The following is a 69995-nucleotide window of genomic DNA, read 5'->3' as shown; positions in this document are numbered from 1 at the left end:
TCATATGGATTAGGCTGTAGCAGACTTTTACTCTGAAGTGTAAGACCTTGGCTAGGCCTGGTGGTCCCTACTACCTCTTCTCCCTTGCCTGTCTGTCCCTGATACATCACTTGGGGTCTTACGGGGTTTGAAAATGCTGCAGTGTCACTGCATTGAATTCTTGTCTCATCAGGAGAAAAATTTGCCTGTGTGAACTCGCAAGCTGTGTCAAACTTCTTTGTTCTTACTGGTACTGTCTTCAGAGCACTGTTTGACCCTTTCTGCCAAGGGGAGCTCTTCCAGCCATCTCTAGAGATGCTTCAAGAAGTCCAGCATCATCACGGGTGCTCTGTTTTTGCTGGAGAACCTAAAGGTTTCACATCAGAAAGTGAAAGCACGATGGATGCAGCTCAGCTGTGGTACAAGGAGTGTGAGCAGCCTGAGACACACCAGGTTCTCTAGAGGAAGATCCATCAGGTCCATCCCCGCATGGAATTTATGGCTGTTGTCAATGTTACAGCAGTGGATTTGCCAGCTTGGCTGCTAGATGTAGGTAGGCTTTTTTTGGATGTTTCCTTTGCTGTGTTGGGAACCGTTTGTTTCGATTCAACCGGTTACCACCTGGTAATAATGGGTAAGATTCTCTTGGTGGTAAAGGAGGCTGTGCTAACAACATCAGCCTGAGGCTTGCTGTTTGTAGAGCTCTTTTAGACTTCAATTTTTGCCCTGCAATTAACTTCCCATGAACAAAACTTCAGGAATTCTGGGTCTGGGACTCACTGTGCCAGGAGGAATCAGCAGCCCAGTTCAGAGAGAGTAAGTGTCCAGGCTGCAAGCCACAGCATGCCTTTCTTTTATTAAGATCTGCTATTAAGAAAATCAGTTTTGATAAGCAGAGCTCATTAAATTGTTGTTTAGTTAAGACAATAAACTCTTAGAACCTTTTCTCACATTGGAGAGAAAAAGGAGATATCACTCCAGATTCCTGTGGTGGTGTTTTTGCAGCTTCCTGAGCGAAACAATTCCATTTTTACAGTATATTTGTCCTACCTTTAAACATTGTGTGAATGTATTTAAAAATGTTCAGTTACATTATGATCTAATGATAATGATTAGATACTGATCAGTATGAAAGCTGCAGTGTTTGATTCATTGTAATTTGATAGTGTTAGTTGTCTGCCTGTTGCCTTATTAGATAAATAACAGACAGTACTTCTCAAGCACCTTGTACTTGCCACCTTGAAACAGAATTAAATTTCTATTAAAATAATGAATGCTCAGTGGTCCCAAGTGAAGAAGTATAATATTACTGATAAGGTCCCTGGTAAACTTTTTACACTTGGTTCCCATTCTCTGGTGTGTGAGTGTCGCATGATGTGGTATTTTGGATTAGCTGTGTTCAGAAAGGTGCTCAGCTCTTCTGTTCAGATGTCTGGTACCACCATTTATTTTTTTTTTTCTTTGAAATCTAAATGCTGTCTTTGAGTTGATACATCTTTTTAATCTCGAGCAAAGTGGACCTCTGGTTTTACCTTTTTAATTTATGCAACCTTGCATAAATAAACCTTGAGCAGCCAGATTATGCTGGCATCAATTTGATGAAAGTAAATTCCTTCTGTTCTTCCTTAAGCCACAGTGAAAATGAAATAAGCTGAATATACTGGTTGTTCTTTATGCCTTTTTGTTCAGGGCAGAGGAAAATTAAGCTTTTTTGACCTTTCTCTGACGTGTGTAGTCAGTGAAGATGAGGGCAGAGAAAGGTCTTGTAAAATAAATGGAGTCGATAATGCTCTTTCTAAAACTGTTATTAATGCACTCCAGGATGCTCCAATGAAAGTCACAGCCTGGGAAGGAACTGCAGGCAACTTCATCTACCGAGGTGTTACTTGGCTTTGAGTTTTTCTTCCTCTCTTTGAAGTTGTCTGTCACAGAGGGTGTGAGGTGGTGGCCCTGGGTGGGAGCTCTGGAGCCTGTGTGGACAGGGCTGCTGCAGGCAGGAGCTCCGTCCTGGGGGTGCTATACCTACATGGATGAAAAAAAAGGCTTTTGCACTAAACCAGGGGGTCTGACACAGCTTTATCACTGTGTATGTACCTTGGCAAATGCAGTTGGGTACCTTTTTTTGCAAGAGGCTCATCATTCCCAGTGGAAGTGGATGAGGACTCCTGTCAACAGCACAAAACATGCTGAGATTAAACAAACAAACAAACCAAACAAACAAACCACCATGCCCCCCCTGAAAAAATGCCAGAACAAAACCCACTTGCTGATGCGGTGGATGAACCAGTGAGTTTTACTGTGATTGTTGGGTTCAGTTGCCAGTCGTTCTCTGTGTTCCAGTTGTGCTGACCTGGTCTTTGTCACTGCAAATTCCTTCTCCTAAAGGGCTCTTGTCGAGGAGATGGTGAGTGTGACAGCTCAGGTTGCTGGGGGCTGTTTCATTAGTTCTTGACTTTGCACACAATCTGAAGGCTGCTGCTGGTGAGGACCTAAACGTGTGAGTCTGTTCCTGTGCTGGTGCTGGGGGAGTGGGGAGAGAGGCAGGTGCACCAAGTGGGTCCTGCATTTGCTTTGTCCATTGTAGCTGTAATTCATGAAGTAAGATCTGAGCGTGCATAGTTCAACACCCAAAACCAAACAGTGCCTGCGCTGCTACTCTGTAGTGTTTTGGTTGTATTTGAAGAGCTGAGCTGTGTGCTTTTGGGCTGGTTGTGTTCTCAGGAGGTGGCTGTTAAGGGGATGCTTTAGTGTTTGCCTGACAGAGGTTTGCAGTGGTAGCAGAGAACGTTGTATTCTCAGTCTGTGTAATTTCAGGTCTAACAGAATTCCTGCTTATCCTTTGGCACATCCCTGCTGCTCTGCTGTGTATTTTCTAGACAGCTGTGCTTGCCCTGGCTGATTTGTCTAAAACATGATTACACTGCTATCTTTATTTGCTCTGCCCTGTGCTGATACAAGCCTTCAACCAGCACTCTCTGTTTCCAGCATCAGGCAACACTTTGCATCCCTTAGAAAATTAACATTGGCAAAATGGTGTTGTTCTTGGATGGTATGTAATTAAGGCCAGAGTTTGAGAGCTGCTGAGTTAAAAATCCCTCCCCTCTGTTTTTGGGTGACTGGATGTGCTAGCCTAGATTAAAGCAGGCCAAGGGAGCAGCAGTGTAGCCAGCTTTTGGAAGACCCTTGAGCTGCATTCCTGTCAGTGGATGCAATTCTACATTGTATTAGTGTGCGATATTTACTGCAACTTCTGTTTTTCACTTTCCTCAGAAAGATATGAGAAAAGCATCTTGTCTGTGCAGTAGCTGTGTTTTAATGTTGGATAGAAGTTAGTTTATTGGAACCTCTCAGCATGAATGCTGTTAAATGGACTTTACTATGTGTAGCAGAGATTTTTCTTAATTTTATTAACTCTGAAGTATTTTTATGCTAAAAGAAGGTGTGTGTGTGTGTGTGTGTATATATATATATGGCTATAGACATGTCCAGTAAAAATGGGCAATTTTATTAAACCATGAATTTAAGGGAGTGTTAGAATGGTTGCCTGGGGCTTCAATATGATTTTTTCAGTGCTCTGGATGGTTAGTAGAGAATAGCCTAACTGCTAGGACAGAGAAGCCCAGAATAATTTTCCTTGTCCCAGTTAAGTCAAAAACTATTAGAGCAGTGGAAATAAGGGGGAAAAAAGGGTGAGGGAAGTGTCAGCTCTCACTCTTGCTAGTGAGAGGGAAAAGTACACAAATGTGCCAGAAGGGAGAACAGAAGAGTGAGTAGCAGTTTCCAGTGTAAACAGAAAATAGGCTAATGTTGCCAGAGCATGTAAGTAGATTATAGGGGTGTTTGCAGTAAAAGGTGCAGGTCAAAGGAATATGTGATTTTCTTTGACCTGCATGTGTGGCAAGAAAGGCTGCTTTGCTGCTAGCAGGCCTGATGCTTGAGCCATTATGAGTCATTTTTCCCCAACCTAGTGCCACTGAATCCCTCTGTGCAGGAGACCCATGGGGATCCCATGGTTTTGCTTTCCTGGTGCTGGGAGCAGGGAAGGACCAGCAGCTGAGAAACTCTAGTAAACTCCTTTCACTCTCCAGCTGAGACTTAAATGTTTGAAGGAGTGACAGGAAGTACTTTTTAATGTACCTTTCTCACCTCCTTTTCCCAAGGTGTTATGTTTTTCTCCTGCCATGTCTTTGATACACTTGATGATGCTGCTGCAAGAGAAGTAACATTTCTGAGCAGAATATTCAGGGCCTGAGAGCTTGCAAGGTGGGCTTGTCTGAGAGGTGTCTTGAACTTTCTGATTGCAGTAATCTGTAGTGACTTACTGGGACTTAGTAAGCAGAATTTCCAGTCTCTGTTTGGGGTGTAACAAGACAGCTGGAAGGAAGGAAGGAAAGGGTGTGCTGTAGGAGGGCAGGTGTCAGCCCACAGCCCTGTGCAGCTGCCTGTGCAAAGGCTGCTTGCTCAGTAGCCACCATTGTGCTTCTTGGCTGTCAGCCTTCTAATCCAAGTCAGCAGGCAACCTGCAGCCTGTGACAAGAAGTGCTGGGGCTCTTCACCAGGAGCAAAGATGTTCTGCTCAACTCTTCTTTGCAAGGAACTCAGTGTTTCGCTTCAGGATTTATCTTCAGGATTAATTTCTGATAGTGGTTTATCTCTATTCTCTTATCAGCCATCTGGCTGGCATTTGAAGCTATGAATTTGAAAAAAGACTAAATCCTGGCCTGGCCTCATGGGTGATCAGCAGCAATCCCTCCATGGCTGACTCCTCTTGTCTCTTCCCCGTGCAGGCTGATGGTCTGTCAGGTTCCACACAAAGAGGGGTGAGGAACCCAGGTGCCATCTTCAGAAGCAACCATTCCCTCAGTCAGTGATTCCCTTTGACAAATAGGATTTGAATGTATGAGTCCTGAGTAGCTTGTTTGCTCATTCAGTCCTTTCCTCAGCCATTTTCTATGTCATGGTGTTGCCAGAAGAAAAAGATGCCCCGGTGTGTTCAGGATTGCAGGAGGCATTACAGGGCCTGGGGAACAGACTCCCACTGCCTGTGTTTCCTTGTTCTGAAGTGATGAGCTGTCTGGAGCATGAGAAACAGCTCCTACACTTGGGTCTTCTCACTCAAGACCCCTCTCTCACTCACCCTGCTCTACATTTTTCAGTATCCAGGTCAGTTTCTGTGGTTCTCAGAATAAAACACGTATCCTGCCCTGCATTACCTGTACAACAGGTTTGCTCTCCAAGTATTGAGAGCAATGAGGCTCCTTCTGTGATGCCTCCCCATGAAGCATATGGGAAGGGAGAAGTTTGATCAACCTGTTTCTTACACAAGAAGATCCTAGGCAAACCCAACGGGGAGGCAGAAGTGAGCATGAAGTGTTCTTTTCTTCTCCATGAGTACTTTTAATCTGCAAAAGAAAATTGTCTTTCATGTCATCTCAGATGATTATATTCACAAAAGCCAAGCTAGAAAAATCGTACCTGGATTAGGCACTAACCATCTACAGTCAAAGTCTTATTTTGTGCCTTTATCTTGATTACTTTTGTCACCTTGGGCACTTAGCAGGGGAAAAAGAGCTGCATCATTCTGATTGCTTCATGTTTTCAAGATGTTTCTTGAGAGAAAATATTTCCTGAGCTTCGTTCAATCTCTGAAGTAGAATTTGGTCTTTCTGGGAATCATGTGAGATCAAGTGATTGCCTGGAGCAAGAGAATATGTACTGAAGCTGCAGTGGCAAAGTCCATTGCTCTCTGCTATTGCCATCTCTGCAGCCTTAAAAGTATGCCAGGTTAGAAATTCAGCTTGTCATCTACCTATCCCATGGCTGGCAGTTGGCTGCTAGTGCTTCAGCAGGTGAATAGGACAGTTTGTCAAGGATTATTTGATATTTATATCCCAGCCAGAAATCTGCTTCACATGGAAACCTCGGGATAGTCTTTGTGAGGTGTCCTGAGGTGTTTTTCAACCTTCATCCTGGATGGGCCTTTTAATGTTTTTTTTTCGTCTTCATGTTAAATCCGTTTCAGCGTGGAGCTTTGACCTTCAGGTTTGCAACTCAGCTTGCACAGATACCTGGTAGGAGTAGAAAAAAAAGTCCCACAATAGAATTTATTAGTGGTTTTTTGTTGTGTTTTTTTTTTCCCCAAAAATTGTTTTCTTCTTATGTATGAATTTCTGGCCCATGAAAATGGTGGAAAATGTCTGAGTCCCTGTTGATGTGGCTGAACTTCACACACACACACAGAGCATTGTTTGACTTATATTTTCTGTTCATGGTGTGCATTTTCTTAACTGTGCTCAGTCAGGAATACATTTCTAGCAAGCTGGGGATTGTGTTTGTGGAGTGAACTTTGTCAGTGTTGTAAAACTGGTAAAAAGATCTTGACTGGGATAGCTGTGCAGGTGTAGGTCTGCAGGGCTGCCATTCCCCTCTGGTGTTTGGATCACATACCCTTACATGGCATTTCCTCACCCTTGAATCTGAGGCATCAAGGACAGAACACCTTTTCAGCAATTTTGCTTTTAAGTAGCTTTAGGAGTTGAGTGTAGCTTTTCTAAAACATGTTTTTTTTGCTTTCAGCCTGTTTCCTTCAGCCTAAACCCAAAAGCAGTGGCTCCTTCAAGGGGCCTTCACTGGAGGTTCAGGTATTGCTGTGTCTGTGAGGTGCAATCATTGTTGGTTCTGTCTGCTGTTTGGCACAAGGGAGACTCCCTTGGCCCCCAACTGCTGCCAACAATTAAAGGCAGTTACCAGTCCCCAGTGGGAATAAATGTTTCCAGCCAATATTTACAGCCAGTTCTGTCTTGGAAGAATGAAGCTGCTGCTGCTGTTGTCAGCTGGAGATTGTAGGGGGGCTTCCATTTGGCTCTTCAGTGGGAAGCAAGATGTGAAATACAGCTCTGGTGCTGGTAGCTTTGCTGGACCGTGGAAATGGGGAAAAATGTCTGAGTGTCTGTTGACGTGGCCCAAGAAACACTGCAGAAGGTTTTGCAGAGCTATGGCCCAAGCTCCTTAATAGATCTGTTCTTTCTTCTTTGGCAGGTGGTTGTGATCTGGGCGGGTAACCATGGTCACACTGATGGGTGAGGAGGGAGTTTCAGTGTCACAAAGTGTGGCTGAGGCCAAGGCTCCTGTGTCTATGCATAAGCTGCTTCCTTGCAGTGCTCTCCCTGCTGCAGCCTTTGTCCGACAGGGACAACTGCTTGGCTTCCTCAGTGCCATCCATCTCGTGTTCAGAGACAGTTTCTCATAAGAGAAAACAGCACGACTGTGTCACAGGCGAGTGCAATTACAGTAGAATCATATCATCATGTGTCATTGTAAATATTTAATGTTTTCTGTCACTGGAGCAGGGTGGCACCCAGCACTGTGGGAGTCATTGGTGCCTCCTCAGTATGGGATGTGGCCCCTTTCTCTAGAGACCTGCAAAGGTTGCTGCTCTACGAAGAGAAATCCCGTGTGGCATCAGTTTCTGGTAAGCTGGGAATTCAAAGCAGCCAGCAGTGAAAACTGAGGTCCAGCTTTGCTTCCTGGGTGAGGTGCTTGTGGAAGAGCCGGAGGTGCTGCCGGGGCAGTTGTGTTGCCAGGAGCTAATTGCAGGGCAAAAGAGGCTTCTGCTGGGGGTGAGTCTGCAACATTTAATTGTGCCCTTGTAGGTTAATTGAGGCTGTGCTGTGGCTTTCTGTTTCTTCATGTTTTTTCACTGCCTCAGGAGACAAGAAAATGACTTGTTGGAACTGTTCCTGAGTTTCGTGGCCCCTTTCTGAACTCTGTTCCCAGATTTGAGGAGAGGGCAAAAGATAAGAATAGTAGTAGTGCCTGGACTTAAAATCTCTTCATACTTTTAAAAGAGGGAACCTCTACTCATTGATTTGTTTTCCAGAGGCTGGGCAGGTTGCAGTAGGCTCTGTGGCATTTGTTGTGTGCTGTTTCTTAGCCTGCCAGAGTGTTCAGATGCATGAGGCTCTCACACTGGGAGTGAGGAAAGCTGAGCAAAGGGCTTTCCTGCTTTATTTGATGTTTGTCCATTCAGCACATGGGGGCAGCTGGCTTGGGGTAAGGGATATCTTTCTAACAAAATACAGTTAATACACTCTGCTGGAGTGAAATCTGCTTCTGATTGAACCTTTGTGTTTGATTTTAGTGAATCCACTTTCCTCTTGAGGATTTGAGACAAGGAGGGAAAACTAGATGTGCTGGTGGAGGTGGCAGAGGAGGGAGGTAGTTGTTTGAATTTCAACAAGTGGACACAGAAGCAGGAAAAAGAATTAAGTTTGAGGTGAGAAGGATAAATAGGGAAAAGAAACAGGCTCCTCTCTGAAGGTGGAGGGGGAAGAAACATAATGGTGATCAGGTGACAGTCTGAGGGAGATGAAGAGCAGGAAAGGGAACAAAAACTAAGGGGAAGATCTGAGAGGGGCCATGAACTGCATTAATTAATCTTTTAGGCTCTTCTTGCATTTTAGGCAGGAAGAAATACTTGTTAGCAACTTGGGTCCCCTCAAAATTATTTAACCAGTCTGAGCTTATAATTTAGAATGGGATGGGAATAATTCAAGGAAATTATGGAGAAGGAGTGATCCTTGTTGATAGGTTTTTTGGGTTTTTTTTACAAGGGAGATGGCACAGAGAGAAAATGAGCCCTTCTTTTAGGGGCAGTTTTGCATGAGGAAAGTCATGATGAGGTGAGTCTCTTTTCTGCTCCCAGAGCTCTGCAGGTTCGTTGGCTTCATTATTTCAAGATGCATCTTGGTTCTCTGGTCCTACAGTTTCCCAGGCTTCTGAGCAGGCAACACCCTGCCTTTCACCAGAGATCTGCAGCACTTGCTGTTTCCTAAGCAGCAGCTCCTGTTCTCAGGTGACATCCCCAGCACTGTTGAACTGCCAGAGCTGTGAAATTGAGGTGCCTGCTTCAGAGCTCTGGGGGTGGTGCCAGCAATGAACATCTCCCTGCTCTTTTTCTCCTATTTTATTTTTATGCTTACATTTCCACCCTTGTGTCGTTTAGCAGCCAAAGCAGGAGTGTGCAGTTCAGCACTAGGCTTACTACAAATCTGCTTTGCTCAAATGAAACATCTGTGTGGCTTGTCAGCTGACCCACCTCAGGTCTTTCAACCTCCTACAGTGTCAGGAGCTTTTATTTTGCACTTTGACACAGCCCCTGCAAGAAACACAGCAAAACTGTCTTTCATTGGCCCCTCTCCCTTCCAGCCCATCTTCCCTTTGTGTGTCCAGTTTGTTTTTTTCCTTAATCATTGCTGATGTGGAGCAGCTGTTGGTGTAAGTGATGCTCAATGTTCCCTGTGAGTTGGAAGGTTTCATCCCAGTCTGATGGGCAGAGATCTGGCTCCTGTTATTTGTACCTTATTCTGCTTTCAGCAACCTGTGTGGAGGTGGTGTAATTGGGCAGGAGCTCCTTATTCATTGAACAGAATCACAAAATCACTCTGGTTGGAAAAGACCTTGAAGATCAGAGTCCAACCACCAGCCAGACACTGTCAAGTCCAGAACTAAACCATATCCCCACGTACTGTGTCTGTATGATTCTTAGACCCCTCCAGGGATGATCACTCCACCACTGCCCTGGGCAGCCTGTGCCAGTGCCTGACAACCCTTTTAGTGAAGAAATTCTTCCCAACATCCAATCTAAACCCCCCTGGCACAACTTGAGGCCGTTCCCTCTGCAGGCTTCTCTGTGACCTGAAGCTTGGAGTGAAACCTGGGCAGTGGTTCTGTTGCTTGGGCGTGCTGGGGGTGAAGGGAGCTTCTCCAGAAGAGAGGGTGGTTTCTGAGCCTAGCCAGAGACTTCTACAGCACCTAAGGGATATCACAAATGTTCAATCTGCCCTGCAAGAGCATGATTGACTTTTTTGGTTTAACTTTTTTTAGCTCAAAACTGTACTACATGGATGCTGAAAGCCCACGCTCCTAAAATAGATGGAGTGTAACAAGCACTTTGGTGATGATTCCTCTTCAGGAGAGGAGAGAGAGAAAGGTAACAATGAACAGATGGCAGGTATTAGTCACATCGCCTAATATATCCAAAGACCTCAGACGCTATCAGCACAAAGGTGGTGGAGGAATCTTGAGGGAATGACTCCTAATAAACCAGGCTGGATATTAGAGTTGCACAAGATACAGATAGAGGGGACCTGAGAAAATGAGCTGAACCAGGAAGAACGTGTGGGCATAGGCTCAAGAGAGTTGTGGCTGGATCCTGAGCCTTCTTCTACCTGCCCAGTTTGCAAAGCCATTCCCTCATGTCTTTGATGTGTCCTACAGGGCATCACTCCTTGGAGCTCCCACATTTGTAGCACAGTTGCCTCTGCAGAAGGGCTGGGACCAGTGCCCCAGAGAGAACCAAACTCTTCCCATTTCAGTACTATCTTGAATGGCATCATTCTAGCTTTTACTGCAATAAATGCAGCACAGAAGCTGCTTGATCTTTTCACGTAGTATCTAAATGGCCAGTGTGCACCCTGCAGCCTAGTTTGGCTGGCTCAGCATCCCCTCTCTCCTCCAGGTTGCTGGTGTCTACACCTTGGCCCTGGCCAAGTTGGCTGGTGGGAGAGCCCCTGAGCTGCTGCTCCTGCGGGTTTGCTGGGAACACCTCATGTAAGTGAGACACGGAAGATGTGCAGTCCTTTGTACATCAGTGGCTTCCAGCAAACTTGACACCACAGAGCAAGCAGGGCACTGAAGTGCCCGTGGGGGTGTGGTGGGAGAAGTGCATCCTCTGCAGGTGCTTGATCTGGTTGTGGTGTTGGCACAATCCTTGGCTTTAAACCTCTTCAGTCCCCAGGGCAGTGTTGCTGGGGCTGGGGGGCCAGGGGAGCAAGGGGCACATGGGGGGCTCATTTGACCTCCCTGTGCAGAGTGGGGTCATCAGGACTCACAGCACCAGCCTAATCTCCCCACTGTATATATATATATATTTTATTTTTTTTTCCCCCTTTTTTTCTTATTTATTTTAAAATCTTCAGCCACACAGGCTGAATGTGCAGTCTCCTCCTTTTTTCTTCTCTATTGTATCATCTTTTTTTTTGGCATTTGAGCAGGAGAGCATGTTGGCAGGAGAGCTGCTCAGCTGGAGATACTCCCATCATTTTTCACACTTGTGCTCAGACCTCTGCAGAAGCCAAGCACCCTGTGGGCCCCTGCATGACAGGTCCTGTTTTGGTGGCACCTTGCATCTTAGGGCTTCTGCTGGTGCCAACACCTCATGAATGTATGAAGTGAATAAACCTCTTCCCTGCTTTCTCTGCTGATGCAGAAGGAGTTAAACTAAGCTCCCTTTCTTAATGTTGATACTTTAAATTGTGCCAGAAGGCTTTGAAAATGTGACAGGGGACAGGGCAGCAGGCAGCAAATGCCCGTGAATGACAATACTGCTCAATATTTGCTGTTAATTGAGAGAGGCAGCAGCTGCTGGTATGCAGCTTCAGCCAGGATGAATTAGTAATGAGTCTGTAGCTCTGGGTTTCTTTCCTGGTTTAAAGTTGTAGCAGCCCTTGCTGTTCAGTACCATGCTTGGGAAGGAAATAAAAAAAACATAGCAGGCCCAAATTGAAGATGTAATTTTGCTTTGCAGTGAGTTGTCATGGAGCTGTGGTGACAGTTGATAAATTTGGCAACAGCAATAAAATTGCCTTGTATTTAAGGACCAAATGTAAAGACTTTGGATCTTTTTTTCCTTCCTGTGTGGCAGACAGTGGGAATGTAGCAGGCAAAGCAAGCTCCTGCTTTGAAACAATGTGCTTTTGTTGCTTTCTCACTGACTTCCCAAGACACTTTCAGTTATGGTTTCTCCAGATAAAGGTTTTGGTTTAGCTTTCTTTGCTGGCCTGCAGTGCAGGTCGTATGAATTGCTCTGGTCCTTGCTGGAGGGACCCACAGCAGCAGGAGAAGGAACAGTAATTCAACATTTTCCTTGTGCTTTCTTTGCATTTTTGCCATGCAAATGTGTTTAACCTTTGAAAACTTGCTGATAAGCTGTTATCAGCCAACAGTTAAAATAAGAAACCCTCCCACCTTGCTGAGTAGGGAGAGGAACTTCCCAGGGCTTCAAGGCCTGGGTACCTACAGGAACATTAACCCAGGCAGAGCAGCCAGGCTGGGGACAAAGTTTACTCTCTAAAGAAATCAGCCCCAGCTGCCAGTTTCATGCTGTTACTTCCCTCTAAGTATTTATTTTGCACAGAACATTTTATTTTGAACTATATGTGGGATTGTGAGAGTGCAAAACTGTGTTCCAGTGGCTACAGCAGCATCTTTAACAGGTGGACACAGGAAGTGAAATTCTGGCTCTGTTGAAACCAATGCTAAGAGTCCCGTTGATCTCAGTACAGCTCAGCTTTCAGCACAAGCAAAGGAATTTTGAAGCAAATAATGTTTTGTTTGTTCAGTTCTTTAAACAAAATCCATCTGCAATCCATTGGTGCTTGAATCCAGAACCTCAGGATTCTGCTGATAGTTTGTTAGGATGAGAAATACCAGATTGAAAACTGCTTTGGGCCCACGATGATTGTGTTAAAGTGGGGTTGGGGGGGGGGTGAAAAAGCCAATCAGCAGGTGTATTGTATAATCCTGGTTCCAGTTTCTATGGTTTCTGTAGTATTTACTTTTGGGTTTTGTATTTGTTCTATTTGCATGAACAGTTTTAACCAAGTGGGCAAGTGCACTTAGGCATTTTTAAGAGCTGAAATCTATGATTCACCAGGCTGTCTCCTATCCTGGCTTGTAGATGTATGCAGTCTTTCAGGTTGCATCTGGAAAGCAAGTGTTGAAGTAGAACACTGTGAAAGGTGGTGGCAAATGAAGTACAGAAAGAGCTAAATTCAGCTGGTGGACCAAGTCCTTCAGCCCAGAAGCCCCTTCTCATCTGGGGTACTGACAGTTCCCACCTCCTATCAGCTGGTGCTTTGAAGTCTGTCCTTAAAAGGCTGTTTATTTTCAGGTGAAATGCAATAATTTATTCCAATGACATTCTGCCAACTTCGGGCATCTCCTGTCTCATGGAATAAAGGCTCAGGGGGGACCCTGTCACCATATTTCAGTATTTAAAGGGTGGCTGCAAAGAGGGTGGAGACTCCTTTTTACAAGGAGTAACATGAAGAGGAGGTAATGGGTGCAAGTTACTCCCAGGGAGATTCCTATTGCACACAAGAGGAAACATTTTCACAATGAGAATAATCAGCCATTGGAATAATCTCCCCAGGGAAGTAGTGGATGTCCCAAGGTGGACACTTTCAGGATTGGGCAGTTCAGGATGCTGGGCCATCTTGCCTAGTTTTTGCCCAAAAAAGTGACCCAGATGATCCTTGAGGTCCCTTCCAATCTGGGCCTCTATGACTCTGGTTTTTCTACAAGCATCTCTCCAATTTTATGTGCTTTTTTTCTGTGTATGTGGACTGTGTTCAAAGCTGTAACGTGGTCAAATACAATCTTTACAGTTTTATGTGTTTTTGATTCTCTCAAGTCTGTAATTATTGTTTAATCTGTACTATCAATTTACAATGTTTGGTTTTCTAAGCAAGAAAATAATCCTTGGTGTATTTACATGCACCATTCCTGGCTTACAACATTGGTAAAAAATTTAATTCCTAACTTTTGGGGTATTTTTCATTGAGCCACCATGTTTTTCTTGTAAACAAAGGCAAATATTTATATTTTTAATATATAAAAAAGGATAAACTCAAAAGTTTGTCTAATAAACCTGCTAAAAGGTATGTATATTTACTCTGGTTTTTATCCTTCCTTACTGTTGGGAGGCCTCATTAACTGCTTGATGAACATTGTCCTCAGCAGTGTGCTGATCAGGAATTAAACTATATCCCTACGTGGTATGTTCCAAATTTCTAGGAAGTTTTTTGTACTGTGGCCTGTAACAAGTTGTGCACATGCTCTTCTTCTTTAGGCTGCTCAAATGTCTGCACTGGAAGGAATTATTTAAAATTGATTTTATTTTTTTAATTATTTGTTTGGGTTGGAAGGGATCAGGGAGATCATCCAGATCCAACCCCCTGCATGGGCAGGGACACCTCCCACCAGCCCAGGTTGCTCCAAGCCCCATCCAACCTGCCCTTCGACACTGCCAGGGATGGGGAATGTGAGAGTGCAGCAAGAGCCTTTGGGACACTGGTGGAATTCCCTTCTGCTACTGGTGTAAGGGCATGAATAGATTCACTGCAGTTCTGTGCCTGTCACGGCCACTGGTGACACGTTGCCTCCAGGAAGGTGCTTGACCTGGAAAATACTCAGTAATTAAATGGTTAATGCAAGGCTGGTGCAGGGCTCCAGAGGTTGCAAAGTGGTGCTTTCTTGTGCAAGAATGTTGCTGTATCATCCTCCTCCTCTCTGTTGGCCCAATATAGCCTCTGAATGTAGCCTAACCTTGACTTCAAAAGCTTTCGCTAATTGGGAATGTGGAATTAGAGAAGAGAAGGAGAGAACAGGGCTAAAATGAAATTACAGTGGTGACAAGACTGCCAGGGTTGTTGGTGAAAGACCAAATAGTGTGTGCTGAGTTGAGCTATTGAGAGTTTCTTTCACAGGACTTGGTTTTCTTATTCCTTGGGCAGTGTTTTTTATGGTATATTCAACAGAAATGATTGAACTTCTGGTAGTTGTGAAATGTTTTTCTCCAGTGCAAGTTTTCCATGTTTGTTTCCAGTACCACCATGCAACTGTTATTCTTTTTAAGTTGAATATATAATTCCAAGGCCCATTCATTTCCTGATGTTGCCATTGCAAGTGACTGTTCCAGAAGATGTGACTTGCCAGTGAGTATGTGTGTGAGAACATGAAGGTGCAGACAGCAGAGAAGGTTGTGAGCAGTGAGGGGGGTGAGTTGCTCTGGGGGGACCCAGAAAGCAAACAGCTCCTGCTGGCATCACTGCCTCCTGTGCCAGGGCTGCTGGTGGCACCTTTGTCCCCACCAAGTTTTGCTCTTACAGTTCTGGTTATTGTTTCCTACATCATTTAAAAAAGAATCCTGAAAGTTAATCTGGAGTTGGATCAAAGTGTGCAGTTTTGACAGGGGAATGGAAGAGGTGATGCTCACTCTTAACTTCTGCCAGAAATGAGGAATATGCTGAACTTCTCAAACTTTGGGAAGGGTCTTGGGAGCAGCTGAATCATGTGTGGTGCATAACAGAATGGTGCCTGTGGTTTTCAAGGCCAGCTAGGTTTTCTTGTCTCAAGCCTCTGGAATTCTGGCACGACCTGAACCCCTTCTTCAATGCTGCAGGAAGTGTTGGTGTGTCTGTGATGGACAGAAGAACAATGGTTGCAGGGAAAGCTAATCCCTTTTTAGGACCTGTTAGTTGAGTCCTTGCATTAAAGGCTAGTATCAGTCTGTGGTTTCAAGGGGCTGATTGTTTTAATTTGATGAAGAAGTGGGCTGTGGTGCAGCCTTATATTTCTGTGGGGTGGGAAGATGATGCAGTAGGCTCAGGACTGGAAGTGTCAGTGTTTGTTGTCTCTTTGCTTGCATGTTTCCCACAGCAAGAGGAGCAGTGTAGTACTATGAGCAGTACACGTGTAGGAGGACTGTGACCACTTACACTTCTCAGAACATTTTCTTCCAATTAGGAAAACAAATAACTTAATGTTTAGATATAAAATTAAGGTTAAAAAGTCATTAATAGGTTATCTTGAAGTATGTTGTTTTAAAATCTAATCCGATTCTGAATGATGTGATTTGTAATATGGCAAGCTGTGAGCTCCTTTACTGGAGCTGCTTGCTTAATTTAGATTAAAATTGTACTGTAAAAGGATTATAGAGTGTTTGCCTGTGCTATGAAAGGATGTTCTAAATGTGTTGAGGTCTTTTTCTACTCCCAGCTTCTTTTTGAAACTTCATTTTGGCTGTCTGCTGCATTTCAGTGCCACGTAACATCGGGGTGTGCTAGTGGGATGTTCTGGATGGATTAGGATGCATTTACTTAAGTATGTTTTTGTTCAAGAGTGTTCTGAGTTTTCTTCTTCTTTCCAGAGAGAAGAATTCAGTGCTGGACTGTCCTAAACATTTCATCTCATGGTGCAGCTTCAGAGAACTGCTTGATTTATCTGACTTGAAGAGGAGGCCCATGTGCAGTAAGCCAAGAGGACATGGGCTTTCAGTGCATCTGGAAAAATGATCAGGTAACACCAACAACCAGGAGTTGATGTTTAAATGGTAGTAACTAGTCAGAAACTTGAGGAGACATGAAGCAATAAAGCACTCACTCCTGCAGTGGCCCTTGCATTTTAGGTGTGCTTTCCTTTCTAATGGTAGGGTGAGTTTGCCTTCTTGTTTTCTGTTGTGTCCATAACCATTTCACTGCTCAACTTGCTCCCTTGCAGTGGCTCAGTTGCAGCCACTGAGCTGGGATCCAACTTGGGTGTGCATGAACAGGGAGGGAAAAGTGCCAAAGGGATGTTTGCATAGACTGAGCTGAAGTTCATCTCACAGTGCTTAGATTCTTCAAATAGACCTTGAACTCTGAAAGCATTTGAATCCTGTTAATTCAGGTTTATAGATTTTGTGAGGGGGTAACTTTGATATATTATTTCTCTGTTGTTGAAAGTTCTATTTAATTGGGCTTGATCTAATAATTGGCTGGAGAATGGACATGTCCTCACAGGAATCCAGGCTGTTGTAGCTGGAGGAGAAACACCAGCAAAATCCTAGGAAACACAGAGTGGTGGTTGATTTTGAAATGACAGGACCAGAGGAAGTGGCCTGAAGCTGCACCAGGGGACGGTTAGATTGGAAGAGTTTCTATACTGGAAGAGTGGTCAAGGCACTGGCACAGGCTGCCCAGGGAGGTGGTGGAGTCACCATCCCTGGAGGGATTCAAGGAACGTGTAGATGAGGAACATGCTCCAGTGGCCAAAGTTGTAGATTGGGTGTTTGTGCGTTTTATTTGGTGTGTTGTTCTTTTTTTGTTTGTCTGATTTGTTTTTGTGGTTGGACTTGGTCCAACCAAGGTCAGAGGTCCTTTCCAACCATGACTATTCTGTGATTCAGTGAAATTTGAGCAGGTTATAGGTTCAATCATGTAAGAACTAAATGGCTTTAGCTATTTGTTTTCAAGCAGCTGTTCTTCATTTCTAAAATCATGTCAAATGGCTAAAGTGGTGTCAAACTTTACTGTTGGAGGTAACAGCTCTGCACAGGTACTTGGGTTGGCTGGCTCACCTCTGGCTGGGGCTGTGCCTGGGGTCTGTTGCCATAGGTAGTGCAGAGCTTGTGCCTCTCAGGTGTCCCACCTCCCGTGCTTCCCTTTGGCAACCAGCAGGACTTGCTTTTGCAAGCTCCCAGCACGTTTTGCTGTGATGAATTGGGGATTAATTAAAAAAGTAGCTTGGCACTTCTGTGGTAGGTTGGCCAGGGTTTGTTTGTTTTCTACTTCTGCTCACAGTTGTGCTGCCTGGCTTGGAGAAGACAGAGGCTGATCTCAGAGGAGGTGCCTGCTGCCTGGGAACAGCCGCGTTCAGCTCGGGGAGAGGAGCCTGGGGAGGCTGAGCAGGGCAGGGAGGAGGAAGGAGTGTGAGATGCTATAGGCAGCCAGGAGCCTGCAGCTGCTGCAGGGAGACTCAGGTAATGCCAAGAAGCAGCCAGGCCTTAGGGGTGATGAGGAACTTCCCCAGGGAGCAGGCAGCACTGTGCAGAGGTTGCTGCAATTTGGGTGCTGAGGGCTAAGTGGAAGCCTGGGAGCAAGACCCAGCAGGCAGGGAGGGTTGTAAATAAACTCTCCTGTTTCTAGTCTGACTGAGCTGGTCTCTGAGTTTCCTTCACTAAAAGTGTTCCAAGGAAGCTTTTTTTTCTTTGAGGAGCTCCCTGTTAGGCAAAGGTCTCTGTGGTTTTGGCAAAGAGCTCTGAGTGATGAGGAGTCCAGCCTCAGACAGGCTGGTCCTGTTGACTACGATAATTCCACTTTCTGAGGAGTGACCAGCCATACATGATCACCATCAACACTTGGGGCATGGGGTCAGGAGCTTTAAGGTGGCCTTTGGTCCTCAAGTGTGCTGCTCTCCCCCTGTGTCCTTAAAGTCAGTCTGTATGGTCTGCTGTCACTTTTGAAGTGTGACATGAGTGCCAGGAGGTTTCTTTCTTTCTGCCCCATATTCTCTAATCTTCTAATGCAGCTGTGTGAGCTTGCAGTGTGTTTTTGTAATGTGTCTCACCTTCAGTGACTCTTAATGTGTATTAGATATTGCTGTTCCTAAGAATATATTATCTGTTGCATCTGTGTCATATCTGCAGTTGCTAAGTTTAACGGTACATATTCTGTGTGCTAAAAATTGAATTTTAACTCGTGTGTTACCACATGTGCATGTGAAGAATTGAAAAGGAGCAAATTGTGTAAAACTTATGTAATCTTTTGGGAATTAGGTTTAGAGGAATGTTGTTATTTGTTTGTTTTTTAATTGTTTCTTGTTTTCTGTAAAGATGCCAGCTGAAAAATTCCTTCTTCTTGTCTCTATAATTGTAAAATGATCTCAAGTTTTCTTCAGTTAGTGAATGGACATGTGCATAGTGCAAGAAAACATGTAGTTGCTTCACTCAAGGAGACTGGAAATGGTTTTTGTTCTCTACATGTTATTTATATTTGTATGTTCTTTGTTGTAAGGAGATACTTGGTGCAGGGAAAGCTACAGATATGTAAGGCTTAGGAGGTCCCTGAGCCACCTCTGAGTGGGTTTGCAGGAAGATGTGAGATGGTGCTACATTTTGGACTTCATTTCTTAATATAAAAGCTGCCAATTTTCACCTCTCCATGAGGAGTGGTGCGTGCTTAGAGGCAGAACATCCATATATTTAGACTCCAGCTGCCTCATTACGAATTATCCTTAAGGTGAAGTATTTTACTGAAGAATCAAATTCTCTCTTGATTTGAACCTGGTTTAATCTCAATGAAAACTATTAGTTGCATGGACTACCCTGTCCTTGCTCATCAACAGTTCATCAGTTGCTTCATCAACATTGCTGCTGCTTCTTGTTTTGTTCCAGTTAATAGCCAAACCCAGCCCATATCAGGGTGCTCTAGGCATGGCAGTGGCTTCAGGATAGAAGGTGCAGTTTGTAAGGCACTGTGACATTTAGTAGATGGCATGTAATGGGAAAGCAGGTGGGCCAGACAAGTGTCTTAGTCCTGTGGTCTGTCATGGTTTTTTCCTCTAGGGTATGATAACTTTTGTGAAAAGTACACAAGCAGTGTCTGTAAACATTCTCTTCCCTAGTAAATGGGAAATCGGGTTTGGAGCAGGCTGGGATTGCTCTGCTCCAAGGAAAGTGCACTCACCTTTTTACTGTGCTCACGGAGGACTGCAGGTCATAAAACACTCCTGTGAGAGGCTTGTCCTGGAAGGTACCAGGGTTAATGCTTTTTCAAGTGTTTTTGAGCACTCTTTTAGCCATGACTTGGATTAAGTAGCTGGGTGCTTTTTTTCCCCTGGATGGGCAAATCCAGTGCAATGCAGTCATAGAACCATAGACTGGTTTGGGTTTGACCTTGAAGATCATCCTCCTCATGTCTCACCTCAATCTCCCCTCCTCCAGTTTTCATCCCTTCCCCCTTGTCCTCTCCTTCCCTGCCCTTGTCCCAAGTCCCTCCCCAGCTTTCCTGGAGCCCCTTCAGGCACTGGAAGGCTGCTATGACCCTGCCCCATGGGGAGGTCTGGTCAGACAAAGCTGATATTCTGATAGTGTTGGAGTATTAGGACATTGGGCAACTTTCATGTGCCCTGTTGGTGAAGGCAATTTTTAATTTTTGGTTGTCGTTAAGGGCAGCTCAATGACCTGATGCAGAAAGCAGCTCTTTGGTGTGTCATACAGCATCTCCTGAGAGTGCCCTGCTCTGGGGTGCCTTCTGCATCCTGCAACATCCAACGCTGTGTGTGAAAACAGGGATCACAGTCACCCTTGCTGATAAGTTTAGTGCTCTCCATCTGAATATTCTGGACCAAAAATCAGTTAATCGTGATTGTCACTATTTAAAATGTTGTCATAGCTCTTCATGAAGTGAGTAATTCTGTGTCATGGTACCTCAGACAGACAAGGAGGACTCTTCTAGGCTCTGCATTTAGCAGTGGGGGAACAGAAGTCTCTTGGGAGAGAGGAAAAAAATCACAGAATCACCTTGGTTGGAGAAGACCTTGAAGACCACCAAGTCCAACCACTAACCAGACACTGACAAGTCCAGAACTAAACCATATCTCCAAGTACTGTGTCTGTATCACTGTTAAACCCCTCCAGGGATGGTGACTCCACCACTGCCCTGGGCAGCCTGTGCCTGACAATCCTTTTAGTGAAGAAATTCTTCCCAACATCCAGTCTAAACCTCCCTTCAGTGAGCTCTGAAGCAAAAGCTACTCACAGCTTCGTGCCTGAACACTCATCTGGGAGGAAGATACCGAGCAGGTTTTATTTGTCTTGAGAATATTTACATAGGGCTGATCCACTCTTCTTGCAGGAACTTTATCACAGCACTACAGAGGAAACTGGTAGTACTAAATATAGTGCCTTCTTGTGGCAGTCTCTGAGTTATGCCTGAATTCTGCTGTCTTCATGGGCTTCCAGCAGTTTTTGTAGGTTTTTGCTAGAAATCTGAGTAATAATCCTCAGAGGCGTTGTGTAACAGAAGCAAGGATGGAAAGATTTGCTCCAGCAAGATCTCCAGCTGCAAAAGATCAGATGATTTTTTTAGCTCTGGTCTTGCTGCAAAGCTCTCAGAGCTTTATTATCTTTATAGGAGAAGAGGCTTGAAAGGTTCCAAAAGGTCATCTTGACCCTTTGCATCAAATCATTGTCACTGTTGCTGGGCAATTGTGAGACTGTTTTTTCCCTTCATCTCCTAATACAGGAGGCAACATGACTTCTTAGCCTGGTCCTTCACCATGTCTTTACTGTTCAGAAAAGTTGTCCTGGTGGCCTAAGTACATTTTTCTTGGGGCAATTTGAGTCCATTACTTCTCACCACAGGTGTGGAGGGCAGGTTTCTTCTTTCTTTGCAAAAACTGTTTCTATATTGAATAGAAATATATCTCAATCTTCTATTTTACTGTGGAGCAACCTCTCCAGGACTTAGCTCACTCATTTCTCATATCTCACCTTATTAATTGTCTGTCTTGTAGTTCTCTTGTGGTTCCTCTCTTTCTTGCCAAGCCTGACCCAAAAATGGACTTCACCAAAGGTAGCCTGGGAATTTGTGCTCCTGCCAATGGATGGAAGTTGCCTTGTTTGTGTGAACTTGGTATTTATAATTTGTGCTCATTCTGTGATCCTCTCTATCCCCAACCCTTATCTACAAAACAGCTGCTCAGCAATTGCTTCTATATTTGTGCAGGTGATTTCTTTTTCCTCACAACAAGACTTGACCTCGTGGAATTGTCCTGCATTTTTTAATCTCTTCTCCAGTTTCATGAATTCCTCCCTCCCAGTAGCTTCCCATTTGTCCATGCCTTTTTGTGAGAATATGCCTTTTTGTGGAAATAACATAAATTCTAGGACTTTGCCTTCCTCTTGGCACTGATACTGAGGTTTCATTGTCAGATCTCTCATTTCTTTTGCAGGCTCCTGACCTGGGAGAGGAAAGGTGACTGTAGCTCAGTTGGCTTTAAACTCCCGTTTGCTAACTCTACATACTTATTTTTCCTTCTTTTGCAGTATTTCTCACTGCTGGCAACTCCATTAGAGTTAATTATTGTTATGGAAGACTTCCTTTTGGCATGTTCTCTGGGAGGAACATTATTTTGTGACTATTTCCCTGAACAAATAGATCTGCTTTTCTCACAGGGCCTCTGCTGAGGGTTTCTGCAAATGATTTCTAGAGGGGAAAAAAACCCCAGCAAATAAAGAGATTTTCATCTCTAGTTGTATGACCCTACTCCTGCCTATCTGTGTCTAGGCAGACTTCCTGTTTGTTCATCCTCTCCCTGATCATTTTACAGCCCATTGTCTGATTCCAACCACATGTTAGAGGTAGAGGTTTTAAGATAACATCTCTGCAGGTTTTGTACAAACAGATGGACAGCTTGGAAGGAGATAAACCCAAGTGCCCTCATGTACCCCTGGTGCAGGGAAGGGATGAGGCCCAAGTCCTTGTCATTTCAGGTGGCAGAGAGTTCCCCCAAGGGATGAGGACCTTAGTTAACAGCTTCCCCAGCCACAAGGGAGGTGTCTATGTGCGCATTCTGCTTCATGGGTGTCCTCTGTGCTTCCTGCCAGCTGGCCACCATGACAGTAAATCAGGGAAGACTATTGTTCCCTTGCTGAGGGAACTGCCTTTTTAGCAGGGTAGAAAAGAGCTCTGATGTCTCTTATGTAGTGGTCCTTTCTTTCCCAGTGGAGTTCCAGAGCTCCTCCTAATGTCTGAGGAGCTGGGCCACCTTCCTTCTGGAATATGAACATCTGCAAAGGTGGTCTTTTGAACTTCCCCAGCCTCATCAGTGCCTGTTGTTCATGTTGAAGTGGCCTTCTCCTAAGCCTGCACAGACTTTTCTCCTGGTGAGGAACATGAAGGGCAGCACTCACCTGGAAAGACCAGGCTTGCTGGGAAAACCACCCAGAAACTCCTTCAAAATGAATCCACACCAGCCTCGGGCTTCAACAGGGCAAGACAGAATGTATTGATGTGTTTTGTCTTGTCATTGTCTTTTTGTGCCTTTAGTGTCTTTTTTTTTTTTTTGGGGTGTTGCTACAGGCAAGACAAGGTTAGAGGAAGGCATCATGCAGCCTTGTGTCCTCCTGCCTGTCAGATCTTGCAGGGCACACTCAGTCAAAAAACCAACTGGGAGCTGCACAGAGGATGGTTTTGCTGTGAGAAGCCTCACTGTGGTCACAGAAGTTGGTAGCACTTTCATTTGAAGGCTGTAAGGTGGTGGCACACGTGTCCCTGGGGTTGTTTGAATAGTTTTGGGTAGACACTTGATGCTGGGGTTAGTAGCTTTCACCCAAGGCTTTGTGTATCTGAGAGTTTGTAGCCATCTCCAGGGCCCTGCTTTCAGTTTTTAAGGGACCTAAAGGTCTCACTGTGGTTCACTGATGGTGTTTCTGCTGGTTCTAATCTGGGAGCGTTCAAGCCTTGATCCAGGGATAGCTCTGTTGCCTGTGTAGCAGCAACTTGGTCACCAAAATATACCCCCCAGCTTCATCCAACCCCACAGGCAGCCCCCAACTGGTGGTGGGGCTCGTTGTCCAGGGGCTGTGGTGGCCCAGCAGCTGCCACCAGGGCAGTGAGGCAGGAACAGGGTGGCTGTCCCATTGCAGACAGACTCCCCCACAAAACAAGTCTTGTAGTTTGGGCCCCTGACTCCAGTTGCAACTCTCCTGCCCTCATGGCACTGGGCAGGTCCCAGTCTGGGGCCTTTTCCCATTAGGTGATCTCTTCTCTTTTGGTCACACTTCTCAGCTCTTGGCTCTGGTCCTATTAAATTGCAGTCCCGTTCACCTGCCTTAGCAGAAAGGACTTCTCAGAGGGCTTCTCACATCTGGGGAGATTCTGGTTAAAGGCCTGAAGATCTGATGCTTTAAGTATGATTTTTTATTTTTATTTCCCCTTCCTTCCTGTCCCCCACCCCACTGCTGAAGATTAGGACAATCAGAAGATGTCTACAGGGTTGGGGATCAAAGATTTCACACATCTTAGTACCTGGTAATCAAATGTCCCTCTGGCCATTGTATCTACACAAATATTTACCTGGGCTTTCTCCTGGTTGAGAATCATTTACTGTTTCACTTCACCTATTTATTCCCTCAGGTAGAAAGTTTTCACAGTGGAGTCCCTCCTGTGCCTCCAGGTGTGTGCTGAGTGGCTTTATGAACAGCCTTATTGATGTATAATTATGAAATGAGCACTTTCATCTCTTTTCTAATATTCTAATATTGTTGGTGAAATATGCCACCAGAAACCTGAGGCACCTGCTTTGATTTTCTGCCTCCCTGTGTCAATTCCAGGCCACCATCAGAGGTGGGACCCTGAGATGAACAGGCTTTTGATCCCAAGGAGCTGACCCATCCTTTTCAATCAAAGGTTGTAGTAGGATTTTTGGCCACGACCAGTGTTAGGTTACCAAGGCCTAGAAATAGCAACCAGCTGCTATTCTTGAGCGTTGCCATAATCTTGTTGTTCTCAGGCATCTGCAATTTTAGTCGTTTTCCAGTTTATTCAAATTGGAGGTCACAGGATTGGAGAACTTGTTAAATGATTATGTTAGAACTGGGCTCAAAATAATATGATGTGCCAACTTGAAATGTTATGCCTGGCAGATGCTGTGTAAGATTCTGATTAGTTACTAATTGCCTTGGAGTATTTAATTACCTTGTCTTCTTCAAAGATGGTGAACAGATATTTTTAAAATACTTTTCCTTTTTGCACTCATTGCCACCAGTTTTGCTTCCTGTGTCCTGGCAGGCTGGTACTCATCTGTCCTTTCAGAAATCACAGAATCATAGAATCACAAAATGATTTGGGTTGGAAGAGACCTTCAAGATCATCCAGATCCAACCCCCTGCATGGGCAGGGACACCTCCCACCAGCCCAGGTTGCTCCAAGCCCCATCCAACCTGCCCTTCAACACTGCCAGGGATGGGGCAGCCACAGCTTCCCTGGGCAACCTGGGCCAGGCTCTCACCACCCTCACACTCCACAGTTTCCTCCTCATGTCTCACCTCAATCTCCCCTCTGCCAGTTTTCATCCCTTCCCCCTTGTCCTCTCCCTCCCTGCCCTTGTCCCAAGTCCCTCCCCAGCTTTCCTGGAGCCCCTTCAGGCACTGGAAGCTGCTCTAAGGTCTCCCTGGAGCCTTCTCTTCTCCAGGCTGAACACCCCAACTCAGCCTGTCTCCAGAGCAGAGCTGCTCCAGCTCTTGGGTCATCTTCATGGCCTCCTCTGGAGTCTCTCCAGGAGCTCCATGTCCTCCTGGTGCTGGGGGCTCCAGAACTGGACACAGTTCTCCAGGTGGGGTTTGTGGGGTTTCACCAGAGCAGAGGGGACAATCCCCTCCCTGGCCCTGCAGGTCACACTCCTGGCGTCACAGCCCAGGACAGGGTTGGTTTCTGGGCTCCAGCACCTGGTGCCAAATCACGTTGAGTTTCTCATTCACCATCACTCCCAAGTCCTTCTCCTCAGGGCTGTTTTTGATCCATTCTCCACCCAGCCTGTGTCTGTGCTTGGCATTACCCCTCCCCCAGGTGCAGGACCTTGCCCTTGCCCTGGTTGAACTTGATGCCGTTTGCACAAGCCCACTTCTCAAACCTGTCCGGGTCCCTCTGGATGGCATCTCTTCCCTCCAGTGTGTCACCTCAGCACACACTGATGTCACCAGCAAACTTGCTGAGTGTCACTGGCTGTGTCACCAACAAAGATGTCCAACAGCACTGGTCCCAGTACCAACCCTTGGGGAACACCACTGGTCACAGATCTCCACTGGGACATCGAGCCATTGATCACTCTTTGAGTGCTGCTTCCTGTCAACTTTTCACCAGCATTTCCATGATCATTTATGAAATGTAGGGGTTTTTTTAATCTCTTAGGCCCGTGCTGTGCTTTGTACCTATTTTTTTTTCCCCTCTTTTCCCATTAGTGCTGAACCCAGCTTCTCTGTAGAATCATGTTTGGGCTCCTGGTGCTTCCCAGAGGTCCCTGCTTTTGCCAGTGGTTTTGTCTGAATGAGGAGGAGGAAAATAATTTCTCACCTTGGTTTCTAATGCTGTTATTTGGCTACCAAGATAATTCTTGGAAGAGCCATCAATCTGAGGCCAGTGATGGATTTTTCTTGTCCATAGTGTGTTCAGGTAGTTACCCTGCATTAAATCCAGGACCTTGGTGTTTGACAGTTTGGACCTGAACTGTTGAGGCACAGATGAAACGGAGTGTTGATGCACTGACCTAAGTCACCATGGAGAAGAACATCTTCAGCAGAGCTCTTTTCCTCTCTTGGAGTCTTCCTTGGGTTTTGTTCCTGTATATTTTCCCTGCTGGGTGTGGTTTTTTTTAAATATCACTGCAATTAACCCTTGGAAACACCTGAAAATTCTCTTCCTTTCTATTTTTATTCTGACTTATCTTGTTCTATAACAATATTTCTCCTTTTCTTCCACTTCTTGCACTCCATGCCCTGGTCCTTGTATGTGCTCCCCCTTCTAGTTCCTGAATTTATCCCTTTTTGCTTTAGGGTAAGAGAGTAAATTAACATTTCTGTTTCTGATTAAAATGCCAAGGAAAACTGGGAGCTGTTGGTTGCATCTCAGGGTGGGGAGGCTGGCTGTAGGGCAGCCTGTTGGTCTCTGGAGGGGAGGAGAAGACAGAGTCAGAGAAGGTCCAAGTTCTAAGTAACCTGGTGCAGCTGGGTTTGAAATGGTGACATGAGCTGGTCCCTGTGAAGCAGAGGTGTCTCTCACTGTGCCTCCCTGCTTCTCCTTGGGTCTAATAGTGCTCAGTCTACATTGGCTAGGAATCCCTTCTTTTGTGGCTTTTTAGCTCTTGAACAATAGATATTTCTTCAGCAAAATTCACCTGTGCTGTCTTTGATCTTGGGAGCAGGCAGCAAGGAATTTGCATTCATTTGAATTTTCTCTGGCCAGTTTTGTGAAGCTCAATTAAAAACCAGTTGGAAATCAAGGCTCAGTTTATTGTGACTGCTGTTGAGTTCAGAGCTTAGTTAATACATTCCTCTCCCTGCAACTATTGGGTGGAGGGGTGATATCTAATGACACACTATGGTACAACTAAGAGAGGACAATGTGCTGAGAAGCAGATGTAGAGTCCATTGACTGCCAAGTGATATTTTTTTTTTGCCTTAATAGAACTGGAGAAGAATTGGAGAGAATCACAGAATGGTCAGGGCTGGAAGGGACCTCTGGAAATCATCGAGTCCAACCCCCCTGCCAGAGCAGGATCCCCTGGGGCGGGTCACACAGGAAGCCATCCAGGCAGGTCTTGAAAGTCTCCAGAGAAGGAGACTCCACAACCTGCCTGGAAAGCCTGTCCCAGGGCTTTGTCACCCTCACAGGAAAGATGTTTTTCCTCATGTTGAGGTGGAACTTCCTGTGTTCAGTTTGTGTCTGTTGCCCCTTGTCCTATCACAGGAACCACTGAACAGAGACTGATCCCTTCTTGACACCCCCCTTCAGATATTTGTAAACATTAGTTAGATCCCCCCTCAGTCTTTTCTTCTCCAGACCAAACAGCCCCAGATCTCTCAGCCTTTCCTCATCAGACCAGATATTCCAGTTCCTTCATCATCCTGGTAGCCTCCATTGGACTCTCCCCAGAAAATCCCTGTCCCTCTTGAACTGGGGAGCCCTATTTAGGCATAATCACAGAATGGTTTGGGTTGGAAAAGACCTTACAGATCATCAGGTTCCAACTCCCTTGCTATGAGCAGGGACACCTCCCACCAGACCAGGGTGTGCAAGACTCATCCAGCCTGGCCTTGAGAGACCTCCAGGATGGGGCTTCCATAATCTTCTTGGGCGACCTGTTCCAGTGCCTTCCTACCCTCATGATGAAGAATTTCTTCCTGATGTCTCACCTAAGTCTCCCCTCTTTCAGTTTAAAACCATCACCCCTTGTCCTCTCACTGCTCTCTCTGGTGACAAGGTAGTTGCTTGCTACTTGCTAGGAAAAGGGGTGGTGAAAATATGGAAATTCTGGCTCTTAATAATTTGGAAGCTGCAAATTGTTGAAGAAATTGATGAATTCTGGAAAACCCTGAGATGAGCCTGCAGCCTGGGCTTTCCTTTAGACCTTGACCTTGATTCCTGGGTGTGCTCATCCCTCCACTCCTTCCCTCGCATTTCCAAGATACAAAAATAAGGCAAAACTTGTGCTCTTCCCCTGTCCAGATCCAAGTGAATCATAGCTGCTCCTGCAGACGTTGCCATCTTTTTGGGCTCCCAAATAACATCCTGTGTCCTTGCACCTGGTGTGCAGCAGGCAGTGTGTTCATTGGCAGGGAGCTGGGAATGCTGGAGGGCTGGAACACGTGGATGCTGCTCTCGCCGTGGGTCACGCAGCCGCAGGTGTGAAGCTGTGTGTGCTCTGCTGTCTGTTTCCGAGTGTCCCTGACATTGAGAGCTTGTCTGCCTGCTGTTGGTAGCGTTTGATGCGAGCTGAATGCAGGATTTTGTCAATGCTCCTGTTTTTATTTTGGTGGTGCTTTTGCATCACTAATCAAACACAAGCCTCCTATTGTTCTCCCCGCAGCTCCCTTCCAGCCCCAGCTCACATGCAGTTATTTTAATAATCATACTCAGGGGTTTGTAATCCTGAAAGAAGCCAGAGAGATGCTAAACTCCTTTTCTGATGACTGAATCCAACTGATTCGTGTAACAGATGGCTGTTATTTGAGATGCTGTTGTTACCCAAGCTGCACAGAGGGGCAGAAACTCTCCGGAGCGACGACTTGAAGGCATCAGAGGATGTTCCCTCCCGCCGAACGGCAGCACCGATGCCATTTTACCCTCCAGCTTCACTTCACCCAGGAGCAAATAGTTTCCAGCAACCTCTCCCCGCCTGGCACACGTCGGGCTCTGCGGTGCCCAGGTTTTGGTGGCAGCAGGAGGTGGGGATGGCTGGGCTGCCCCCCTGCTCCATCCAGCCCCGTTTCCAGTCCATCCATTCATGAATCCGTGACGTCAACACGCTGCTCTGCTCCTTTGCAGAGGCTGCAGGATCAAGGGGGTGGAATTTCCTTCAATTTTGCAAGACTTCCTTTTTTTTTTTTTGCCTTTTTTTTTTTTTTTTTTTGCCTTCCATCTTTTTAAAACAAGAAGATGGAGCATCACACAGGAAACCTTCATCCCTGTGAGTATTTCCAGGAAAAATGCCTTTATATTCTGGGTTTTTTTTAAGCGTGTGTGTTTGTGTGTGTGTGTGTCATGGTCAGTGTTACCCTTTCACCATCTATGTCAGAAGGACAGATGGATGTTGCATTTGTGGGGGGATGGGGGGGGGAAAATGATGCTGAGAGAAGAGAAAAGAGGAAAGATGAAACCGTAATTTCTCCATCAGTGCATGTAAATCTGAGAGCTGGCCTGTCCTTGTCGCTGTGCTAGACATTTTTCACTTGCAATTTTGCACGTTATCTTCTTGTGCCCCCCTTTTAAAGGGGAAGGGAATGGCAATGGAGAATGGCTATCTATGGAATATACAGGGAATGACAGAAGGATTACTAGAGATAGCATAAAGAAGCAGAATTGTCTTTTCTGCCTTCTAGGCAATTGTAATTTCTTGTTTCCTTGTGGGCTAATCAAACAATTCCCTGCTGTGTTGCAGTAATAAATAATTTAATTTAATTTTTGAGATGAGGAGATGTGTTTTTCTTTCTCTCAGCCAGGTAGGAATTTGTTCCTTTCTTAATGAAAACAGGAGTTTGAGTTGTCTCTGTTGTGCTGAATACATAATTTTCACCCCTCGTTTTCCTAATAAATGTGGTAGCTGGGAGCAGTTAATGATACTGTTCACTGGGGCAAGATTTGTCATATCCTTGCTTACCTGAATGGAGCATGATGTCATGTTTTCTCCCAATGAAATGAGTGGAGCTGCTTTTTATTTTTGTTTTGGGGTGGTGGTTTAGGCACTGCAGTAGCTTAATCATATCAAGCCATATGTCTCTCAAGGAAGTGGAAAAATGGGTATTTTAAATCAATCTGGAGAAAGGTGACATCAGGCCCATGTGTTTGGGTATACTGATTTTCTCTGTTCAGCAGCACAAACAGAAGGAATGTATTTTGATTGGTAATTTTGAGGTAGAAAATACAAAAATATTTGAAATAAAGAACAGGTGAGTGAAATGAGAGGAAGACTCAGTCAGTCTGGCTGGCAAATATGAGCACTTTTCACAGTAGCTGCTGTGTGTGTAACCTTGGGTAGGATAACCTAGGATGTCTTGGGATATCCTAGAACATGGAGGTGAAAGTTGTCATAGGTTAGAAAGTTTTTAGTTACTATCCCTTTTGTTTTGTCCCCAAAGGTGTGTGGGGTTTTGTTTCTAGAGAGGGACAACCCTTTGAACCTCTGCTTCTGAAAGAGACTGTGAAAAAATAAATCACAATTTTGATGTAGTGGGTTTTGTTGGTTTTTATTTTGTTTGCTTTTCTTTAACACCAGTTTTGTTTCCTGTATTTCTGGCCTCCAGACTGATTCTTTGATCTAGAGTGGTCCTGTCACTCAGATTTGTCTTTGTCTCCTGCTGCCTGATGGTTAAATTTATAGCTGGCATTCCTTCTGACCCCTCTGCCTGGAATTAGCAAGTAACTTCTAGCACAGAATATATGGCAGGGACTGTTACCACTTCTCAGCTATATGTGAACTTGTGTTTAAAAATGTGGGGTTTTATTTTCCTGGCTGCATTACTAACCTTCCTCTTTTGTCCCCTATTGTAAGAGCTGGTAAGTGGCTTATCTCCAGTGGATCAGAAAATTGAGTGGTGATTTATTTGAAGATCTCTTCACAGATTCACTTCACAATTAGTAGTTATTCAGGTATGGTTCTGCCCTAAGCAGAGGCAGGATAAGAAGGATTTTCCAGTATTTCTGGTTTTCTTGAGACTTCTTTTTATAGCAAATGTGAGATGGGGACTGATGAGGCTGGAGTTGTTCGTATCTGGTACCTGTTCCAGTTGAGATGTATGGAGTGGGTTTCCAATAACAGGATTTCTCAAAATGGAAGTGTCTTTATTTAAAGCTTTCACAGTTAGAAATGAAAGGTCTGACGTGGATGGTGTGAGCAGATGTACAATCAGTGCAGGTTTCTCTTCAGCTCTGGTCCCTGGGGCCAGGGTGGGCAGGGGAAGGTGCCTGCATGGAACACTTCAGCCAAGCTGTCACCTAAGATCCCATGTTTGGAGGAAGACAGCAGCAGACTTGCTGCTTCTACCACTTCCAGTGAGTTTCTCAGCCATAACTGCATCAGACTGAGTCAAATGTTACGTTTGCATCTGCAGAAGAGGCTGGAGCTCTCAGGGGTTGGGCACTTCAGCAAATCCTCACCAGTTGATGGGACTATTTTTACTCCCTCCCTGGCAAATATGCCCCAGGGAGGGGCTGTAGGCAGCACCAGCAGGCTGCTGGTTAGTGGCATTGCAGCAAACCACTCTTGCTTCTGGGGAAGAGGCAGTAAAAACCTCACCTAAAACACATGCTGCTTTGGATTGGATAGCAAGTTGGCAGCTGTGGCAGAAATACCAAGGTGGGCCAGGAGCTGAAACCCTGAGTGTACTTACTCCCACCCCTGTCCATGCTCATGCAACTTGGACCGAAAAGGCAGTTGTTGTTGGGCAACAATTGGGTGTGGGCCAGAGTGAAGAAGAGATTTTTCTGTGTAAAATACATGGGGTTTATAGTCCTCTGGTGACCTTGGAAGCATTTGTGCTGTTTCTTCTGGAGCAGTCACCAGCTCAGCGTTGAGAGGTGCTGGAAGGGAAGGGAGGATCAAGTCCTGGTGGGTGTGGGTGGGAGGCTGGGCTTTTTCCAGCACAGTGGGCTTGAGGAATGGAGGTCTCTCTGGGTGGTCATTTTCTCCATTCCTAGGATTTTTGTCCTTTCTTGTCCCCAGCCAGAGACTCTAGTACCTTCTGGAGGACAGCAAAATCAGTGCTGCAGCTGTACAGCTGGGACTTGCCTGCTGAAGCACAGAAAATCACCGTCCTGATGTGCCTGAGGAGATGCTCAGATGTTGGTTTATCAACTGTAGCCAAAAAGTGACCTAGTAGGGATGGAGCGAGGGGCTGAGTGCTGCTTTGGGAGGTCTGTGCAGGGTGTGAGAAGGCAGGTCCCATCTCAGGCCTCTCCAGCCCGTGCATGTGTTGTGTTTGCTGTCTGGATTGTGTTACCCTTTACCTCGTAAAGCTCTGGTGGCCTGAGAACAGGATCACACCTCTCAGATGCTGCTGGAGCCCCTGACGCTGTGTCAGTAATACAGGCTTAGTAGAGGCTCCTGAGCAAGTCATTGTGCCTGCTTCTCTGCCAAGGAGTAATCCTCTTTGCTCCTGGGAGTGTTGTGGTGCTTACTAAACACAGCTCAGTACAACTGTCCCTCCTCATGGGCGAGATCTGCATTTCAGGTGTTCCCTTCCCAGCAGGTGCACCTGCTCTGCTGCTGATCGAGCAGTGCAGTAACTGTTGGATGTTCAGGAATAGTTGTTCAGTTCCTTTAATAGTGGCTGTGAAAAGTCTGAGAAGTTTATGTGTCTAGCCTTGACATGGCAAATGTGCTTTGCAAGTACTGAATAATTCATACCTACTACAAAAACATAAACAAGCCTGTGAGTGAGTTTACCTGAGACCAGCCTGATGCCTCAGATGAGTTTGATTCATGCACTGGATTCCTCAATAGCTCTTTCGTATTGATCTTCATCCTCGAAGATCTTTCAGACATTAATTAATCTTAACACTACTCCTTGGAGGAAAATACAATGTTTCAGTTCTGTAAGTGGAGAAAATTACGAGATACTGTTCGTTGGTGGTGCTGAAACCTTTTAATGGCTTCACGTGACAATGTCAACTAGACTGTAACACGGCCGTGAACTGAACTTGGAGATTTTCCTTGGTTTTGTAGTTTTTCAAGATGTTAATTTAAATCCTTTGATCTTCTACTATTATTTTGTGATATGGCGTGGATCTTTAATGAGGTAAAAGTGCAGAATTCTGAAGGATGAGAAAAGGAGAGAGAAGAGTCTGTGGCTGGGTTTTTAGAAGTTGTACATATGAAGGCAGCTGGAAAGATGAAAGGGAAGAGTGTAACTTAAGGTCATTTCTAAATTTTTATCTAAGACAGATTCCAATAGTAATTCTGTAGTTTAAAAGGGTAATGAGTGTTTAGTCTGTCTTTTATACAGCTGAATGTTTCACAGGAGTGCTGATGAGCCTGTGAGGGAGGGGGTCACTGGTCAGTCAGGTGTGTGGTCAGAACATGGGGAACTGCTGGTGTTCAGTGTCTGCACGTAGCTCCAGACACACAGACAACCAGAGTAGGGGAAACCAGAAGGAGCAAAGGGGCACACAAAGTTAAAACTGATTTTTGTGATGTGAGATTCTCGTCACACTGAGAAGTAACACCACAAGGGGGTGCTTGGCTTGTTACCCCTGTGCCTACCCCCCAAAGGCAGGTGGCTGGTGGATTATCCTGATAGATTATCCTCTCTCCAGAACCCCAGGACCTCAGTTCAGGGGCACAGGGAAGGGCTACTTTGCAGCAGAGATGTGGCGGGCCAAAATCCTGCAGGGAATATAAGAATCATTATGCAACATCACTCATTTCCTGTGGCATCAGATTATGCAATTTCTGAGCAGAAGAATGCAAAGCCCTGGAAGAACACAGTAGCATTTTAGCAGATCCAAAAATACCTTCTACAGGATAGAGGAAGCATTTGTGTGTGTGGTGCTGGCAACACGCCCTTATGTAAGCTGCTTATTTCCCCAACTGTGCCCTGCAAAGCTGGCAGGTGAAGCAGAGCCCCAGCTCCTCCAGGGAGCCAGCTGCAGAGAATCAGAGAATCCCAGACTGGTTTGGGTTGGAAAGGCCCTTAAAGATCATCCAGATCCAACCCCCCTGCTTGGTAAGTTGCTCCTCCCACTAGAGCAGGTTGCTCAGGTCTCCCTGAGTACAGGGTGCATTGGCTCTTTGTCTGCCTGGTTTGCAAAGATCACAGGGGGTGAGGTTTTTGTTTTTGTTTTTTTTGCTTTGTTTGTTCCTCATGCCAAAAAACGAAGTGGATGCTTGATTGCTTTTTCCAAATCAAGCACTTATTTTCCACCCCCTACAAGTGTGTGACCTTATGTTGAAGGAGTTCCTAGTTAAATGCTTGTATAGCATTTGTGGAGGTAGAAATTCATTCCTATACTGAGAGCCAGTGCAGATGAACACATTTCTTGTGGGGATAAGTCAATGCAGTTCTTCTAAGGTGAAGTAATGCCTTGGGAATCTATTTAATTTCTTTGGAGGAGTCAAGAGCATGCCAGAAAACAGGATCTTGTTGATACAGTCTGTTGGGATTTTGGCAAGAATACTTACCAGAGACTCTTAAAGAAATTAAACAGCTGTAAAATAACAGGAGTGTGCATCTTGAGGACAAATGATTGGTTAAATTATATGAAATAAGAGTAGGGATAGACAGTAATGTTGAAGTATTTTTCTTTAAAATGAGTTGTCACATGGCTCTGCTTTGGAGCTTGTGCTACTCATACTCTTTCCACCTTTTCTTCCCTTATCCAGATAATTTAGGAATATCCTGAAGCAAGAGCGTTTAGGCTGTGAGACTCCAGGAGTCAGGTGCTCAGGCTAAAAACCATGTGAGCCAGTTGCAGAGGGTACTGGAAGGCTCTTGTGAAGTTGGATGATGAAATACCAGTCAAATTTGGTGCTGATTAAACATGATTTAATCTTAACATCTTGTATGTAGGAATTAGGCTCTGACCTAGCTTTTACTGCTCAAGAATGAGATCTTAAGGGTGTAAGAGACCCATGGAAGCTAGCTCAGCATCCTGAGGCACACTTAGGCCCCAAATAGTGTTAGAGGAATAGCAAGGAAAGAACAAAGAACAAAAGTCATCATTATGCCTTTGTACATTCCTGTGGTGTGCCCACCTGGGGGATTCTGCCTGCTCTTACTGCCCCAGCTCTGAGGTGATACAGGAGAAATGGAAAAGCTGTAGGGAGGTGATCAAAGAGAGAGAATGAATGAGAAGGTACAGTGGGAAGCTTTAGACTTGGGAAAAGATGCCGGAATGGAGGATGAGATTGTTAATAAAACACAGATGGCATTAAGAAGGTAAGTAGGGTTTAGGTATCACTGAAACTGAACAACTAGTTGTTCAAAGAAAGGAATTAGATGAGAAGCACAAAGCCAAGACTGGTTGGTGTTACCTTACACACCATACAGTTAAGCTGCCAGACTCCTTGCCAGAGTTAAAAAAGTTTAGAAGTTATTTGACACATTTGCATAAGGAAACTACTTTGTGGGCTATAGAATAGAAAAGTGTTCCTGTGTGCTGCTGGTGGCCAACAGCCCTGGGCAACCAGGGGGCTGGGCACTGGTGAGGTTTCACTGCTTGCAGAAACTTCCCTTGGGTTTTGGAGGTGGGAAAGGGGGTGGATGAACCTGTTGTTCCAGTGTGTTGTGGTTTCTTCTTATGCTGGAGTCCAGGTGCTGCATATTTCTACTCTGATGGGCTTAGCTGGAATGTAGAAGGTGCACAGCAGGCCTTCAGCTGGCTCTGTGCACAGAGCTTGAGTTCAGCCATTAGGGATGTTTCTTGGCTGGTATGCTGTGCTATTTTTGTCATTGTCAGAAAGGATTCAGACCAGAAAGCTGGACAGAGTTCTGCTTCTCCCTGATACAGCAACAGACAAAATTGTATCACAACTGGAAAATCACTTCTGCAGAAAGTGATGTGTCCTTGGTTTAGGATAGACTGAATATATTGGATAAAGGCTGATTTAAACTGGCAGACAAATGAGTTCAGACTTCTGTTGTGGTAACATGGACATAGTTACATGTCTGTGGTCTCATGTGCTGAGTGCCCATGGTCATGGAAAATATTCAGTTAACATTTTAGAATCATGATAATTGTAAACACCAAGCAATTGCTGCCAGGTAGCTCAGGTGATGATTATGGTGTCTGCAAAAGTTAGTTGTCTTTATGTTGAAGTGGCATCCAAATTATTTCCTGGAAAGGAATTCACAGTGTATATTCCAGTCAGTATTCTGCAGTAGGTGCAGAAGTAGTGCAGTGTTAATCTGACAGCCAGGAAGGGCAGGGTAGAGCACAATGAAGCCAGGTAGGACACTCCAGTTTTCCCAGATAAATCTGCAGGTTTCATGCAGAGTGAGGGTACATGTGCTCAGAGCTCCTGCAGGGCAGTCAGAAAATCTCAAGTGGGTCAGATCAAGAATTTTTAACTATTTTATTAGTTCTGTTTTGACAATGTAATAATTGTAATATTTAAAAAGAAGTCTAGATTGTGGCTGAGTATTCATGCAGGTGTGAGATGGGAAGTATGTGGGGGTTCTGTGTGTGATTCCTTGCAGGAGCAGAGTGTCTGGGGGAAGAGCTTGATTGCTTTTGCCTTGAGCTACTCCATAGTTAAAGATTTGCCCACAACATGAGCCAGGCTGCACCCAGTTCATGGGGTCTAGTTTAACAGTGTAGTTTCTGTTTTGAAAACCTAGTGAAAGAGCTTTTTTTCTCTCTCCAGTAGAAGGGAGAGAAAGGCAGAACAATTCTGATCAAAGCTTCGGAATAGGTTCATTTGCAATCCCTTCCTCTGAATAATGTGACTTAAAAAAAACCCAAACCAAAACAAACCCCCTGAAAACAAAGAGGTTGCATTTTGATGATGTGTAACTCATTCTCTATTAATAAATTTGTGTTCAAAACATCTATGTCAGACACAACTGTATCTTTAGAGTAATGTAAAACCATAAAAGTGCAGCATAAGAGGAGCATCTGATCCACTCACACAGCATCTTCCTCACCAGGAGACCAGGAAAAGGAAAAGCTTGTTGGAATCCTGTGTAATAAATCCATGTGATTTCAAACCCCAAAGGTCAGAAGTGACAGGCAAAGCTCTGGTGCTTGCCAGCTCAGCAGCTCTCAGGGTTCCTGTAGTCTGGAAGGTCAAGAGATGGGAGAGGACTGTGTGCCAACCTGTTGTAAAAATTCTGTGTTGAAGTTAAGAGATAATCACAAGGAGCATTAGAACTCAGCTGCAAGATGTGTAGCAAGATAACTATGTTATAAGCATGTTTTTGCATTTCTCTTAGATTCTGGAATGTTTTAAAGTATAGTCCCAAGCCAGGAGTATTACACTAGTCTGGAGATGATGGACAAGGGGTGATGGATTAAAACTGGAAGAGGGGAGATTGAGGTGAGACATGAGGAGGAAATTGTGGAGTGTGAGGGTGGTGAGAGCCTGGCCCAGGTTGCCCAGGGAAGCTGTGGCTGCCCCATCCCTGGCAGTGTTGAAGGGCAGGTTGGATGGGGCTTGGAGCAACCTGGGCTGGTGGGAGGTGTCCCTGCCCATGCAGGGGGTTGGATCTGGATGATCTTGAAGGTCCATTCCAACCCAAACCAGTCTATGATTCTATGATATGATTTTATGAAAATTAGTCCTGGATGAAAGTGATTTGTGGTACTGGGTCCATGTTCCTGAATCAGCAGCTTTGCTCTTGACTAGTGTTTCCAGGAGCAAATACATTATTGGGCAACGTGAGAGCATCCTTGTGATCACTGATTCACCCTCTCTGGTGCTGATTTGGGTAAACTGTCACTTTTCCAGTAGTTTTGAACTGCAGTTCAGGCTGTCTGATGTGTTGAGGTGCAGTCTCACTCTTCACTTTGTGCCTCTTTTCTCTGGGCAAGGTGGGATTTTGCCTGGAAAAATGCTTTGCCTGGAAATGGAGTCATTTACAAGAAGTTGCGAGCATACAAAATTACACTGAGCTTCTAATTTCTTTACCGACTTCAATTTGTTAGCTGCAGAGTGCATGAGCTCATCAAAATAGTTTGAATCAGAGGATCTGCCTCGAAGGCTGCTTTTGCAGCAGCACTTTGTGAAATCAGAGTGTCTTAAATATGCACTCAGTCCTCCCCCACACGCTGAGCTTTCAGCTTCTGACTTTGAAGAGTGCTCCAGCAGAAGCATCACTGAGACAGACCCACAGAATCATCCTGCTTGGAAAAGACCTTGAAGATCATCAAGTCCAACCATAACCTAAATCCCCCTGCCATGACCTAATCTACCTGTTCAGTGCTTAAATCATGTTCCCTAAGCACTGTATCTGTATTTCTTTCCAATACTTCCAGGGATGGTGACTCCCCCACCTCCCTGGGCAGCCTGTTCCACTGTCCAGCCACTAGAAACAGAATGGCCCTGGACTATGCTCTGCATGGTGAAAGTTGAGGAGGCACATACAGATCAACTGGCAAACAGTTTCTATATAATGAAACTTTAAACTTTAAAAGACAGGTTTTTTTTCTTTGCATTGAATGACACTGAGATGTCCTATCTTGGGAAGAGTTCAACAGCACCAATCTTGGCTGTATCTTTTTTTGGTACTTTGAGCAAAAGAATAGGGGAGACCTGGTGATGAAGCTTTGAAGAATGCTCTTCATCCCATGTTTGAAGGGATGGCAAGGCCAAAGACAGCCTGATTTGTCTGTGTTAAATCAAATTGGGTAAGGAGGTTGCGCATAGCAGAAGTTACTGTAATATATGATAATTTTAAAACTTCATTTCCCCAACAAGCCAGCATGGATGCATTGTGGCAGAACCTGCCTTCTGCTCCTCACCAATGTATCTGGACAACCTGAAGTTGGCTTGATCTGGAGTTGTTTTAAAATAAATGCTGTGTCTCATGCTCTCAAAACAATGAGTTCACCAAACCTCTGAAAAATCAGGCTGCTTGTGTAAGTCCCTAAATAAGGCTGGATCATGCCACTTGGAAAAGAGTTTTGTAACTTGGCATGTGTCCTCTGCCCAGGAGGCAGACACAGGGCCATGCAGGGTGGCAGGGCACTGTGATAAAAGGCTGCCTTTCCCTGGTGACAGCCTCTTGGAGAAGGCCATTAGGTCTGGTCAGACAGACATCGTGTCCCCAGGTCTGGGAGGTGGTTCTTGGGTTACTGAAGCTGTGGCTGAGCTGGGTGGTGGTAGCAGGCAGGAGGGAGGCTGAACCTGGTCACTTCCAGAGGTCCTTTCCAGCCCCTGAGCCTGTGGTTCTGTGGTCAGCCCACAAGGCAACACAGGACATGGACACCACTTACCTAAGCTTCACCTTTTTGTTGGGACACAGCCAGGAGATTCTCAGTAGTTCCCAGTAGTTCCCAGGGACAGGACGAGGGGCAACGGGCACAAGCTGGAACATGGGAAGTGCCAGTGAAATATGAGGAGAAACTTCTTTATGGTGAGGGTGACAGAGCCCTGGGACAGGCTGCCCAGGGAGGGTGTGGAGTCTCCTTCTCTGGAGATATTCCAACCCCCTGGATGCAGAACTGTGGGATGTGCTCTAGGGGATCCTACTGCAGTAGGAGAGTTGCTAGAGGGCTAGATGATCCCTAGAGGTCCCTTCCAGCCCCAGCAGTGCTGTGATGCTGTGCCCTGCCTGCTGTGGGGAGCCCTGGTTGCTATGGGAGTCTGCAGGGCAAATAATTCCAGAGTCCAAGTGAGCTGAGGGGCAGGGCTGTGAGGAGCCAGCAGCAGCACCAGGTACAAGTCTTGTAGTGCCCCAGCAGCAGGGTGGAAAGGAGATTCTTGACTTCTCAAGCAATACTGAGACATCCACCTAGGATTCTGTGATGATCTTCAGAGGTCCCTTCCAACCTCTTATGATTCTATGAGATACTATAGTAACCAAGAAGAAACAGCTCTTTGCTGCAAAGAGTCTTTCACAGCTTTTCTCACCTTCAGGCTTTTGTTTAAAACTTGGGGTGTTTGTTTACTGGGCAATTCCTGCAGTTGGTCACCGAGGGTGCTGTAGGAGGGGAGTTTCTGTTGGAATAATTTATTTGCCTCTTTTAGGGCAGTAATTATTTACTAAGTATCAGGAGTTGTCTGGATTATGCCCAGTTAATTATCAGCTCAACCTCTGTGAAAGTGCACGCAGTGAAAAATACTTAACACAAAAATTTGAAAGTCGTTCTTTTTCCTCTCGTTTCAGGTCCTGGGTCCATGTGTCACATCTGAACTTTGTTGTCCTCATTCTCTGAACACCACCTCAGACCAGCTCCTTGATGCACACTCACGGCATCATGGCCAGCACTCAGGAGCGCCTGAGCTTGTCTTCCCCTCCAAACTCGGTCAGCAAAGCTCTCTGTGAAGACAAAGACTTTAGTAGGTTACAGGAGGAGCCTGCACCTACAGGAACCCACCCATCCCCTGAGCTCCTGGAGGATGTCCATGAGAAGGGCTCTCTGCAGGCAGACCTTGTGGAGAACATGAGCAGCCCGGTGACTGCGGCCGTGCTGACCAGCATCAGCGAGGACTCCAGGGACCAGTTTGAGAACAGTGTGCTGCAGCTGAGGGAGCAGGACGAGCCCGAGACACCCATTCCTCAGGGCAACAGGAACACAGTGGATGGAGAGAACAACGGTGGGGCAGAGGAGGTGAAAGTCCAGTTCAACAGGTCGGGCAGCGGGAGCGGCGGGTTCCTCGAGGGGCTTTTCGGTTGCCTGAGACCCGTGTGGAACATCATAGGCAAAGCCTACTCCACGGACTACAAGCTGCAACAGCAAGGTGAGGAGGGGGACAAACCTTTCTTGCCTCTGGGGGAGTGTGTGAAGGTGAGGAGAGCAACCTTGGGCTTTTTCCCAGCTTCCCATGTGACCGTTTTTTGTCTCGTGCGGTAAGAGACAAACACATCATTTGTAGCAGAAGCAACTTGTGATGGTGTTGGAATAAACTGCCTGTTCTGCCCCAGGCCTTGGACTGCTGTGACATGGCCTGAATCTGAACCAAGTATTCGGGTAAGGGAGGATCAGATGGATGACCATGAGCCAGCAATGTGCCCTTGTGGCCAAGAAGGCCAATGGTCTCCTGGGGTGGGTTAGAAAGGGGGTGGTTAGTAGGTCAAGGGAGGTTCTGCTCCCCCTCTGTTCTGCCTTGGTGAGGCCACATCTGGAGTGTTGTGTCCAGTTCTGGGCCCCTCAGTTCCAGAAGGACAGGGAACTGCTGGAAAGAGCCCAGGGCAGAGGCACAGAGATGCTGGAGGGAGGGGAACATCTCCCTGCTGAGGAAAGGCTGAGGGAGCTGGGTCTGTTGGGCTTGGAGAAGAGGAGACTGAGGGGCATCAATGTTTATAAATACATAAACAGCAAGTGTCAGGAGGATGTAGCCGGGTTCTTCTCAGTGATGTCCAGTGACAGGACAAGGGGCAATGGGTGCAAACTGGAGCACAGGAGGTTCCATGTGAATCTCAGGAAGAACTTCTTTCCTATGAGGGTGACAGAGCCCTGGGACAGGCTGCCCAGAGAGGCTGTGGAGTCTCCTTCTCTGGAGACATTCCAACCCCCCTGGACACGTTCCTGTGTGATGTGCTCTGGGTGCCCCTGCTCTGGCAGGGGGGCTGGGCTGGGTGATCTTTCCAGGTCCCTTCCAACCCCCAACAATCTGTGATTCTGTGATCAGAAAGAATTCTGTTGAATGCAGGGATTGTACCAATGACTCCATTGCTGCAGGGTTTTCATGCTAAGTGAAGAACATAAGCAGAGGTATTGTCATCATGCCAGAAGAAGAACATTGACATTGAACTCCTGTATGTGTGTGTGAAAGCTGGCACCAGTTGACCACCAAGTAGAAGTATTGCTTCCCTGTGGGCATATTGCACAAACTTTTATGTCTTCATTCAGGAATAATTTTACTCATCAAAATTTCACTCAGTACTTATCTTTCTAGATATATATCCTTTAATGTTCATAACTTTTCATTTAGATGGAGATTTGTGTGTGTTTGAGTATAAAAAGATATACATATTTTAAAATTAAATACATATATATGTAAAATACGTAGCTTGGGAATAAGTAACAGTCACATACATATATATTTAGGGGCTACTAAAAGCTAAAGAGCAGAGTATGCTCTGCCTTTGGTGTGTAATTGCTCCCCTAGCACAGGGGGAGGGAGGTGGCAGATGGGAAGACAACAAGCTGTCACTAGAATTAGGAGCTGAAATGGTTGAGGCTTATTGAGCATGGGAACAGCCTGGCCACCCTGGGGTAGAAGTCTCCTGTGTTGCTGTGATCATGACTTGGTACTTACCAAATGGGTTTTTGGCCCAGACAAATTGCAGAAGCTGTGGTCAGAAAACCCAGCTGAGTGGTTCATAGCTAAACCTCAGAGCTGTGTTGGGGAACAGCTCCTCGTGTGAGGGAACAGAGCTGGGAAATAACACATTGGGTGAATCTGCCTTGCAGTAAACTTGCTCCTCCTTCCTAGAGCTCATAGAACCATTGAATGGTTTGGGTTGGAAGGGCCCTTAAAGATCATCCAGATCCAACCCCCTGCATGGGCAGGGACACCTCCCACCAGCCCAGGTTGCTCCAAGCCCCATCCAACCTGCCCTTCAACACTGCCAGGGAGGGGGCAGCCACAGCTTCCCTGGGCAACCTGGGCCAGGCTCTCACCACCCTCACACTCCACAATTCCCTCCCCATGTCTCACCTCTATCTCCCCTCTTCCAGTTTCATCCCTTCCCCCTTGTCCTCTCCCTCCCTGCCCTTGTCCCAAGTCCCTCCCCAGCTTTCCTGGAGCCCCTTCAGGCACTGGAAGCTGCTCTAAGGTCTCCCTGTGACCTTCCCATCATTGTTTCCAGTTCCTGACTCTGAGCAGGGAGCTGCATCTCTCCACTGTGGAGTGGCAGGAGCCTCCTGAGCATCAGCCTCTTGTCTATCAGACCTGTCTGTTCAGTAAGAGTTCCTTTGTTTTGAAATCCTTTGGCAAAGTTGGTTCTAAGTTTTGTCTGCGTGTGTGTTGGTGTGATTGCTCAGGTGGTGAGTTTTGGAAGAGACTGGGGAGCCTCCCTTGTGGAGGAGAACAAGCTTTGGAGCAAAGGAGACACAGTGTCATTGTGTCTGGGTTACTCTGCTGTGGGTTGGGTGCTCAGGGAGTTTTTAAGTTGAGCTGAAACTTCCCAAGGAAAGGGCACAGGTGTGGAGTTCCATCAGCTGCTTCCAGCAGGTCCCTGGCAGCTCAGTTGGGAAGCCTCAGGAGCTACCTGGCAGCTCAGGTGGGAGGCCTCAGGAGCTACCTGGGTCCTCAGTTGGGAAGCCTCAGGAGCTACCTTCAAGGCCAAGCACTCGTATTTTGCATGTAATTGGGACAGCAGATGCATTGGAGACCAGTTTAATGTGGGCTGTGATGGCCCCTAGGGGACACTTTCTTTTGTGTGAAAGTCACTAATAGAAAAATGGAAGCACTAACTAATGAAAATGAGCAGCTGAGAATGTTGCTGTGTTTGAGGGGTGCACACAGAGCTCCTCCTCATGCACACAGAACCCTCTTGCTGTTCTCAGTGTCATGAGCACGTTCAGAGCCAGGGATTCATGGACACTTCACAGTTTGCCATTGGCATCAGGCCCTTCCTGGAAGGGCAGTTTGGAAAAAGCCACAGATGTGGGAAGGCTGAAGATTAATTGGGATCTGCTGTACGTGGCCTCTGTGGTTTAGCTGCATATCCAATGTCTTCACTGTCATAAACAAGAGTGAAAAGATTTTTTAAAAAACCCCAAACCCCTTCGTTTTCTCCTCTGGAGCTGATCTGATGGTAGAACTATGGGGTGTAGTATCCAAGGAGAAATCTTTTTAAACTGCTTTTGCTAAAACCAGAGGATTTTGTCAGAATATTCATGTTCTGTTTTCCAGATGATCTCATTCTTGCTTCTTGCCACCAGAAGGATCTCCTACATGTGCATTTCATCAGCTACATCCAAGCCAGCACTTCAGGAACTGACACCTGGGGTTGCTTTTAGTTTTGCTGCCTTTTAGCAGGAGTGCAGAGGACACCAGGCTGGTGTTTGTGCAAGTGGAGAAGCCAGGCTGAGGAAATGTGTCTGGCCCTTCTAGCAGTAGAGAGAGGCTTGTGGTGGCCTTTCCTTCTCCTGGGATGAGCTTATTTACAGCTTTGGGCAAGTGCCACAGAGCTGAGCAAATGGTCTTTCCCCTCTTCATGATGCAGCTGTTTTAAGCCAGAGGAGTGTTTGGTTGCTGATCTGGGAACACTCCTTGGTGTTGGGCAGGATCAACAACTGGGTTGGGGATCTGGTGTGGACCTGTACACCTGGGGCACTCCACATTGCCAACAGATGCTGCCTGGACCTTCTTGCCACTCCCTAGCATCCCTGCTCACCCATTTTGGATCTTCTTCAGGCAACTGCTCCTGTGCTATGAACACAAGGTGCCCAAACACTGGTGGTGTGATGTGGTTGCATATATAAGCAGGTCTCATGTCCATGTTACCTGCAAAGGCTTGGCTTGGTGAGTGGGGGAAAAGATAAGAACAGCTTCTACAGGATTCCCCATTATCTTCTGGCTGAAATTACTCCTTGGTTTCCTTCTCAGCATCTGAGATGGTCCTCAGGAGGCATGTGTTTCTGTGCTTCCCTGAGGGCCTGTGCTGGGCAGAGCTTTGCTCAGCTGGGAGGTGCTGCAGGCTGGTCTGCTGGTTGACCAGGCAGTGTCAGTTGCTGTTGTTCAACCTGCTACCTGCTTGGTGAATAGTCATTCCTGCAGGGAACTTCTGCTTTTCTCTTGTTCAGGAGCTGCCAGCTGATCATCTGAGCCTTAAGTATTTTGGGATTTACCTGTAAAATCAGTCCTGGGTATGTTTTCCCAGCTGTTTGCCCTGACATCTGACGGTTGTTGGTGAGTGCTTTCAGGGAGATCCACTCAGTTCTTTAGTTTGCATGTACCAGTTAATCCCTTTGGATAACTGGGACTCTAGCACTTCATAGTCAGACTTGTCTGTGTTTTCTACAGACTCATGAGACTTCTGAACCATTTCCTTTGGATTAAGAATCTGTCTTCAGGAGTTGCTTTCACCTTCCCCTTCACAGCTTAGGTGTTTATTGTTTATTTTAGTGTAAATCTGAAGAACAAGGTGCTTTATGAAGTGTGCTTGTGTTGGTGGGGTTTTTGGCCCCCCTGGCTCTGTGAGCCAGAGATGCTGCCTGTCACTATGCCAGTGCTGGTGAGCTGCCAGCTCTGGCAAAAATAGATGGACTCAATGGCTCAGCCTGCTCCTGAGTCTGCATTTCTTCCCCATGGGAAGCAGATCCCCATCGTTGGACTCAAATGATTCTTAATCACCTTAGAAACGCGTCGCCTTGCGTAATTCCTGCTGCAGTTGCACTTGAAGTTGTTTAGAAGAAGTATTCCACAGGTTCCTTTGAGCCCAGAAGAGTCTGGAATAAAAACTGCCCCGTGCTGGTATGAAGTACCCCCATCTTGCTTCTGCTGGAGGTGGGGGAAGTGCTGGGAGAGCTGCCTGGCCAGTCTCCAGGGTTGTTCAGCTGAGCAACGTTCACGGACATCTTGAGCAAGGCTGGCAGAACAGTTGTCTTGATTGGTGTGTCCCATCCCTGGCAGTGTCCAAGGGCAGGTTGGATGGGGCTTGGAGCAACCTGGGCTGGTAGGAGGTGTCCCTGCCCATGCAGGGGGTTGGATCTGGATGATCTTGAAGGTCCTTTCCAAACCATTCCATGATGCTGTGGTGCCTGGAGCGCAGCCCTTTGGTAGGACTGGCTGTGTCTGACTCTGGCAGGAATGGTTTGAGGGAAGGATGTGCATCAGGATCAGGCCAGGGACGTAATTCCTGCTGCTGTTGCACTTGAAGTTGTTTAGAAGAAGTATTCCACAGGTTCCTTTGAGCCCAGAAGAGTCTGGAATAAAAACTGCCCCGTGCTGGTATGAAGTACCCCCATCTTGCTTCTGCTGGAGGTGGGGGAAGTGCTGGGAGAGCTGCCTGGCCAGTCTCCAGGGTTGTTCAGCTGAGCAACGTTCACGGACATCTTGAGCAAGGCTGGCAGAACAGTTGTCTTGATTGGTGTGTCCCATCCCTGGCAGTGTCCAAGGGCAGGTTGGATGGGGCTTGGAGCAACCTGGGCTGGTAGGAGGTGTCCCTGCCCATGCAGGGGGTTGGATCTGGATGATCTTGAAGGTCCTTTCCAAACCATTCCATGATGCTGTGGTGCCTGGAGCGCAGCCCTTTGGTAGGACTGGCTGTGTCTGACTCTGGCAGGAATGGTTTGAGGGAAGGATGTGCATCAGGATCAGGCCAGGGACAGTTTGGATGTGCAAGTCCCTTCAGTGGTGACACTCTCTAAAATGAACACTTTATCATAGTCCCAGCTGCTGCCCTGGGATCTCCCCAGTGGCTCAGGGACTGGCTGGAAGAGGTCATGTCTTTGTAGTGACCCACAACAGGGATCTGTGCAGGCACAACTCCCTCTGAGTGCAGAAATCCCTGGGTTGCTTCTTGGTTTTGCTGCTAAATAATTTATTCTTGAAAGTTACGGAGTTACTGAGTTACAGGAAATAAATGATTGCCTGCCTTTTATCTTGCTGTTTGTGGGATGTTAAGGTAATTTCAAGGTGACTTAGAGACAACTGTCTTGAAGCACTTTCTGTGGTGCTTCTAGACATGAGATGTCCCTGCAAGATGCACGTGGGTACCTAAGAGGGTCCCTTAAGTTGTTCTTTTTTGGCCCGTTTGGAACTGACACTGTTGGTGTGGGAAAGACCTGTGTGTGCCTGGGGGTGGTGGTTGATGTACTTTGTGTTGGGTAACTTGGTGAGTGCTGCTCTGTGTTTTATAACCTCCCACCTCTGGTTCTCCTTTTTATTTCCTATTTTTGCCTTGTTCCATGGGGGGCAACCCCTCCATTTTTTATTTTTGGGGGGAGGGTCAATGCTTCAAGATTTATTTTTTTTTTCTCATTTGTGCTTTTCAATGGAGTCATGGACTTCATAAGTCATGGTTCATTTTGGAGTCCAGGGCCTGTTTGCAGTGTCCCTGGGGTGTCACACTGCCACGCCGAATGTTCCTGGTGGTGGTGAGATCCTGAAGAAGCAGCTGGGAGGATGGGAAGGAACAGGCTGGAGGAGCTGGATGAAAGGAGCCCTGAGGCTGAGCTCGTGCTCCCGGTGCCTCAGCTGTGCCCATCCTGGGAGGAGATGCCATCACCTCCAGGAAAGTCCACATCGAGATGCAGCAGGGGAGGTGGCAGGGGCTGCCCTGGTGTGAGCTCCCAGCAGAGTGTTCCCGTGGTCTTGCTCTCTTTACCCTCTCCCCTGTCCTTGCCTGTGCCTAGACACGTGGGAGGTGCCGTTCGAGGAGATCTCGGAGCTGCAGTGGCTGGGCAGTGGGGCGCAGGGAGCCGTCTTCCTGGGCAAGTTCCGGGCCGAGGAGGTGGCCATCAAGAAGGTCAGAGACCAGAATGAAACGGATATCAAGCACCTGAGGAAGCTCAAACACCCCAACATCATCGCGTTCAAGTAGGTTGTGCAACCTGGCAGCAACGTTTTAGCCAGGGAAGAGACATTTCCGTCGGTACCTTGGCCAGGTTCTTAAAATTCAGGGACTAAGTTGTCTGTGGGACAGGATGGGTGGTTGTCCTTGCTCGTAAGTTGTTGTGTGTTCTTGTGAGAACAAAGCTATGGGCACCATTCCCATCCAGTGCTGTGCTCTGGGTGCAGGCTCACAAAATGAAAGTCCCATCCCTGGCAGTGTTGAAGGGCAGGTTGGATGGGGCTTGGAGCAACCTGGGGGGTGGGACTGGATGATCTTTAAGATCCCTTCCAACCCAAACCATTCCATGGTTCTATGGAAATGCCTGTTGTGAACTGTACAAATCTGCAGGTGTGGAAGCTGAAGGAAACCTGCCCCTGCCATCAGGGAGGTTCCTCCTGTGCAAAGCATGCAGGACATTCCCCTCCCTGCTCAGGAAGGCACCATTAGCAGAACCTTCCCCAGGCAAAGCGAACAGCTCGCTCTCCTGCCCCACGATTGCCACCTTTGGGAGTTGCTCTGGGACTTTTGACTCTCCAGATCCTCACTGGCTGTGTCTTCTCTTTGACAGGGGAGTCTGCACTCAAGCCCCGTGCTACTGCATCATCATGGAGTACTGTGCTCATGGGCAGCTCTACGAGGTCCTGCGCGCAGGGCGCAAGGTCACCCCGCGCCTGCTCGTGGACTGGTCCACAGGGATTGCCAGTGGGATGAACTACCTGCACCTCCACAAGATCATCCATCGGGACCTCAAGTCACCAAAGTGAGTCTCTAGCTACTAAAACATCCCCCAGCTGTGGCTCTTCTTCTTTTTTTTTTTGTCCTGAGGAAGAAATTAAAGTTAGGTAAAAATTCCCGTTATTTTTTTTTCCATGACTCAAAAGGAATGAGAATGGAATTAATGGGACTTGTTGCTACTCCCCTCCTGGGCTGCCATATCCCAAGAGTGGGAATTTTACCAGTATCTTACAAGCTAAATAGCAGCCAGGAAATACTTCTCATGATTTGGTGCTGCCTGGATCCTTTTGAAAGTGGGATATTCTGTTGCCTTCTGCTTTTTCATTATTTTTCCTTCTTAATTGCTTTTATGTAACTTCCTGGTTTCCTGGAATGCATCTTCCTCATTTCTCTGACTAAAATTATTTGGCTGCTTATATTCTTATTCCCTGCATGTTGATCACTCCTGTAGCCTGTGACAGTGTGTTAGGATGGTACTTTCAGATGGTTCACAGAACAGTTGAAGGCACAGCCTTCGCAGCACCCCCAGATGCAGTGAATCTCCACTGACTCATTGACTTGAATTTTTGTCAAGCTTGGTTTTTGACTTGTAGCATTTAGAAGTGCACCTGAGGCACGAAACACAACGACCCCAAAGGAAGTGAGTGTTTTGGTGGTGAAAATGCAGGTTCTGCTTGACCAACCTGATCTCCTTCTATGACCAGATGACCTGCCTGGTGGATGAGGGAGGAGCTGTGGATGTTGTCTAGTTAGACTTCAGCAAAGCTTTTGACACTGTCTCCCACAGCATTCTTGTAGAGAAGCTGGTGGCACATGGCCACCACAGAGAGGTGCACTCTCCTCTGGGTAAAAACTGTCTGATGGCCAAGCCCAGAGGTTTTCAGTGAGTGGGGTTGGATCCAGCTGGTCACCAGTGGTGTCCCTCAGGGCTCAGTTTTGGAGCCAGTCTTGTTAAATATCTTTATCAATGATCTAGGTGAGGGGATTGAGGGCTTCCTCAGTCAGTTTGCAGATGATACCAAACTGGGTGGGAGTGTTGACCTGCTTGAGGGTAGGAAGGCTCTGCAGAGAGACCTGGACAGGCTGGATTGATGGGCCAAGGCCAATGGGATGAGGTTCAAGTGCTGCATTTTGGTCACAACAACCCCAGGCCATGCTGCAGGCTTGGGGCAGAGAGAGCTGCCCAACAGAAGAGGACCTGGGGGTGCTGGTTGACAGCCAGATGAACATGAGCCAGCATGTGCCCAGGTGGCCAAGAAGGCAAATGGCATCCTGGCCTGCAGCAGGGACAGGGTGGCCAGCAGGAGCAGGGAGGTGATCTGAGCCCTGTGCTCAGCACTGGGGAGGCTGCACCTCAAGCACTGGCTGCAGGTCTGGGCCCCTCAGGGCAGAAAGGACACTGAGCTGCTAGAGTGTGTCCAGGAGCTGAGGAAGGGTCTGGAGAACAAGTCATATTGAGGAGCAGCTGAGGGAACTGGAGGTGTTTAGTTTGGAGAAGAGGAGGCTGAGGGGAGAGCTCATTGCCCTCTGCAACTGCCTTGCTGTAGTGAGGGGAGTGTTGGCCTCTTCTCCCAAGTGGATAATGACAGGACCAGAGGAAATGGCCTGAAGCTGCACCAGGGGAGGGTCAGACTGGAGATGAGGAAGAATTTCTTTACTGGAAGAGTGGTCAAGCACTGGGACAGGCTGCCCAGGGAGGTGCTGGAGTCACCATCCCTGGAGGGATTCAAGAACCATGGTAGATGAGGAACTTCACATCATGCTTTAGTTGCTGAGGTTGCAGGTTGTGGGTTTTGAGGTGTGGTTTTGTGGTGGTTTGTGTGTTGTTTGGGATTTTTTTGTGTGTGTGTGTTTTGTTTTGTTTGTTTGTTTTATGGTTGGACTTGGTGATCTCAGAGGTCTTTTCCAACCGTGACTATTCTGTGCTCCTGTGAAAAATTAGCAAAGTGTTGATTTATTTTCTTTTTCTTTTTTTTTTTTCTTCAGTGTTTTAGTTACACACACAGATGCAGTAAAGATTTCAGATTTTGGTACATCTAAGGAACTCAGTGATAAAAGCACCAAGATGTCTTTTGCTGGGACTGTGGCTTGGATGGCCCCAGAGGTGATACGCAACGAGCCCGTCTCTGAGAAGGTGGATATCTGGTGAGTAGTGTTCATGGTTTCCTGTCCTCACCTGCTCTTTAGCCACTTGGTTTCCCAGCACTTTTCATATTAGTCTTCTCTCATCCTAGGCACGGGGACAGTTTGCTCTGTGGTGGCCTATTCCTTTCTCCATCTGCCCAGTGCCCTGAGCTGGACCCTGGGCTGGAACAGAAAGAGAAGTGATGTGTGTGTGAAAGCCTGAGGTCTGCAGGTACCTAGTGAGGCTCAGTGCAGACTGTGTCTTGCAGTAAGGAAATGCAGCAGTTCTTGTCTGTGTCATTATTTTCGCCAGAGCTTTCTTCCACTCCTGGTGCTCAGGGCCCCCTCAGCAACTTCTGAAGCCAGGACATTTTCCACTTGCTCTCTACCCAGTTCAGGGCCGTGCCTGATCTGTAGGAAAGTATCTACTCTGCTAGCTTGAAGGGTCTGACCACCACCTGCTGTCTGCATGCTGGGCTTGACTGTTATGTGCACAGCCACAGGGTTATCCAGTGAGTCTAACCCTGGAGCCAAGAAGGAGGAAACCAGGATACACTGTGAGACTTTGGAACACCTGCTTCCATCCCATGTGAAATGTACTCTGTGTCCAAAGGAGCAAGAGGAAAGGTTCAGATCTCCATGCTATTAAAAATGCTTGAGGTAGGACTCAGCCTTGGAGGTCCTTTGGGATACCTCACCACAGGTTTCAGGGTCCCACCACAGGTTTCAGGGTCCTCAAGGGAACTTCATCTCTGTTCCTGCCTTGTTATTTCTGCTATTAAGTGTCAGGAGCCAGGACAAATGCCCTTTTCCCTGCTTTACAGCCAGGGTGAATATTCCTTCTTGTGGTTTTTCAGCTTCAAATGCTGTCACCTCCCTTAAGCAGCACGAAGCTGTAGGTGGAGGCTGTGAGGGGAGCCAGCCAGCAGCTGCTGCTGGTGGTTTAGCTGGGGCAGGACTTTAAGGCCAGAATTTTTTTTTAAGGTCTTGGAACATGCAGCACACAGCTCTTCTTGTGCTGCAGTGTTTTGTGTGGTCATTCTGTGTGGATGTAGCAGCACAGCCAGCTCTTCTGGGAGAAACTCTTGGATTGTTTTGGAAAGAAAATACACTCACCATTTGTCTTCTGAGCTCCTCCCTTTGAATCGTGGTTCATGAGGGGGAGTGGTGCTGGATTTCCAGCCTCAGCTTTCTGTCCTCTAGAGTGGTTTAGGTTCAGGAATATGGTGTGAAGCATCATGTCCAATAAAACCAGCTTTGCTGGACACTCCTCTCCTCCTTTCCTCAGTGGCTTCAGAAGTGTTGGTCTTTGGTGCAAACTTGGAGGTGCCTTTGGTGTAAGTTCCTCTTCAGTTCTCTTCAGTGGAGATTGCTCAGACTCCTTGGCATCCATTCCTCCCCCAAGATAAGTAAAAGTGTTGTTCATGAATGCTGACAACAAATGAGAACAGTTCCTAAGCTGCTTATGTGTCTGCTCTCCCTCATCTTCTAACAGCATGCTGGAAAAAAAATCTATAATCTTATCAGGAGTCTTGAAAATCCTTTGTCAGTTCTTAATCATAACAAAGCTGAAACCAGTTGGGGTTTCCTGCTAGTTTGTCCAACCACCTGGATCTCTGCTTTCCTGCAGCTCACATTAAACATTTTTGAGAGAGAAAAAAAAAAAGTTCAAATACTGCTTGTTTAATTATGGTGGATTTTTTTTTGTTTGTTTTGTTTGGGGTTTTTTCTCCCCCCACAATTTGAAGCCAATGGGATCTGAAACTGCAGTCTTTTTCACTTGAAGTTCTGTTTCCTGCTGGATGGTTCTTCAGACCCAGGCAGTTTGTTCCTTTGATGTTCTTCTGTGCTTGATAAAAGCAACTTGATATGAGGATGAGCCAGAAACACACTTTTCACTTCTCAGCTGGTTGGGCTGAGCCAGCAGGCTTGGTAGGGTGGGTGTCCCACAGAGGGATGGGGTGTGGAAGGGAGGTGACAGGTCTGGGTTTGGAACTGAGGTGGTTGAACCTCACCTCTCATGGCAACCTGGTTGGGAACCTGCAGTGAGTGCTGTTGGTTCTCAGCAGCATTTCGTTGACCTCTGTGTTGACTGCTTGGATATTTCTTGGTTGGTTTATTGGGTGAACACTGTAAATAAAAACTGCTGTTATAAGTTCAGGTTTTGGTCCTTACTGGTTGTTTCACTAACGGAGAGAGAAGCAAAGGGAGATTTCTTACCTATATCTTCCAGTTCTTGTGCTAGGAGATTCTTTTCCAGGCAGAGTTCCCTTAACTCATCATTCTTTAGCCTTCCTTTCCTCAGCACAGAAGAAATGTCAGAGGAGACTGGGTCTGCTTTTGATACTGACACTTAAACATGTTGCATTTGTTTCTTCATTTCTAAGTTCCAGCAGTTGCAGCACTGAGTCTCAAACCGATGGAACTCTGACTTAGGAGTACAAGTAACAGCAGAGGGAGCTTTTGGCTAGAGAAAAAAACATTAAATTAAGTGTAAATAAAACAACTCTGCAAAATACAATCTATTTTCAGTTGTCTCTAAGACACTTATGAGTTCTACAGTCTCCCCTGTAGATTTTTGACAGTTACTTTTAATAAGAACAGATCACCTGCTATCTCAGAACAGCTGTCTTTCCTCTTTATTTCACAGGACTAAGATTTCATGTCTACAGAAAAGCTCAGAACATGCCTTCAGGATTTTAAAAATCTCACAAAGAATTAGGAAAGGGTGGGTGAAACCCAGTGTGTCTTGATGTTCAGCCCAGCCCTGGGACAAGAAGAGGAAGAGTTACCTTGTGTATGAAACAGTTATTCTTGGTTCACAACTAGTATATAAATGCTGTTGCACCTACTTGCAATTTCAGATCTGACACACCTGGCAAAAATAGTGCTGGTTTGTTGTTTTTTTTTTCCCCAGGCTTCAGATGTTTGTGTTAAATTGAATCCACACAGAAGCTTTTCTCCTTCTTCGTTTCCTCATTAGGTCATTTGGGGTGGTTTTGTGGGAGCTGCTCACAGGGGAGATCCCCTACAAGGATGTGGACTCCTCAGCCATCATCTGGGGAGTGGGCAGTAACAGCCTGCACCTTCCTGTCCCTTCCACCTGCCCAGATGGCTTCAAAATCCTCATGAAGCAGACCTGGTAAGAACCTGAGCCCTGCACTGCTCCCAGCAACACCAGTGAAACCCGGGTCAGGGTGGGAGTGTTGAGCCCAGAGCAGAGGGCACTTAAATACACACTTGTCAAGAGAGTTGAAACACTTGGGATTGTTGTGGCAGCAGGTCCAGGGAGGGAGCTGTGGAGAGGGGTGAGGGAGGGAGGAGCTGAACAGGAGAGAAGAGGGGAGGTAGAACTTGATGAGAGCCCCAGCAGGGTGGCAGATGCCCAGGACTTGCCTGTCCAGTGTGAATCAGGAGCTGGCAGCATGAAGGTCTTCAGCAGCCTGCACAGAGGTGGCTGCTTTCTTGTAGTAAAGTAGGTGCTTAAAGGCAGCTCTTTGGTAACAGAAACAGAACTGGAAGGAAAGTAGAAGTAGAATTTCTGGAAGGTGGCTCCAGAGTGAGAGAAAGTGATTCTTCACTCAGAAACACCCTTGTTAGTGACTGGCTTTTGAGCTGCACTGAGAGAAATTGGAACTTTCTCTATGAAATCAGGATTTTGCAGTTATAGATATAGAAACTGCTTTCACTGTCCCCCATGTGCCAAATTAGAGTAGAAATCCTTTGTCTTGGTTTGTGCATTAATGCATAGTCTTTGTAACTGCATCCTGACACAGAGTAGAAGTGGTTTTCCAGCATTTTCCCACTCTCATGAGTTTTCATGGAATCGTAGACTGGTTTGGGTTGGAAGAGACCTTAAAGCTCATCTAGATCCCACCCTCCTGAATGGGCAGGGACATGTCCCACAAGACCAGGTTGCTCAGGGTCCCATCTAACCTGGCCATCCTCATGAATGGCCCAAAGGGACAAACAGGCCAGAGCATCAGTGGATCTCTTCAGGTGGCTGTTCCCCCTGCAGCAGGTGGGGCTGTTGCTCTGCCTGTGCTGAGCCCTGTGCTGCCAAGGGCAGGGAGCAGCTCCCACAGCTCCAACACCCAGTGCCAACACTTGTACCCCCACCTCATAGGAGGAGCTGGGTTGTAGGGGACAGGAGGCTGAAGAAGCTATTTCTGGTCCTGAGCATGCACATAGCAAGTCTGGTGGATTCAGTCCTGGTGCTGGAGTGTTGGACTCCTTTATCAATTATGTACATGTTTGTACATGTACATGTGGTCTTAGAGATGGTCAGAGCACTGCAGTGCTGTGTAGGCTCAGGTGGGGACTCTGTGGCAACCTTTGGTGTTTACAGGCAAATGTTTTGTTGAATGTAAATTATCATTTTTACTAGATTGAATATTCTCAGGATGAAACCTGGAAATTAATGGAATAATGAATAGAGATCTGCTTCTTCTTGACAAAAAAAGTTAGAAACAGTTTCAGTTTGTATCCTGTCTTTCCCTCTGTGGTCACCTTTTTCTATTTTAAATGGTTTTCATTTCTTTCTGTTGCTTCAGAGGAAATCATCACAAACCAAAAACTGAAAACAAAACAACTTGAGCCCAATAAACTTGTATCCACCAGAAGAGAAAACCAGAAAAGCTCCTTTTGACAAGGGCTTGTAGTGAGAGGACAAGGGGTGATGGATGAAAACTGGAAGAGGGGAGGTTTAGGTTAGAGATCAGGAGGAAATTCTTTGTTGTGAGGGTGGTGAGAGCCTGGCCCAGGTTGCCCAGGGAAGCTGTGGCTGCCCCATCCCTGGCAGTGTTGAAGGGCAGGTTGGATGGGGCTTGGAGCAACCTGGGCTGGTGGGAGGTGTCCCTGCCCATGCAGGGGGTTGGATCTGGATGGTCTTGAAGGTTCCTTCCAACCTGAACCAGTCTGGGATTCTGTGATTCCTTTGCTCTAGTCTGCCAGCTGCATAATTCAGAGGATATGTGCTAGTGAGAAGCCCTTTCAGAAGGGTGGGAGCAGCCATCAGGGTTCAGCTCCTCACGCTGGGGCACTGGTCTGTGTTGCTGCAGGCAGAGCAAGCCCCGCAATCGTCCCTCCTTCCGGCAGACGCTGATGCACCTGGACATCGCGTCTGCAGACGTGCTGGCTACTCCTCAGGAAACCTATTTCAAGTCACAGGTAACTGAACACTGGTTGCGACCCCCCGCGTGCTGGAGTTTCCTTCTCATTCCCTCCTCAGGAGCAGGCAATAGCTCACTGGGTAGGGCTCAGAGGAATCTATAAGAACACACTTTTAGATCTTCTCTGAAAGACCTGGTGTCCCTTCATTGCCCTACGTGGCTCTTTGTCCCCTGGCTGCCCTGCTCCTCCTCACTGGAAATGGAATGGTTCTGCTCTCAGCAGTCTTCTGGTCTTCTCATGGTACAGCAGTACTGGGAGAAGGGCTGGGAGCAGAACATCTGAAGTCAGTAGTTTTGGGGAGAAATGAATGAGACACCGCTGAGCTTCTGCCTAGAGTTGGCAGGTGTCTCAGTTTGTCCAAGTCTGGGGAAAAGGTTTTAGAACCCCCTTGGGTTTGCTCCTCCCCAGGAAGCAAACTGAAATCCTGGATCCAGGCTTTCATTGCACTCGAGGCAGCCTCTGCAGTAAGCTCCTTGGAGCTACCATTTGAAAATGCTGAAGCTAAACGTGCTGCAATGTCATTACCCAAAAGAACCCAGCTGACAGAAACATGTTTCCAACCCAAACCTGTAATTTTCTGCAGACACAAAGAATGTTGTCCATGAGTTTTACTTCGGTGTGTTCAGGAATCCCAATCTTTTGTAAATACCTGAAAGTAAATTGCTTCCCTAGGCTGAATGGAGAGAAGAAGTGAAGAAGCATTTTGAGAAAATTAAAAGTGAAGGCACTTGTATCCATCGGCTGGATGAGGAATTGATTCGCCGGCGAAGAGAAGAGCTCAGGTCTGTTTGACAGCCTTTCATGTTCACTGCTCTCTCTTCCCATCCAGCCTTTTCTTCTCCAGCTAAATGAGCTCCCTCAGCTTCTCTTCACAGGACATGTGCTCCAGCCCCTGACTGTTTTCGTGTTCTCTTGTACTGAGGACCCCAAAACAAGACTCTCTATTCCTGGTGGCTTAAATTCGAGCAGACTAAACTGGTTTTGAGTCCAGAAACTGAAGTTCCTGCAGACATGCTCCAGGCCTTGATCACTGCTTGGCTGAGGGAAACCTAGAGAAGGAGGAACAGTGGAAACTCTCCCTGTTCTTGAACAGTGTGAACAGTTTGCTTCAGGCAAGAGGGGCAAAGCCTTGTGTGTTAACCAGGGAATATTTCTGCCTGAATTTTGGTGTGTGTGATAATGGTGCTGGAGCAGGTACCTCCATCTCAGTGGAAAAGGCATCTTGCAGATTGCTGGGAGCTTTCTCTGCCCTCATACTTTCTCTGGATTATTATTTCCAGAGGAGTGAACACACTCCCAACCCACTGAAATTCATGTTAAACGTTTGACTAATGTAAAAGTGAAAGCAGAGTGTTGATTTAAGGAAGGAAAGTGTTCTCTTCTGTGACACAAATTTGCAAGTATAGTTATGGCATAGAAACATAAACAAGCAAGTAGCAGTCCTGTGTCAAACCTGAGAAGCCACAGGAAACCTTGTTCAGCCAGTTTGGTGTGGCTGCTGTTCAGTGCTCCCTAGCCCTAGGGAGCTGCTGGTGGTCTTTCTGCTGGGATTTGGGATATCTCCTGCAAATACCCTGCAGCTGCAGAGGCACGTTGCTGCTTATGAGATACAGACAGATTATTTCTTCCCTTGATTCTTTAGATGCTGACTTAGCCCCTTCTCTGTGCAAACAGGGTGATCATGGCTTAGCCAAAGGGCCTGTGAATGCACCTGAGGCATCTGCAGCTTCCCTAGTGAGGGGCATTGTCCCTCTCACAAGATATTTTCCTAAATCACCTCATGATTCATTGCAGTGTCAGGTTCTCAATCTCCCTGCACTCTGAGCTCCCCCTGGGGTTCAGTGCTGCGACGCTGGCAAGGTTGGCTTTTCCTGAAGCACTTCTGCTTTTCCTTGTTATCCTCTCTTGGTCCCTGGGTACCAGAATGTGCAATGATGCCTTCTCTGGTTTGCAGACACGCCCTGGATATCCGTGAGCACTACGAGAGGAAGCTGGAGAGAGCCAATAACTTGTACATGGAGCTCAGTGCCATCATGCTGCAGCTGGAGGTCCGGGAGAAGGAGCTCATCAAGTATGTATCCCTGGGCAGACACAGGAGGCAGTGCAAACAGGAGGGGGAAATCCAGTGCTTCATTTCTAAACTGCACAGTGGGACTTGCAGATTGGGTGTCCTCTGACAAACTGCCAGGGTGAAGGAAGAGCTGGCAAGCAGAGAGAGGCCCCTTCAGAGCAGGTTGCTGCAGAGCACTTAGTGCTCCTGCCCTGGCCCAGTGTTTACTGACTGGGAGAAAGGCACCTTTCCCATTTGGAGCTGGCATCCTTGGGCCCCTTTGTAAGGAGAAAGCAGTGCTGTTTCTGGACTCTGCACCAGGGCCCTGCTCCAGCTGCCTGATCTCTGCAGAGGAAATGTGGAAAATGCCTGTGTCCTTTCCCAGGACAGCACGAGGTGTTTTTTTGCCCCTCCCAGTGCAGCTGTGGTTCTGTCCAGCAGGAGCTGCAGGTGATTAAAGAGAGAACTGATCTGTGGGAGGGTTTTTTTCAATTGTTTTTTTTTCTCCCCAACATTTCAGGAGGGAACAAGCAGTGGAAAAGAAATACCCTGGGACTTACAAACGCCACCCAGTCAGACCAATTATCCACCCCAACACGGTGGAGAAGCTGATGAAGAGGAAGGGGGTGTCCCATAAACCAGGCAGCCAGACCAAACGGTAAGAAGTAACCCCCAGTTCTGTGCCTGGAACCAGTCGTGGCTCCCCACTGGGATGAGCAGGCAGCTTCCTGCCCTTGCAGCCTGGCCCCAGCACAGGCCAGGCCAAGGGGCTGTTCCCTCTTGGGCTGGGTCTGAACCTCAGAACCACAATTGTTTAATTATCTTAAGGTAAAAGGGATGAATCCTGCCATCCCTTCTGCCTGGGCAGCTCTCTGGCAGTGTTTGGCCCAGCTGATGTTTTCAACAGATGATGGTGCTTTGACAAGAGGTATCTAAAGTGTGTCTTGAATTCCTACGTGTCCAAACAGAGAGCAGTTGGATCCTCCCTGACTTGAATGGTAACAAGCAGGATGAGGGGTTGTGGAAATCAGCCAGTCCTCAGGGAGGAGGGGTCCTTTGGAATTCCTAAGGAATTAAACTGGGATATCCAAGAGCTAGAGAGTCCTGATTAGCAGTGAATAATCACTTCTCAATATCCACATGGAATCATGGAATTGTCAAGGTTGGAAAAGACCTTCAAGATCACCAAGTCCAACCATCCACCCTACAACCCCTAACCACTAAACCATCTCATGAAACACCATGTCTGCTCCTTTTTTGAACATCTCCAGGGATGGTCCCTCCAGCACCTCCCTGGGCAGCCTGCTGCAAGGCCTCACCACTCCTTCTGAGAAGAAATCTTTTCTAATATTATAATATATTTATAGTATATAATAATATATAATATAATAATAATAAGATAAGCTTCTGAAATGAAGAGGCTGATAACCATCAGCTAATTGGGACCTTCTGGTGCTGAGTGTGGTACCTGCACATAGCAAGAGACATACCCTGCACCAGGGACTTGGGAGGGAGCTATTTTGGGAGCAGAACATCAAAATAAGAGCGGAAAGAGGAGAGTATGTGGCAGGAATTGGAAAAAGCAGCAAGAAGGGAGTGTAGAGCATGATGGAGAGGGGAAATTTGGGTTAGATATGAGGAAGAAATTATTCACTCTAAGTGTGGTGAGGAACTGGGATGGGTTGCCGAGGGAGGTTGTTGATGCCCCATCTCTGGAGGTTTTTAAGGCCAGGTTGGAGGAGGTTTTGTGGTGGGGATCCCTGCTCATGGCAGGGGGTTGGAACTGGATGATCTTTAAGGTCTCTTCCAACCTTCACGATTCTGTGATTCTGTGGGCTGAGTGGGAAGGGCCTTGGGTGCAGAGAATCAAAAGAAGAAGCCAAGCAGCTGAAGGGGAGGGGTGCCTGGAAGTGTTAGAGCAGGGTGTGCTCCTGGCTGCAGCTGCCCCTTCAGCCTGGCCCTGAGCCCGCGTCGTCCCTTCCTTTGTGCTTTAATGTGTTCACTTCTGCCCGCTGTCCCTCAGGCCAGATCTGCTGAAGTCAGAGGGCATACCCAGCACGGAAGCAGCATCCAATGGCTCCCCAGTCTCAGGAAGCCCCAAAATGTCCACGCTGAGCAGCAAGAGCCGCTACCGCAGCAAGCCCCGCCACCGCCGCGGGAACAGCAAGGGCAGCTACAACGACTTCGCCGGCATCTTGAAAAACCAGCCGGGGCAAGACGATGCAACCCCCCCTGCCCCACCACCACCTCCCCCTCCTCCTCATTCCCAGCACCCCAGCCCCCGGCTGCAGGCCCACGGGCAGGACATGGCCACCTGCGCCAACAACCTGCGGTACTTCGGCCCCGCAGCCGCGCTGCGCAGCCCCCTCAGCCAGCACGCCCAGCGCCGCGTCTCGGGCTCCAGCCCCGACCTCATCTCCACGGCCATGGAAGCAGACTGCAGGAGGCATCTGGAGAGCCCAGAAGGCAAGGCTGGTGGCTGGGAGTGTTGCAAAGCGGATCCCTACCGCTCCTGCCTCCCGTGCCGGGAAGAGGAGAGTGGTCGGGGGCGGCCGCCGCCTGCGGAGACGGGGCTGAGCCATTCCCAGTCCCCAACACCTGCCTCCCTGTATGAAAACGCCCAGTTCGTGGAGAAGCTGGAGGAAGAAGGCTTCAGCAGCTGTCAGTCAGCCCCTGCCCTGGGCACTCCCCAGCACGTGGCTTCCTCAGTGCTTCCTTGCAAAGGAAGGCCCCTTCAAAAGGTGAGGACAAAGCAGAGTGATTTGGGAAAGAAACCCAAAGCTTGCTCCTCTGTTCCCTCTCCATCACCCATGTGGCATAGGATGGAGGGCAGCAGCAAAGCCCTGTTTCCCACCCACAGTTACCTGTACAACTTTATCTTACAGGAATCCTGCCTGTAACAGTTTTGTTTTGTGCTCTGGATACACTTTTAAAGTCACTGTTACTGGGAAGCACCTGTGGGCAAATCAGAGTGGTCAAGTCAGGGTTTGGTAGGGCCTGGTTCTGTTACTTGCAGTTTAGCCAGTTTTTGTTTGAACTGAAACTTGATCTACTGAGTTTTTGTTGTTAAAACAGGCTCAAGATGTTTTTGAGCCTTTCTTCCAAACACGGGAAGGGGCAGATGCTTTCTTGTGGTGATGGTAAATACCATGGAACAGGTTGGTTGAGAATCTGGGGCACTGCTGTGCCTTGGAACACAAATGCAGCATTTGCCTTGGTCCTGGGGACATGCCTTTTGTTGCACGTGCCAGAAACTGTGCCCCCTGACTGAAAGTCATAGTTGTCATGATTTTTGGTGAGGATTTTGCAGGAGTCAAAAAGATGCTATGGCACATAGTTCTTCATTCCTGCTGCTTCTATCCCAAGTGGTGGGAGAAGTAGGAACCAGTCTGAGTGGAGCTGAAAGAGCAGGAAAACTGGGCCTGGGTGAAAATGCGAAGGAAAAGAGGATGAGTGCTAGCCAGGAGTGTGATTTGCACCCTGAATAAAGGGAGGAGGAGGAGGACCCTGTATTACAAGGGTATGGGTTGTGACAGAGGCTGAGTCTGAACCAGGGGTTGGCAGGTTGGACAGGATAGGAGGAAGCTGTAAAAAACAAGAGTGCAGAGGGAGAGGTGGATGAGAAGAGGAGAATAAACAGCTCAGTGCTTACTGAGGTAAAGAATGGAGCAAAACTCAAGTTTTCCTAGTGGGTGAAACCCACCAGCAAAGGCTGAGTCACCCCTCATCCTGCTCTGTGATGGGCTCGGGTAGAAGCTCTTATAGCCAAGAGTGCCAGATCAGCTCCATAATTTGTGTGGATTTCAGTGTGATACTGATTAGTTTATTTGTTTCTGTCACAGTCTGGAACATGATGTGCTCAGTGCCTGCTGAAGTACCCCAGTGGATTTCAAAGCCAATCACTCCAAATTCAGCAATGGCAGCATTAAGGCTGCCTGAAATAATCTCCCAGTGAGAAGATGCCTGAGTCAGTTTTCACTGATACACAAGTTGTTGTGTGGATTGTTCAGGCCCTGTTGAGTCAGTGACTTTGTCCTGGGGGACCAAGGGGCACTGTGGTTTGTTCTTGCACACGTGTGACACCTTCTTGTCCTTGTTCTCTGCCAGAGCGGTGATGACTCTTCGGAAGAGGAAGAGGGTGAAGTAGACAGTGAAGTGGAGTTTCCTCGTAGACAAAGGTAAAAGGTGACTTCACTCTAATCTCTCTTTGGTGGCACAGAGCTCAAGAGAGTTCAGAGTTCAAGGTTCTAGCAGAAGGACAGGATCCTGTTCAGCTCATCCCGTCAAGAGAGTTCAGAGTTCAAGGTTCTAGCAGGACAGGATCCTGTTCAGCTCATCCCATTTCCCTCAGCTCATCCTTCATGTTCCCTCGCTGCTTTCAGCCTGCTCTGAGATGTGACCTCTGCTGAGCTTTTCTGTTCTGTGTTGCTTGTAGCACACCTTGATTACTCTTGCCAACATTATTCAGCCTGTAGAGATCAGCTGCTGCATCTGTTTCACCAGAATCAGACCTGCTGGATGTTGAGACCCTTTGTGAACTCTTTCAGATGTTGATTATGAACTGCTGCTGCAGTGGGGGAGGCTCCAGCACCTCTGCAGTGGTGGGACTGAAGAGCCAGGTGACAACACAGCAGATCACACGTGATGGTGTCACCTGTAAAATAGGGCTTGAGGGGACAGAACTGCCCAGAGAGGTGGTGGAGTCACCATCCCTGGAAGTATTTAAAAGAAATACAGAAATAGTAACATGATTTAAGCACTGAACGGGTAAATCAGTAGGGGGTTATGGTAGGGGGATTTAGGTTATGGTTGGACTTGATCTTCAAGGTCCCTTTCTACCAGGATGATTCTGTGATTTTGTGCTACTGTACTAGAGGGCTTTACAGTCCTGTGCTCAGGAAAGAGACCATGGCTTTGGTGCAGTAGCTCTGTGGAAGCAGCTGCCTGAAGTGCAGAAGTGACCCTGGGGTCAGGTGGGTTAAGGGGTTGTTAGGAAAGGAGCAGAGAAGAAAATAAAAGCTGCTCTGCCATTTTGTACATCCATGGCACACCTGCAGCTGGAATCCTAAGTGCCACCTTCATTGCCCCAGCTCAAAGACCATGGTAAAATTTAAAATGTTACTGGGAAGTGTGACAGGAATAGTTAGAGATGGTTTCCACAGAAGAGGAGATGAAATCCAGGAGAGATGTTTGTCTAGCAGGAGGAGAGGCAGTACTGGAGGAGCATGAAATTGTGAGTTAGGCAGAGAAAGCAGAGAAGGAGTGATTTCCCCCCATTCATGCTCAGCACACCTAGTGCAGTAAACGGGGGGTTGTGAAGAAAAGGAAGTGCTTTTTCCATCACAACATTTCCAGGCATGAAGCTTAGTGCCAAGATAGGCTGTGGAAATCAAAACATCAACAAGTCATGAGTGTTGACCTTATGGAATGCAGATCCATCAGTGTCTGCTGAACTTAGCCATCCAGGTTTGATCTTCAGCTCAGGGATCAGATCTGCTGGGTGGTACAAAGCAGGAAGGTGTGCCAGGAGGAACCAGGCTCTGTCTGCACTCCCTGTCCTGTGTTCCTCAGATTCCTTCTTCCTGCCTAGTGCTGGAGACCACTCTGGGTTTACATCAGTCTTCTGACTCCTCTGGTTCCTGTGGGTGGGTTTGTTGCTCCTCCTGTGATTTTATTAACTTGGGAGACAAATTGCCTTTCCTGAACTCAATCTGATGACCTGTTGTGGGCTCCTGGCACGCTCAGTCACCCGAGCACCACTAGTGCTGAATCCTGGCGTGAAGTGATCTCCACATTCAGGTGGCAGTGAGCCTTTTTTTGGGGGGGGAACATACCTAAGTACTTGCCTGGCTGTTGGGACCAGCCTGAGGTGGCCCAGTTATTCTCAGTTGAATTAGCTTGAACCTTCTAGCACAGCCTTTCCTTGGGAAAAAGGACTGTTAAAGAAAAACATGCTCCAGGACCTTCAGTGGGCTCCTAGGACAGCAGTGGGGACCAGGATGGGGGCCTGTCACGGCCAGGTTTAGCAGAGTAGCTGAACACACCACCCAGGAAACTGCTTTTCCTTTGCAATCAGAGGTAGAAGGTGGGCACTGAACTACTCTCCTGGTTTGCAGACCCCACCGCTGCATCAGCAGCTGCCAGTCCTACTCCACCTTCAGCTCCGAGAACTTCTCCGTGTCCGACGGGGAGGAGGGGAACACGAGCGATCATTCCAACAGCCCGGATGAGCTGGCCACCAAGCTGGAGGACGAGCTGGTGGAGAAGCTAGAGGACATGTTGTCCCAGACTCCAGAGATCCCCATAGAAATCTCCACCCAGTCTGATGGGCTTTCAGACAAGGAGTGTGCTGTGAGGAGGGTGAAGACTCAGATGTCTCTGGGCAAACTGTGTGCGGACGAGCACAGCTGTGAGGTGAGTGTAGCTCTGCCTTCTGTTGGGTGAAAAAAAAACCCCACCACATTATGGAAGGGAATCCAAGGGCCAGAAAGTTGGATGACTGCCTAGGAGGTGCTGTGGTAGATGTGCTGCAGCAAAGCTGTGTCAGTGCACAGCCTGTCTCATGCTTCATCAGATGAGTAGATGAGGCAAAGCTGAACCTCACTTGTTGGTCAAGATGAGTGGGATACTGGGAGGTCATCAGATTTGAATTTAGTAGGATAAAAAAACAACACACAAAGTAGATGATGAAACGGCAGGGACATAAACTGACTGCCTCAGTTATTCATTGGCAGCCCTGCTGAGGGAGCTAGAGCGATTTTCTTCCTGTTACTGGCTTTCAAGTGTTGTGAGGGGTAGGGCAGAGCCTGCTGCACCCTCTTCTCATAACTGTCACTGTTTGGTGCTCTGACCAGAAATTTTCTGCTGTCTCCTCATTGAGGAGAGGCAGGTGACCTTTGGTAGGGTGTTTGTGTGTTGTTGATGTCTCCTCTGTGCTGCCAATCTGCTGGTTTTTGCCTGTCTGCTGTTACAGGGATGGAGTGGTTGATCTGCAGTGCAGAAACGTTCCTCCCATCTTCCCTTTCCCTTTTGCTTCGCAGAACCCAGCACAGTTTGGAGAATCGGACTGTGACTCTTCTGAAGGGGAGTGTTCTGATGCCACAGTCAGGACCAATAAGCCCTGCAGCTCTGCTACTTGGTAATACAGATCTCCCCCAAAGCTTCCCGATACTGGCATTTTGATTTCCCCGAGATTCCACTTCATTCCCCTTCATCACACTTTATAGGAAGAGAAGATGCTTCTCCTTCCCACCCCAGGAGTGATTTGCAATAACCTGAACCTCTGGAAAATGTCCAAATGAAATTAATTCTCTTTGAGCATTTCAATCAAGAATGGCAGGGATGTATTTTATTGAATAATCTAGTTACTGTAACATGGATATTTATTTTTTTGACATTTTAACACTTTTTACTGTAAAGAGTGGATTGTATTTATAGACACACAGACTTGTTGCAAAAAAAAAGACAAAACAAAAAAAACATTCAGAAAGCAAGCACATTACAGAGAAACATCCTGGGAGTCCTGCCTGGACAGCTTTGTGTACAGACACTGGGGATTCTCTTGCTGCTTTCACAGGGGACCAGGCCTTGTGGCCCTGAAGATTGGAGAACAGATCAAGAAAACTAAACCACTCAGTCTTATCAAATGAGGAAGCATAAACAGACCTTAACTGTAGGGTAACCTGTGAACAAAGCATATTCAGTATAACCAGCTGGGTCATTTTTAATCAGAAGGTGGACATGTTCCTGGAGAAAATTGGTACTGAGGTGCTAAGATCCAGGGTCTTCTGAGTCAATACATCCCCAGGAATGTAACAGTGGGTTTTATTTTCAGGATTTTTAGTTCCTTTTTTTAATCAGCATTTTGTTGTGAGATCCTGCAAATGTATTCTAACCTCGTCCTCTCAAGAACTGGTGTAAGAGCACTTCTTAACATCCTCCTTGCTCCACTCTGGTAGTGTCAATCTCCAGCTGAGCAGGGAAACCTCTTTCAGATGCAGTGTGCCATTTCCCAGTTTGCTTCCTCCTCTTACCTCCTGCCTGTTCCAGTCAGTCAAAGAAATCAATCAAATCAGTGTTGGAAAAGCAAGAACTCAACAAAAGGTGGAAAGCACATCCTGCAGAGCCCGAGCACTCTTCTGAGGAGGAAGCTGGAGATGCCCGTACTGGACTTGGAGAAGCAGTCTCTCACCTACAACAGCACCCATAACCAGCAGAGAGCTGTGTGTTGAGGGGGAAGACTGGGAATCACTGGTTGGGATCAGAGCCCTGCTCTGTCTCCTTATTCACTGCACGTTCTTGAAAGCATTAACAGCTGCCTGCCCTTCATGTCAGGCTTTGTGCAAAACAGGTTGCACAGGGAGTCTGGATGGTGGTGGCTGTGGCACAGCTGTGTCTCAGGTGTACCCTGGGGCCTCCCTTTCTCCTTCAAGCTGAAGCCCTGCAGGTGGAGGTGAGGATGGGGCTGGTATATGACAGGCCGAGGCATTGGCAGATGAGAGAGAAATGTGTTTTCTGATAGAACTCATAGTGCCTTCCCTTCAAACACTACTCTTCTAAATATTTAAAGAGAACAAAACGATAGAGCACGTTTCCTTCTCCCTCCCCCCTTAGTTGATGTCTCCCTACAAGAGCTTTCCCTCTGCCCTTCCCAGTGTGCAGGCTGGTGGGACCATGTCACACGTGTGGCATGTGGCTGTGCTGGGGGTTGCTGCTCTGCAGACCAGCACACCAGCCTGAGATGAACGGCAGGAATGGACTATGGACAGGTACTTCTGTTGCTTTGTTTGTTTACATTTTGTGTTCAAATATTGGTTTGAATTGAACTGTGGTAATTTATAGCCTCGTGGCAAAATGAAGGAAAAATGTCTTATACAGAGAGCAGTATTGTATGAGTTAAATTATCCCATATTTTTAAATTTTTGTAGCTGGACTACACACAGATCTTTTAAGTTATGATGTTCTTTTATTATTTATTATCATTTCTGTAGATCAGAAGGTTGGCTTCACCTCTAGCACAACTGTTTGTGTGATGTTCCTTCCCCCCGGTCGCTGCTGGGAGGGAAGCAGGGCTGGTCTCAGGGGCTGTCAGCAGGGGCTGCCTCCCGGGGCTCCCAAGGATGCTGTTATCCCGGGGCTCCCAAGGATGCTGTTATCCCGGGGATCCCAAGGATGCTGTTATCCCGGGGGAGGGAACCTGTCAGGGCTGGGTGCAGGCAGCCCCGGGGGCCCTGGGATCCTCCTCAGGGTCAAAGCTGCCATTTGCTCCCCCTGCCAGTAGAGGTGGCAGCCCCTGAGCTGGTGGGAGTGGTGACCAGGGAGAAGAGTGACTTCTGAGCTGATGGCAAAGGAAATAAACCATCCCACAGCCAGAGCATCCCAAGGGATGAGCAGAGAGGAGGGCAGCGGGTGTGAGACCCGGGGGGGCCAGCAGAGGATCCCCGTGGTGAGTCAGGACCAAAGAGGTTGCTGGAGAGGAGCCACCAGCTCAGTGTGTTCCTGGCTCCTTTTCTTGTTTCCTCTCTCTTCCCAATCCTCGTAGCTCCTTCCAGATGTTCTCCAGCAGGAGGAGGAGGTGGCAGGGCCAGAGCTGGCTTTGCTGTCACAGTGTCAGAGGGGCTTTGGTGTGGAAGAGGTTGTGCAGATGCTTCTTGCTCTGGAGGCTGGAGGCCAGGGGGGCAGGGCTTTAGCAGTGGAGAACTGTGTGCACCTGACATGCACTCTGAGAAGAAAACCAAACTGCTGCCTCAAGGGAGGTTGAGAACCCACCATCAGGTGTGTGTCCCCCAGCAGAGGGTGCCAGGACCTTCACCCCTGGGGGGGCTCTGCTGCTCAGGGCTGGCAGGATGCTGAGCTGCTCCCTGCCTGTGGGCACTGCCCTGTCACCTTGGCTATGGCTCTGGGGTAGCCCTGCTCTCCTCTGGGGCAGCCCCACAGCCACGGGCCCCAAGCAGGGCTGCTCCATGCAGGGATTTCAGCCTGTCATGGCTCGGTCCCTACACAAAAGAGATCCCAGAGGGGTTTGGTGGCTGTGGGCTCTGCTCAGAGCGTGTGAGGAAGCTCCTCTGGGCTTGCAGAGAGGCACAGAAGCTTGGACAGGTGGGATTTTGAGACCCTTCTGAGTTGGCTGTTGCAGGTGCGTGCTGGTTCTTCCCTGTCCTTGCCTGAGGACATGGTGGCCGATCCTGCAGCCTGGAAAAGCAAAGCTGAGCCCTTCACCTTGTCTGCTGCCACCCTGGGCTCTGGTCTCTCTGCACCCCCGGGTGGTTGCCCTGTTCAGAGCTCAGTGTCACCCCTTGGCTGCTGCCACCTGTGCCATGTCCCCAGGGCTGCCAGTCCTGCAGGGCTGGGACAGGCAGGTCCCTTAGCCGGGGCACCCCAACAGACCTCCCTGCAGGCAGCTGTGGGTCCTGACACCTCCTCTCCTGGCAGGGTGTGGGGCTCAGCCTCCCCGCAGCGTTTTCAGGGCAGGAGGAAACCACCAGGTTCCTTTCCCAGCTTCCCTGCTGCAGCTCCCCTGGCTGCTGACAGCTCCTGAGCACTAGCCTAGATTTCCTCCCAGAGCTGAATGTTGCCTTCCCCACTGTCGTGTTGAGTAACCATTTCATCTTGGCCCTGTCCAGTAGTGTTCATCTCTCTCCTCCCTGCTCTGTGGATTCCTGATACAAACTTGATTATTATTATTTTTTTTGTATTGAACAGTGTACAGTGATGGAAACAAGAATGACTATCAAAGCAAACAATGCATGGAATAAAAAGCCAGTGTACTTCAATGCTTCTCAGCCTGGCCTGGTGATCTGGGAATGGTTTCTCTTCTACTTGAAGCCTTTTAATAACTTAACACGTTAGCGAGCGTTGAGTTTACATGTTGATTTTTACCTGAGCACAGGTGAACTGGAGCTGCTGGGAGCTCCAAGGAGCAGGGCAGAGGCTTGGTCAGACACACACAGCTCAGACGTGTCAAATGAGTGATGTTTGCAATGTGGGCTGGGGGTTGACTCTTCCACTGGGACTTCTCACCCTGGCTCCCTTACTCTCACTTAGTTCCAACCCTGCTGGTGGGGAAGGTGCTAAAATGGAGTAAGAATTCACTCTGTCAGCTTCCCCAGTGCTCTGGGGTCTCCCATTTGCCCCCTTCCATGCCAGAGAGTTTGTCCTCTTGAGTGGAGGGCAAACTCAAGAGAGAGCAAAGAGCTGCAAATACCAAGAGCCCAGGAGCACCAGCATCACCCCTGGGGGCTGGTCTCCAGCTCATTTGCAAACCTTCTAGTAACACATGAGCAAACGTGTAGGTTTAAAGGTACTTCTCAAGGACAAACTTCTGCCAGCCAGACACATCCATGCCTCTCTTTCCCCCTTACTCTGCATGGGGAGTAGCAGCCAGACCTCAGAGGCAACCCTGTGTGTGCTGACTGGAGTGATGCACTGGGCCAGCCCATTGCTCGCCCCAAATCCTGAGGGATTTTGCTGCAGGAGGGGACATGCACTTCACAGCTGGATGACAGAGGAAGTCTCCTAGAAATGGGAATGTTCTCCTGCAGAAGCACCCTGGAGCATGGTCACATTTTCTCAGCTTGGTGCTACTGCATCTAACAGCACACGAGCACCTGCCTTGTCATTTTAGGCCAAAAATGCTCAGTATCTGTGGGTTGGGAGAGGGCAGGGGAGGAGGGAGCAGGCCTGCCTAGAGCTGGGAAACACTGCTACTGGAACGGTGGTGAAAAACAGCCAAGGCTTCTGCTGCTGTAGCTCAACAGCCCCTGTGTGGGGAGCACAGGACCCCCAGGGAAGCCAGTGACTGGCAGGGAGACCAATGCTTGGCCCTTTGCTCAGCAGCTGGGAGGGATTAAGGGAGGTTCTGATTTGCCTTCCTCTCAGGATGCTAATACTCCTGGGTTGTTATTTTCCCCACTGCTCACACATTTACAGTGGGCTCGCAACCCCCTCAGGCACACTGGAGAGAGGCTGATTTAAAAGAAACAGGCAAATGACTGTAGTGTTCACAAAGCCCCTGCACAGTGCTCTTGTGCAGATCCAGGCACAGCCACACACTCATGACAAATAAGAATCTCACACCTCCTCTTAGGAGAGAGGAATGATTAAAATCTGCAATTGTCCTTGGTCCACAGAGCATGCAGAATATAACCCCCAGGAACAGACCCCAAGATCTGGGGGCAGCTCCATCACAAGCTCTTCTTGCCATTGAGTAACTGAGCTTGCTTGTCTTCATCCAGCTTCAAGTGCTTCTTGCTGTATTTCTTGATGAGAGCCCCTGGTATCAGTGCTGCCACAGCCATGGCAAGAAGCTTGAGCAGTGTTCCCCAGGAGAAGATGGCATCCAGGGAGGTGATCTGTGACAGGATGGCTCCTGTCTGCACACAGATGAAATTATATGGTGTGAGACCTGGAAGAAACAGAGCACAAAAAAAACCTGATAGCATCTCCCCTGGTAAAGTCAGCTCAGACATGTTGAAGAATCAGACTGGTTTGGGTTGGAAGGGACCTTGAAGATCATCCAGATCCAACCCCCTGCATGGGCAGGGACACCTCCCACCAGCCCAGGCTGCTCCAAGCCCCATCCAACCTGCCCTTCAACACTGCCAGGGATGGGGCAGCCACAGCTTCCCTGGGCAACCTGGGCCAGGCTCTCACCACCCTCACACTCCACAATTCCCTCCTCATGTCTCACCTCAGTCTCCCCTCTTCCAGTTTTCATCCCTTCCCCCTTGTCCCTCCCTGGCCCAAAGCCAGACACAGGGGTCTGTGTCTGGAAAGACACAGAAAGAACTGAAAGAACAGGGTGTGATTCCAAGCCTTGTTGCCCTGGTGATGCACACCCACTCACAAAATGCTCTGAGACCCCTGAGTATAAAGGTGGCACAAAGGCAAAGAACTCCATGGGCAGAGTCACAGCTGCCACCCCTGCTGCTCTGCCTCCCCCAGGCTGGG

At 47.4% G+C, this 69995-nt stretch overlaps 2 protein-coding genes across 2 annotated transcripts in view; one reads left to right on the top strand and one right to left on the bottom strand.

Moving 5' to 3' along the window:
* The first annotated feature begins 28701 nt into the window (after positions 1-28701).
* On the top strand, positions 28702-64509 carry MAP3K13 (mitogen-activated protein kinase kinase kinase 13). Its single transcript, XM_009993495.1, has 14 exons — positions 28702-28767; positions 39623-40197; positions 46767-46950; positions 47535-47726; positions 49688-49846; positions 52809-52967; positions 54886-54994; positions 55670-55779; positions 56952-57068; positions 57568-57705; positions 59071-59788; positions 61155-61225; positions 63164-63461; positions 64088-64509. The coding sequence occupies exons 2-14, from the start codon at positions 39696-39698 to the stop codon at positions 64187-64189; spliced, it is 2859 nt and encodes a 952-aa protein (XP_009991797.1). The 5' UTR covers positions 28702-28767; positions 39623-39695; the 3' UTR covers positions 64190-64509.
* Positions 64510-69229: 4720 nt separating this feature from the next.
* The window catches only part of TMEM41A (transmembrane protein 41A), a gene marked incomplete at its 5' end in the record, with an annotated part of 1702 nt that continues 936 nt past the window's right edge, over positions 69230-69995 (bottom strand). The window contains one exon of the mRNA XM_009993531.1: positions 69230-69450. Coding sequence (XP_009991833.1) covers positions 69230-69450 — 221 coding nt within the window. The remainder of the gene's footprint in view (positions 69451-69995) is intronic.

This window comes from Chaetura pelagica, unplaced genomic scaffold, assembly GCF_000747805.2.
Source record: "Chaetura pelagica isolate M959 unplaced genomic scaffold, ChaPel_1.0 scaffold192, whole genome shotgun sequence".
In the NCBI taxonomy this organism is placed as follows: domain Eukaryota; kingdom Metazoa; phylum Chordata; class Aves; order Apodiformes; family Apodidae; genus Chaetura; species Chaetura pelagica.
This window is presented reverse-complemented; position numbering and strand designations above follow the sequence as displayed.

Coding starts and splice junctions, on each gene's coding strand:
- MAP3K13 (XM_009993495.1), top strand. CDS start 39,696: ATGCACACTCACGGCATCATGGCCAGCACTCAGGAGCGCCTGAGCTTG. Junction 52,968..54,885: donor ATCCTCATGAAGCAGACCTG/GTAAGAACCTGA, acceptor GTGTTGCTGCAG/GCAGAGCAAGCCCCGCAATC. Junction 61,226..63,163: donor GAGTTTCCTCGTAGACAAAG/GTAAAAGGTGAC, acceptor CCTGGTTTGCAG/ACCCCACCGCTGCATCAGCA.